At 37.2% G+C, this 71,470-nt stretch overlaps 2 protein-coding genes and 1 long non-coding RNA gene across 18 annotated transcripts in view; 1 reads left to right on the top strand and 2 right to left on the bottom strand.

Annotated features, from left to right (window-relative positions):
- Window positions 1-16,565: 16,565 nt before the first annotated feature.
- LOC109490396 lies at window positions 16,566-25,186 on the bottom strand. The gene is made up of 3 exons (XR_002143726.2): window positions 25,137-25,186; window positions 17,642-17,796; window positions 16,566-16,743 (listed from the first exon to the last, which is right to left on the bottom strand). It is a non-coding gene; the product is annotated as an uncharacterized LOC109490396 (long non-coding RNA).
- Window positions 25,187-25,229: 43 nt separating this feature from the next.
- Window positions 25,230-62,844, top strand: PRPF4B (pre-mRNA processing factor 4B). Of its 16 annotated transcripts, XR_004625401.1 has the most exons (18): window positions 25,230-25,434; window positions 33,003-34,202; window positions 36,905-37,081; window positions 40,770-40,925; window positions 42,311-42,392; window positions 43,768-43,978; window positions 47,304-47,377; window positions 48,970-49,060; window positions 49,711-49,858; window positions 50,782-50,919; window positions 51,539-51,692; window positions 54,588-54,702; window positions 55,298-55,449; window positions 56,805-56,891; window positions 57,971-59,870; window positions 60,128-60,200; window positions 60,655-60,700; window positions 62,662-62,842. XR_004625401.1 is itself a non-coding variant. In XM_002924225.4 (15 exons), the coding sequence occupies exons 1-15, from the start codon at window positions 25,295-25,297 to the stop codon at window positions 58,172-58,174; spliced, it is 3,129 nt and encodes a 1,042-aa protein (XP_002924271.2). In that variant the 5' UTR covers window positions 25,230-25,294; the 3' UTR covers window positions 58,175-62,842. The 16 variants fall into 16 exon arrangements, 1 of the variants encoding a protein (XP_002924271.2); XR_004625403.1 differs by lacking the exon at window positions 60,128-60,200 and having other exon boundaries at window positions 57,971-59,265; window positions 59,785-59,870; window positions 60,655-62,844; XR_004625402.1 differs by having other exon boundaries at window positions 57,971-59,265; window positions 59,785-59,870; window positions 60,128-62,844.
- Window positions 62,845-66,715: 3,871 nt separating this feature from the next.
- Window positions 66,716-71,470, bottom strand: part of FAM217A (family with sequence similarity 217 member A) — a 14,034-nt gene continuing 9,279 nt past the window's right edge. The window contains 5 exon segments of the mRNA XM_019804855.2: window positions 66,716-67,084; window positions 67,086-68,085; window positions 70,518-70,585; window positions 70,673-70,747; window positions 71,346-71,359. Coding sequence (XP_019660414.2) covers window positions 66,872-67,084; window positions 67,086-68,085; window positions 70,518-70,585; window positions 70,673-70,747; window positions 71,346-71,359 — 1,370 coding nt within the window. The 3' untranslated portion in view covers window positions 66,716-66,871.

Genomic DNA, 71,470 nt, shown 5'->3' with positions numbered 1-71,470 from the left:
AAAAAAAAAAAAAAAATAAAACAGAGTAGGCACTCCATAAATGTGTGAAGTAAATAAAAATTAAAATATATAATAATTTTCCAATAAGTATAGAAGGTCATTGTTATTCATGGTTTGGAAAATATAATACTCAAGATAGACCTGCATTAGATAAGAGTAATATGTAATCTAGAATTCTGAATCTATTATTGGAGTCTTCATCTTTCTTCTAGTCAACAAGGACTCCACTAGACCTTCATACTGCACTCCTCCACTTGGTTCTCTGAGGTCATACTTGGCAATTCACTTCCTCTCCTGATCAGTAAGTCTGCATTTCCTGGGGCCCAAGTCTAGCCTACTTATGACACCTGAATATGAAACTAAGCCACTGCCTCTTTATCCAAAGTCACAGCCAATACTGTGCCAAGGAGCCCTAGACTCTTTCCAATTCTTCCAATGCCAAGGACTGAGGGCTCATTTTCATCAAAGTTTTGTAATAGGTGATTTACTATTGAAATATCACTTAGAGATAAACAACCTGTCTCCCAAAGCAAGTTCTACTAAAAATGAACTTAGCAACTGTATGTATTGTTTTGTTTATTTGTTTTTAAAGATTTTATTTATTTATTTGACAGAGAGAGACAGCGAGAGAGAACAAGCAAGGGGAGTGTGAGAGGGAGAAGCAGGCCTCCCGCCAAGCAGGGAGCCAAAGCAGGGCTCAAACCCAGGACCCTGGGATCATGACCTGAGCCAAAGGCAGGCACTTAACGGCTGAGCCACCCAGGCACCCCTCTATATGTATTGCTAGCAAAAACCATGTGCTATGTATTAAAAATTGGTATGCATTTATTCAGAAAACATTTCCTAAATACATCCTAGATGGTCAACCATGTATTTTCAGAATGCAGAAGTGCACAGTGGGAAATAAAGTAATTTTCATTAAAAATTGCAACTTATATTAACATATAATGAGCTTATTATTGATATTTTAAATAATCAACAAGCTATTTTAAATTTCTCTATTTTAATATCTATTACAGCAAATATCAATAGGTATAACCTGCATAAATAAAAGTTTCCATAAATTTTTAGGAACATAAAGGGTTCCAAAGAACAAAATATTTGAGATCCACTATCATAGATTCAGGAAGAGACTAAAAACAGGAAAGAATATCAGAAGAATGGTTTTGTAAGTATGAATCCCTGATTTACTGTGACTATAAAGAGAAAGAATCAAATTTGAGATAGTATGGATTAAGCCCTAAAATCCTAGCAGCCCTAAAATCCTAAAGACTGATGGTGCTTCCCCCACCATATCAAAATAAAACAATATTAATGCATAGAATGAATGTAATGAAGTCAAACGAATTTCTGAGATTTCTTCGTATTTCTTTTTTACCCAGCTTTATTGAGGTATGATTGGCAAATAAAAACGTTTTATATTTCAGTTATACAATGTGACTTTTTTAAAGATATACAATGTGATGAGTTAATATATGCATACACTGTGAGATGATTACCATATCAACTTAACAAACACATCCATCATTTTACATAGTCAGCTTTTTTTCTTTTTTGTGGTGGTGGTGGTGAAGAAAAATTAAGATTTACTGTCTAAGCAAATACACTACTATTAACAACAATCACCATGCTATACATTAGATCCCCAGAACTTATTCATCTTTTAACTGGAAGTTTGTATCCTTTGACCAATATTCCTCAGCCCTTAGTCCCTGGCAATCACCACTCTACTCTCTGGTTCTAGGAATGTGACTTTTTTAGATTTCACATATAAGTGAGCTCCAACTTGTCCTTCTGTATCTGGCTTATTTCACTTAGCATAATATCCTCCAGATTCATCCATGTTGTCACAAATGACAAGACTTCCTTCTTTTTATGGCTGAATAATATTGTACTACAACGCACACATGCATACACACACACACGGCTGAATAATATTGTACTACAACACACGCACACACATACACACACACACGCATTTTCTTTCTCCATTCACCTGCTGATGGTGAAAGCTGAAAGTGTTCCTCTTAGATCAGGAACAAAACAGGGGTGCCCACTTTCACCATTTGTATTCAACATAGTACTGGAAGTCCTAGCCTAAACAATTAGGCAAGAAAAATAAATAAAAGGCATCCAGAAAGGCATCCACAACCCAGAAATAAAACATGCGTAACAATCAATTCATCTTTGAGAAGGGCTCCAAGAATACAGAATGTTGAAAATACAGTCTCACCTGTTATTTCAATGATCTTTTTAAAGTATCAAATAACAAAATCTGTTCACCCTGTAAACTGGTACCCTTGCTTTGACATACTTTAAACATGTTTCAGAGGGAATAGGTCCTAACTCATTCAATTATACATTACCCTTATGCCAAAACTAGTTATACACATTACAAGAAGGGAAAATTATAGACTAACATGACTCATGAACATAGATGTAAAATTCTAAAACACAGTATTAGCAAATCTTACCCAAAAATGTGTAAAAAGAATCATAAACAATGACCAAGTAGAATTTATACCAGGAATGCAAAGCTGGTTCAACATTTAAAAATCAGTTAATGTTATCTACCACATCACCAAACTAAAGAAAAAAAATCACATCAAAGACTGATCAAAAGATTTGAACAGACACCTCACAAAAGAAGGTACACAGGTGGCAAATAATCACATGAAAAGATGCTTAGTATCATGTCATTAAGCAATTGCAAATTGAAACAATGAGATACCACTACTCATCTATTAAAATAGCTAAAATCCAAAAACTAACAATACCTAAATCTAGTGACGATGTGGAGCAACAGGTACTCTCATTCATTGCTGGTAGAAATGCAAAATGGAACAGCCACTTTGAAAGACAGTTTGGCAGTTTATTAAAAACTAAACACTGTCTTTCTTTTTTCTTTCAGCTTTATTGAGCTATAACTAACATATAACATTGTGTAAGTTAAAGGTGTACAACATAATGGTTTGATATATATTGCAAAATGATCACCACAGTAAGGTTAATTAATGCAACCATTACCTCATATTGTTACAAAAATTTTTGTGTAGTGCCAAGTTTTAAAATCTACTCTATTAGCAACTTTCAAATGTACATTGTTAACTGTAGTCACACCATGCTGTACATTACATCCTCAAAACTTATTCATCTTGTGATTGAAAAGTTGTACTCTTTGACCACCTCTGCCCATTTTCCCCACCTCCTATCCCCCACCCCAACAAAATCTTATTGTATGTTATAGACTGAACTGTGTCCTCCAAAAATTCATATGTAGAACCCTTATCCCCCAATATGACTATATGTGGAGATAGGGCCTTGGAGGGGGTAATTAAGGTTAATTGAGGTCAGAAGAGTGGGGCCCTAATCTGATAGGACTATCTTTCTAAGAAGGGGAAGAGACACCAGAGATCTCTTTTTGGAACAAGTGAGGACACAATCAACAAAGCCAAACCAGGAGAAGAGGCCTCACCAAGAACTAAATTTTCCCACACACTTTGATCTTGGACTTCCAGCCTCCCTGAACTCTGAGAAGATATATTTCTGTTGTTTAAGTCACCTAGTCCATAGTATCTTGCTACAACAGCTGAGTAGATTAAGATACTAAAGGATCTAGTAATTGTTTTCCTACATATTGACCCAGTTGAGTTGAAAAGTTATGATCATACAAAAATCTGCACATGGATATCTCATAGCAGCTTTATTCAGAACTGCTAAAAATTGAAAACTCAATAGGTGAATGGATAAACTGTGGTATACCCAAAGAAATATTTAGCAATAAAAGCAATGAACTATCAAGCCCCACACACACATACAAAAAGACATGTAAAAAAACTTAAATACATATCGCTAAATAAGAGCATAAAATCTGCAAAGACTATAGATTGTATGATTCTAAGTATATGATATTCTAGAAAATATAAAACTACGCAGACAGTAAAAAGATCAATGGTTGCCAGGGGTTCTGTGGAAGGAAAGAAGGGATGAATAGGAGGAGCATAGGAGATTTTTAGGGCAGTGAAACTACTCTGTATGATACCATAATAGTGGATACATGACATTAAACATTTGTCAAAACCCTTAAACTATAAGATGCAAATAGTGAACCCTAATGTAAACTATGTATTTCAGTTAATAATAATGTACCAATATTGATTCATTGATTGTAACAAGTGTACCACATTACTGCAAAATGTTAATGGCAGAAGTCGTGCAGGTGGAAGAAGAATATGGGAACTCTATACTGTCTGCTCAATTTTTCTGTAAATTTAAATCTGTTCTAAGCAATAACAACTATTAATTTTAAAAACAGTATGATTTGGAAAGGAAGAAGTGAAAGTTTTATTTGGAAAACAAGATGTTTATATATAGAAAATCCTAATAGATCTAAAGTAAAACTACTGGAAACGATGAGTTTAACAAAGTTGCAAGACACACAGTCTATACACAAAAATCATCCATATTCTATATACAACAGTAAACAATTAAAAACTGATATTTAACAAACACCATGCACCAATAAATGTGAAACATGTAAGGATAAACTTAACAAACTGTGTGTAAGACTTGTATACTGGAAACCAGAAAATACTGGTCAGAGAAATTTTAAAAGATCTAAATAAATGGAAATCTATACAATGTTCATGGACCAAAAGACTCAATATTGTTATCAGGTCAATTCTTTCCAATTTGAACTATAGATTCAGCACAATTCCAATCAAAATCACAGCAAGACCTTTTGAAAAATCAACAAGTACACCTCTGTAGTTTCTAGTCAGATATATAAAGAGCTTTGAAGTTGTCACTCCCATCCTCACGAGAAAAACACTAAACTGAAAATCAAGAACTCTTCTTTGCTATATCAGAGAATTGAGATCACAGGGTAAACTGCTGCCCCCAAAACTGAAGAAACAAACAAATAGATACAAAGAATCACAGCTTACTGGGAACAAAGGCTGAGGAGAAGCTGGTAGCTAGAGTCAACATTACAAGAATCACTTTATTTTTTTTTAATGTTTTTTTATTACATTATGTTAGTCACCAGACAGTACATCACAAGAATCACTTTAAACTGTAACTGACAAGTTGCTGGAGGCTTAGTGTGGGTTGAAATACCTAAAAGGGCCAATTGTTTCGGGGGGGGGGGGGGGAATTCCATATTTAAAAGAGGTTTACCTCCAGGAGTCCTACCACTGTGAAGATCAGGGAAAAAATCCCCTCTGTTTACAGTTTACTGGAAAAGGAACCATATAAAAAATGTGCCCAGAGCATTTTGTTCTTTTTAACAAGTTCTGCCCTCAAGGGAAACTATTTTATCAGAGCATAAAAGACTTGGTGGGGGGGAAGGGGTACCTTAGCCTGCTAAGGGGAGGGAAATAACTCTATTCTCCTATAGCCTTCAATGTGGGGGAAGAGAAATACCGAATCAAATCACTAAAAGACTGAGACCTAATCATAGGATTATAGAATGCTCCCCCCACCAATAACTTACTGCCATATCAATAGAGTTCCTGTATAATCACAGGATATTACAGCTAAAATAACTGCAACTCTCAGGACTTAGGGAATCTCTAAGGATACCCAAAGACAACAGGGAACACAAAAACAAAAGCACTAAAGGAGATTTTAACCTCTGACACCATTGCTACAGTAAACACAGCCTAACTCTCAGCAGAATAAACATAAAACCTCATAAAAAAGGCTTATCTATCTCATTTCAAAACCTGTGAATTTCAACAAAAAATTTCAAGTCATGCTAAAAAGGCAAAAAAGTATAGCCTGAAGAGATAAATCAAGCATCAGAACTGGAGCCAGATATGCCAGGGATTTGGGGATAATCAGATCAGAAATGTTAAATAACTATAATTAATATACTAAGAGCCATATGGAAAAAAGTAGATAACATGCAAGGATAGATAATGTAAGTAGGTAGGTGGAAAAGCTAAGAAAGAATTTTCTAAAATTCTAGAAATCAAAAACACTGTGAAAGAAATGAAGAAAAGGTGCGCCTGGGTCACTCAGCCTGCTAAGTGTCTACCTTCTGCTCAGTTCATGATCCCAGGGTTCTGGGATCGAGCCCTACATCGTGCTCCCTGCTCAGCGGGGAGCCTTCTTCTACCTCTCCCAGGGCCCAGCTCATGCTCTCCCTCTCTCTCTCTTTCTCTCTCTCATAAATAATAAAAAATAAAATTTTACAAAAAAAAATTAAGAATGAATGGGCTTGTCAGTAGAATGGACAAGGCCAAGGAAAGAATCAGGAGCTTGAAAACAGATCAACAGAAACTGATCAACTAAAATGCAAAGAGAAAAAGGATTGAAAAAAATGAAACAGAATGTCCAAAAACTATGAGACAATTACAGAATGTATAATATATGTGTACTGGAACTGCTAGGAAGAGAGAAAAAAGAACAGAAAAAATATGTGAAGTAATAATAGCTGAGAATTTTCCAAAAGTAATGACAGATACCACGCCACAAATCCAGGAAATGCAGAGAACTAGAAGCAGGATAGATACCATAAAAATATACATCTAGGCATATCATATTCAAATTGCAGAAAATCAAGGATACAGAGAATACTTTGAAAGAAGCCAGAGAAAAAGAATAGTTGCCTATAGCAAAACAAGGATATTAACTACATCAGATTTTTCACCAAAAACCATGCATGCATGAAGAGAGTGCAGTGATATATTTTAAATGTTGGGAGAAGCAAAAACAAATACCAGGCCAGAATTCCACGTCAAGTGAAATTACTCTTCAAAAGTGAGAAGGCTTGGGGAGCCTGGCTGACTCATTTGGAAGAGCATGTGACTCTTGATCTTGGAGTCCTGAGCTCAAGCCCCATGTTGGGTGTAGAGATTACCTAACTAAATAAACTTAATTAAAAAAAATTGGGGTTCCTGGGTGGCTCAGTTGGTTAAGTGGCTGTCTTCACCTCAGGTCATGATCCCAGAGTCCTGGAATCGAGCCCCGCATCAGGCTCCCTGCTCAGCAAGGAGCCTTCTTTTCCCTCTCCCTCTCCCTGCTGCTCCCCCTACTTATGCTGTCAAATAAACAAAATTTTTTTTTCTTCTTTTTATTTATTTATTTTTTATAATAATATTTTTTTATTATATTGTTAGTCACCATACAGTACATCCCTGGTTTTTGATGTAAAGTTCCATGATTCATTAGTTGCATATAACACCAAAATCTTTTTTAAAAAAATTTAAAAACAAACAAAGAAAAGTGAGAAGGTGTATCCTCCTATGTCCAAACAGGGAAGGTAGGTAGCAGAGTTTACTCAGGGTGAGGATTTTAGGAGGGAGAAGCTATGAAGGGCAGATAGACAAGGGACTTAAGCACATAATCAAGAAAGAATAAGCGAAATAATGTAACATGGAATCTAAAGTAGGCAGAGAGAAGAGCAAAAAGAGAATATGGAAGGGTCAGTGAGTTTAGGGATCACAGTGAGATTGAAAATGCTTAATTGGACAGCTAACATCATCATCAATGGTGAAAAACTAAGAGCTTTTTACCCTAAGGTCAGGAATGAGACAAGGATGTCCACTCTCACCTTTTACTCAACATAGTACTAGAAGTTCTAGCCACAGTAACCAGAAAGGAAAAAGGAACAAAAGGCATCCAAATTGGTAAGGAAGAAGTGAAACTCACTATTTGCAGATGAGATGATTCCATATATTCCACCAAAAAACTACTAGAACTGATAAATGAATTACTAAGGTCGCATGATACAAAATCAGATGCAAATGAAAACCACAATGAGATATCACCTCACACCTGTCCGAATGACTAAAATCAAAAACACAAGAAACAAGTGTTGGTGAGGATGTAGAGAAAAAGGAACACTCCTGCACTTTTGGTGGGAATGTAAACTGGTGCAGCCACTGTGGAAGACATTATCAAGGTTCCTTAAAAAATTAAAAAATAGAACTACCACATGACCCAGTAATTTCAGTACTGGGTAATTACTCAAAGAACGCAAAATAAACTGTGGCATAGATACACACAATGGAATATTCTACAGCCACAAAAGTGAATGAAAACATGAATGGACCTCAAAGACATTACACTAAATAAACAAAACACAGAAGGACAAATATTGTCTGGTTCTACTTATGTGAGGTAGCTAGAATAAGCAAATCATAGAGACAAACAGCAGAATAAAGGTTGCACTAGGGCTTGGGGAAGAAGAAAAGGAGTTACTGTGTAATGGGAATACAGTTTACATTGATAATAAAAGGTTGGAGGCGGATGAAAAGCTTTTGTATATAAATAGTAGTGATGAGTACACAGCACTGTGGCTGCAATTAATGCCACTGAGTTGTACATTTACAAATGGTTAAGATGTTAAATATCATCGTATGTATATTTTACAATTTTTAAAACTGTTAAAAAAAAAGGAGAAATAGTTACTCAGAAAACTAAAAATTGACGAATTCTAAAATTCATATGGAAATGGAAAGGACCCAGAAGAGCCAAGCAATTTGGAAAAAAAACACAAAGTTGGAAGACTTATACTACCTGATTTCAAAACTCACTACAAAGTGGGGACCCTGGGTGTCGCAGTTGGTTAAGCATCTGACTCTTGGTTTCAGTTCAGGGTCCTGATCTCTCTCTCTCTCACGCTCTGCCCCTCCTCCACTGCACCTCTAAAACAAATAAAAATACATCTTTAAAAAAAAACTTGCTATAAATCTACAGTAATTAAGACCGTGCAGTATTGGTATAAGAACAGACACATTGATCACTGGAACAGAATGGGTAGTCCAAAAACATACCCAGGCATATATATCCATTTGATTTCTCAGCACAAGAACCAAGGTAATTTAGTGTGTTGGAACAACTGGGTAGTCATACGATAGAAAAAAAAATTTTTTAAACCTATCTCGCACCGTAACAACAACAACAAAAATCACACCTCGACAAGCTAAAATTACACAATGCTTAAAACAGAACATCAAAGAAAAAGGATTCCTTCACTGAAAATACATTTCTTGTGTAAGAAACTGTATGTGTTGTTTTTTTTTTTTTAAGATTTTTATTTATTTGAGTGAGAGAGAGAGAGAACACAAGTAGGGAGGAGGGGCAGAGGGAAAGGGAGAAGCAGAGCCCCGAGCTGAACAGGGAGCCCAATGTGGGGCTCGATCCCAGGACCCTGGGATCATGACCTGAGCTGAAGGCAGCCGCTTAACCGACTGAGCCAGGCAGGTGCCCCAGAAACTGTATGTGTTGTAACAGATTTCAAGAAATATAGTTAATATGACCTTAGAGGGGCATCGAAACAAAAGCTATTTCAAGGCAGCCCAAAAAGCCAAAATAAAATACTCCCCTAAAAGCAGTCAACTGTTTTCAGTAATGCTTTTTAAGTTCTCAAAGCACTTCGTAATTAGATTTATTTTTATAACAAGTTTAGAGAAGTTAAACTATTATTTTAAAAGTCTGTTAGATATATACCTAAAAGCTATTATCAGCCACTTTTCTTATCAAATATTATCTTAAATCACAGAGCTAAAAGTAACAAACTTCCCAAGAGTGATATTTAGACAGCAGTTAGCTAAACATTTAAAAGAACAGAAAGAGGGTCTGTAAGAAAATCACATAACTAAGAAGATAAAAGATCATACCAGTTTTTTTCCTCCCTAAATTACCAACTCAAGGATAGTACAAATTAATTAAAGAAGTGGGTAGTTGTATTGCTTCTCCCGTGTTTCTTTTTTAAAGATTTATTTATTTATTAGAGAGGGAGGGGAGGAGGGGCAGAGGGAGAGAGAGTTCCAAGAACACTGCACTGAGTGTGGAGCCGGACACGGTACTGGATCTCACAACCCTGAGATCATGACCTGAGCCAAAATCAAAAGTCAGACGCTCAACTGACTGTGCCACCCAGACGCCCCTAAATATATTTTTAAAATTAAAAGAGATATGTATAAAATCCTAACACACAGTGGAAAAGTGACAAAAGTATAGCTGTGCTAGACCACTCAATAGGAATGGTACACTGCTAAGTTTTTCAATGACATAGTAGAATATAGATTCCCTTGGAAGAGTATTTCCTAGGACCCAAAAGTTGCTCTAATTCATACAGAAAAACTGGAAGTGATTCAAAACACCTTATTATTCTCAAAACCCCTTTAGTTACCATGGAATATCAGTGGCCACTGCAAAGGAACAGAAAGAAAAGAGAATTAAATGCAGTATGTCTTAAACAACTTGTTTTTAAATCCTGTCTCTGCCAACTTACTGGCTATGTGAACTTGGAAAAATTACCTAACCTCTCTGTTCTGCAGATTTTTAATCTGTAGAATGAAGATAATATTGCCTACTGCATAGATTTATTAGGAAGGTTAAATGAACTATTGTTTAAAGCACTCATTACAGTGTCTAGTACACACAAGCATAAGTGTTTCCTATCATCATTACGTTATTATTATTCTGGAAAATTCTAGGAAAAGCAGATTTTTCAAAATTATTCACAAAAAGTGGTTAGAAAGATCGATTCAGCATAGAGTCTGATGCTGATTTTGATGTTTGACTATTTATAGCTTTCAAGCCTGACATTCCCCTATCCTCCTTGTCCCACATCTGAGCAAGATGATAAATTCCAAATGTCCCCTATTTTGGTGTAAATTCAGACCACACCAGCCTGGACCCTGGCATGGGAACTCCACCCCTTAACCACCAGGATAACCCTAAGCCTGTCTTCTTTCCCTGCTCTCTCAAGCCATTTTCTAACCAGGTTAGGAGCTAGCTATATTCTCCCCAGAAAGCCTCACTGTGTGCATAAACTTTTCCATACCTGCTTGGTGGGTGTATTTATGGTGCCCTCAATCGCAACATCAGAACAAAATTCTGGGTGGGGTCTGTCTTCCTTCTATGCAAGGTTTTCCAAAGAGAGAAGAACTAATCCAAACAAAAATTAATTCTATAAAAAGGGTTGAAAAATGGTATAAGAAAGCCAAGAAGTTGACAAGAAGTCAACTAAAAGATTTGGAGAGACACATATTATGGTGTCAAATGTACATGAGTATCTAAAAAGTAACTATTATAATAAGAATTTCAAAACCTTCTAAAATGGGGCACCTGGGTGGCTCAGTCATTAAGCATCTGCCTTCAGCTCAGGGCGTGATCCCAGCGTTCCAGGATCGAGCCCTGCATCAGGCTCCTCTGCTGGAAGCCTGCTTCTTCCTCTCCCACTCCCCCTGCTTGTGTTCCCTCTCTCGCTGTGTCTCTATCTCTGTCAAATAAATAAATAAAAAAATCTTAAAAAAAAAATACCTTCTAAAATATGTTAGTATCAATAAAGTGAAAAACAACAGGCTCTGAATCTTTTCATTTTCATAGGTCTCAGAATCATCAAATTATTCCTAAAATATACTGATTAAAAGGCAAGAGAGTATATAACTGGGGAGGGGCTATCCTCTATTTCCAAATTCGAGTTCCATTTTTATTTATTTATTTTTAAAGATTTTATTTTTCTATTTGACAGAGAAAGACAGCGAGAGAGGGAACACAAGAAAGGAGAGTGTGAGAGGGAGAAGCAGGCTTCCCGCTGAGCAGGGAGCCCGATGTGGGGCTCGATCCCAGGACCCTGGGATCATGACCTGAGCCGAAGGCAGATGCTTAATGGCTGAGCCACCCAGGGGCCCAAGCCACCCAGGGGCCCAAGCCACCCAGGGGCAGATGCTTAATGGCTGAGCCACCCAGTAATACAGGGGGGCACCTGGGTGGCACAGCGGTTAAGCGTCTGCCTTCGGCTCAGGGCGTGATCCCGGCGTTATGGGATCGAGCCCCACGTCAGGCTCCTCTGCTATGAGCCTGCTTCTTCCTCTCCCACTCCCCCTGCTTGTGTTCCCTTTCTCGCTGGCTGTCTCTATCTCTGTCGAATAAATAAATAAAATCTTTAAAAAAAAAAAACAGTAATACAGAATATATAAATTTAAAAAAATTTTAAATTTCATCCATCAAGTTTTGCCCGCCTTCACTGATCCTACCTTTTACTTTTTTTTAAGATTTATTTATTTTAGGGGCTCCTGGGCGGCTCAGTTGGTTGGACGTCCAACTCTTGGTTTCAGCTCAGGTTGTAATATCACGGGTCATGAGATCTAGGTACTTTTCATCTCTGTGACTTACTTATAACTGAAAGTTTGTACCTCTTAATCCCCTTTACCTATTCAGCCCTTCCCTCCAATCCCCTCCTCTGGCAACCACTAGTTTGTTCTCTGCATTTATGAGTCCATTTCCATTTGTTTGTTCATTTTGTAGATTCTCCATATAAGGGAAATCATATGGTAAACATATGAAAAACAAAGTTTTTCTCTGTCTGACCTTATTTCACTTGCATAATACCCTCTAGGTCTACCCATGTTGTCACAATGGCAAGATCTCATTTTTTATGGTTGAGTATTATTTCCTTGTGTATAGACATACCGTACCATCTTTAGCCATTCATCTACTGATGGACACTTGGGTTGCTTCCATATCTTAGCTATTGTAAATAATGTTGCACTGAACATAAAGGTGCACATATCTTTTTGAATTAGTGGGGTTTTTTCTTTGTGTAAATACCCAGTAATGGATTATTAGGTTGTATGATACTTCTATTTTTAATTTTTTAGGAAGCTTCATACTGTTTTCCACAGTGGTTGTATCAATTTACACTCCCATAAACAGTGCACAAGGGTTCCTTTATTTCCACATCCTTACCAACATTTATTTCTTGTCTTTTTGATAATACCTATTTTGACTGACGCAAGGCGATATCTCATTGTGGTTTTGATTTGCATTTCCTCGACGATTAGTGATGTTGAGCATGTTTTCATGTATCTGATAGCCATTTGTATGTCTTCTTTGGAAAAATGTCTATCCATGTCCTCTTACTACTTTTAAGGAGATTATTTGATATTGAGTTGTAGAAGTTATTTATATATTTTGAATATTAACCCCTTACTGAATATATCATTTGTAAGTACCTTCTCTTATTCAGTAGGATGCCTTTTCATTTTGTTGTGCAAAATCTTCTTATTTTGGTGTAGTCCCAATAGTTAATCTTTGTACATATTAGGACATTTAATACAAAGCAATTCCAATCTTCCCAAAAATACTATCTAGGATTTAAAACTTGGGGCAGTGCCAATCAACCAACCAAAAGAAAGAGTGGACTTCCTTCCACAGAGAACACCAAAGTTGCTACAAAAAGAGGAAGGAGCTCTCAAGTGAAAAGGGAGAGTCAGGTAGCCAGGATCTCCTTCAAGATACAGGGAAAGTACAAAAACAGTTCCCTTGTAGGAATAATCCAATTCTGTAGCAGATCTCTTCACCGATAATCTGTCAGACTCTCTACCAGTAAGAATCAGATTTTTTACTAATAATCTACAACAGAATGTCAGTCATCAGTTTAATAAGCAGCAAAAGGAGGCAGCATCTATTCTAAATAGTTTGTTGGAATAGCAGAAGGCTATAAATAGACAGAAAACAACTTGAAGAAACAGTAACAGAAATTGACAACATGCTTCCCCAGTGTATATAAATGGCATATGTCCCAGAAGCTTTGATTTTATGGTTTCATTGGTCTCGAGGACATTTGTACTACGTAGCTACCTAGCATTTCTTCACTACTTTGGATTCACAGCTATTAGGTTATAAATTTTAAATTATGCCTAGTCCCCTACTAATTAAAAAAAGTTTAAAAGCAAACATCTATATAATTACATTTTATAATAATTTCAACAAGAAAACATTACAGAATACATTAAATCAAAATGATTTAACAGAAAAGAAAGTAAAGCACATAGCATAGACTACTAAAGAGAAGCAGCAGGAAAGACATAAGCATTGGGAAGGCAGTCTCATGCCCACAGTCCTTCCACCCCACTCAGCCACATAAGAACAGGCCTTGGGCGGGAACATTTCTTTACCAAGGCAAAGAGTCCCCACAGCCTGTGTTGATCTTATCACCTTGTGTAGGAATATATATCTCTGTTTCAGGCTCAGTGTGTGCTCCTTTGTTCTGCTGAAGTGGGCACCTCAAAGGCCCTCAGACATGCCCCCAGCTTTCAGTATTTCCGTCTCCACAGGGGAGGTGCCAGTGTCCTTCTCCCACAGCACATGAGGGGTTGGTGCAGGCCATTTGTCCTGCATTGGCTGCCAGGGGACTCACTGGCCAGGCGGGACCAAAGCACACTATTAAAGCTGATCTTGTTCTGCCTCTTCTGTATGTGAATCAAAGGATTGTTCCATCCAGTGCTTGACTGTGTTGTGTTTTCCTTGGTGATTCTGATACTAAAATGCAGTAGGCAGAAGTGTTTGGACTTCTACTCTTGGTGGCTGGCAGAATGATGAGCTTTGCTATGCTCCATATAGTTGGAGTCTTCTCCTGGCATTGGCAACCGGTGCACAGTGTTCTGCTTAACAGTAATGGCAAAAGTAATCCTTTCCTATTTTGTCTATTTGATTAACTTTTCTAACTACCATTGTAGTTCTCAAAGTATGGTCCATGAATCATTAGGGGTTCCCAAAACTTTTCTGTGGGGTTGACAATGTCAAAACTACTTTCATAATAGAGGTTTCCCTCATTATCTGAAAGCAGAACGTTCCTATGAAACCTTCCATTAGGCAAAATGGGGTAAGCAGAAGTGATTACCATTAATTTAAAAAAAAAAGTTTTAAGCGTTTCCAGACCCAAGAAACCCTCTTAGCCTTTTCTGATGCTTTACAACACATCTTGCTAATGGGTGCACAAAATAAATTGAGATACAGCACAGGGGCTCACAGACACAGTTCAAAGCTATAGCGGCTCTGCAGAGAGATGGTCAGTGTAGTTCCTGGAGAAAGGGCTTGGCGGTGCTACCCTCCCTACTTGGGGTGCATAGCCTCTAAACTGCTCGCTGCAAAACAGATGCTGAACACTATTTTTGCTTTACATAAAAGTGGAAATCATCTATGGCTTTTTTTTGGTTAGTAAGGAAAGAATAGAACATAGGTTTTTCATAAATGCAAGGTGGCATAATGCAAACCTTCAATAATCAAGGAATACCTGATACCAAGATGCTGTTTGCTTTTGGCTGTGCTGACATTGTACTGATGGCACAAAATCAAAGGTGGAAAAACTGCTGGCACCTTAGTACAAATCAAGGCAGCGGCACCAAACTATACAAGCAATTCTTGGATTCTTCCCCAGTTTTAATTCACTATAAACAGACTGTAACTCTATTGAGATATGTCTTTAACTCTACAAAATCAGGGACATACATACAAACATAGATTAAAAGGAGACAATGTAATACATACACTAGAAAATCATTTTCTACTCCCACGTACTTTGATTATACCTAATTGTATCAAACTGCCTGAAATTATGCAAACGACAAGTGGCTAATCATACAGTTGCACTAAGACAGGCAGGTGCCATGACTGTTCACGTCTAAAATACAATTTGCCGAATATCATCCAAAATAAATAAGAACAGCAACAACAAAAAGAAATGTTCTAAACTTACCAGTAAAATTACTGTGCAGATTTAAATAGGTTATCATAATGAGAACTCTCCCAAGATTACTTACATGCTCAGCTTCACAGAAAGCTAAACGTTCTGGACACTAAAAAATACAATGATGACTGATTTCTTTTCTCGGTAACTGATTCCTATGCAACCCCCCCTAATCCTTTTGTGTTAAGAAAACTTTTTCCATATCTAGCACTCTTACTAGCATGTGAAATTTTAAGTGTCTTCCCTTTGAGTTCTATTCAGTCATTTGTCAATTAAAATAGAAATGTACAAATCCAAAAAGTCTCTTTTGACATTCACAGTGTAAGTACAACTTCAGTCTAAGATATCAGGCTACACAGAATGCTTCTTTCATCATAACATTTTTTTTAATTTGAATTATTTTTTAATGATTTTTTTTATTATATTATGTTAGTCACCATACAGTACATCCCCGGATTCCGATGCAAAGTTCGATGCTTCATTAGTTGCGTATAACATCCAGTGCACCATGCAATACGTGTCCTCCTTACTACCCATCACCAGTCTGTCCCATTCCCCCACCCCCCCTCCCCTCTGAAGTCTTCAGTTTGTTTATCATAGTCCATCGTCTCTCATGTTTCATTCCCCCTTCTGATTACCCCCCCTTTCTTTATCCCATCATAACATTTTAACAGGTGAACTCTTGTCATTTCTTCCTTCTTTTCTTTTATTAATTCTCTGTTTTGAAACTACTTTGGACACTTAAGTGTACCAAGGTTTTGAGATAGTATAGTCATCATAACCAACAGTTGTAAAGCACTCAGACTAGGTCTTTTATCTTTCCAACCTGATTTTAGCTCAGAGGATATTAGCCACAAGACAGAAAAGCCCTTGAGCAGGAATTGTCCAGCTTCTGCAAACAGTGTGCTTGCTTCACGTGTGTGGGGTACATGAGGACTGTTGTTTGGACCACGTGGGGTTAGAATCTGCACACAGAATTCAGGTTTGGGTGTACTCTTCATTGATAACAGAAAAGGTCTTTTTCTCAAGTTTTCTTTGTTTTCTGACTAATCCACACTCTAAAATTGTTGATGTTTCATCTGAGTCAAAATTCATTTCTAGTTTAAAACAGTAATACCACCTTTTCTTTAGAAGAAAATTAAAATGTGGTTCTTGAGGTTTTTCTTTGTGCTGCTGGTAAAAGGGCAAAGCTTACACCTTATATCTAATGAAAGTATTTCAACCAGGTGCAACTTGAGCTTCAAAGTCCTTCCCTAGGGAAGAAAAAGGATTGGGCATTATGTGTCCTCTGATAAGTGTCAGGATCACATGAAATTTACTAGAATTTAAATTTGAATTCATTAATTTAACAACACAGTCCTACAAATTAAAAAAACAGAGCAATGAGTGTATGGTAAGGCATTTTAAAAGACTGGTGTTAAATTCTTTTGTTCTCATAGTTTTGTTGAGATATAATTAACATACAAAAGGGCTAATGTTAAATCTTCACTACAAGGCATAAAATTTAAAAAATTATCTATCATATGAGGTGCCTGAGTGACTCAGTCCATTAAGCGTCGAACTCTTTGATTTCAGCTCAGGTCATGATCTCAAGTCATGAGACTGAGCCCCCTGTTGGGCTCTGCACTCAGTGCAGAGTCGGCTTGAGATTCCTTCTCTCTCTCCCCTCCCCTGCTCTTCTTCTGCTCTCAAATAAATAAACAAATAAAATCTTTTTAAAATAATCTATTATGAATGTGAAGGGAATAATGTTGCTGAAATGACATCTAGTTATCTGTGATTCTACCCACTAACCCAATGATACACTTATATAGAGGTCTACCTCACCATTTGCTAGCTGGGTTGTTTTTTTTTTAATAGATTTATTTTTTAGAGCATTTTAGAATTACAGAAAAACTGAACAGAAAGTAGTTTCACCCTATACAGTAGTCTCTCCTGACCTGCAAAGAGTACATTCCAAGACCAACAGTGGATGCCCGTAACCTCAGATAGTACTGAACCCTGTATATACTGTTTTTTCCTACACATATGTACATACCTATGATAAAATTTAATTAATAAATTAGACACAGTAAGAAATTAACAATAACTATAATAAAAGCTATGTGAATGCGGTCTCTCTCTCAAAATATCTTATTGTATTGTACTCACCCTTCTTCTTGTGATGATGTTTGATGATAAAATATCCACGTGATGAGGTGAATGATGTAGGCATTGACATAGGGCTAGGCTACTACTGACCTTTTGAAGATATATTGGAAGGAGGATCATGTTTCTGAACCACGATTGACCACAGGTACCTGAAACTGTAGAAAGTGAAACCATGAATGAGGGCAGGGGGGACTACTGTGTTCTCTCTTCATCCCCACCCTCAGTTTCTCCTATTATTAACATCTTGCATTGGTGTGGTACAGTCTTTACAATTAATGAACCAATATTGATGAATTATTACTAACTAAAGTCCATAGGTTACATTAGGCTTCACTCTCAGTGGTGTACATTCTTATAGGTATGGACAAACGTATAATGATGTGTATCCATCACTATGGTATCATACTATGCTATGACTTCTTTCACATACTAAGACTTCTTTCACTTGGCACACTTAGCAATGTGCACGTAAGAGTCTTCCATGTCTTTTCATGGCTTCATAGTTCATTTCTTTCTATCACTAGTTTCATTTCAATAGTATTCTGTTGTATGGATGTACCACAGTTTCTTTATCCATTTACCTACCTAAGAACATAGCCAAAGAAGAACATAGCCTATTGAGAGCATAGCATACAGTACATACAGATGTCTATTTCAAAAATTGGTGCAATTTAAAAAATTTTTAAATACAAAGTACTTTAAATTCTAGGCAGACTTATTAAATTTTAAAAATTTTAATGAAATGAAATTTATTGAATGAATGAAATGAATTTAATGAAAAAGTAAATTATAATGTATTGTTGAGCCTATAACACATGGAAATATAACATATTTGCTAAAGGAGGTGGGTAGGAGCAAAGCTGTACTGGGCTAAAGAAATTACTCCAAATGGTAACATGAACACAGAAGGACAAGAAATGAAGAGAACCAGGAATCATAAATAAGAAGGTCAAGGTCAGGGGTGCCTGGTTGGCTCAGTTGGTAGAGCGTGTGACTCTTGATCTTGGAGTTGTTAAGTTTGAGCCCCAAGTTGGGTAGAGGTAACTTAAAATCTTTTTTTTTTTAAGATTTTATTTATTTATTCGACAGAGATAGAGACAGCCAGCGAGAGAGGGAACACAAGCAGGGGGAGTTGGGAGAGGAAGAAGCAGGCTCCTAGCAGAAGAGCCTGATGTGGGGCTCGATCCCATAACGCCGGGATCACGCCCTGAGCCGAAGGCAGACGCTTAACCGCTATGCCACCCAGGCGCCCCTAAAAATAAAATCTTAAAAAAAAAAAGTCAAGGTCAATATAACAAAAGCTATAAATATGTACTTGCTCTCCTTTCAGCTTCTTTAAGAGATACAAAGTAATCATTATAACAAGTATTGTCGGGTTTGTAACATCTATATATACAATATGTATAACAATTCTGCCACACACAAAAAAAGAGGGCGATATGGAATAAAACCACATTAGAGTGAGGTTTTTAATCTCATTGGAATTAAGTTAGCATAAATCTAAAGCTGAGCCTAGAAAATTAAGATGTTTATGGTAAGCCCTAGAGCAACCACTAAAAAAATGCTTTAAAAAAGTGAAAAAAATTACCTATTAATAAACCTAGCCAAGGAGGTGAAAGACATGTACTCTGAAAACTAAAAAACACTGATGAAAGAAATTAAAGATGACACAAATAAAAATAAGGGTATTCCATGCTTATGGACTGTAAGAACCAATACTGTTAAAATATTCATACTACCCAAAGCAATCTATAGACTCAATACAATCCCTAACAAAATACCAACAGTATTTTTCACAGAACTGGAACAAATCATACTAACACCTGTGTGGAAACACAAATGATCCCGAAAAGCCACAGCAACCTTGAGAAAGAAGAACAAAGCTGGAGGTATCATAAGTTCAGAATTTCAAGTTATACTACAGAGCTATGTAATCAAAACAGTATGGAACTATCACAAAAATAGGCATATAGATCAATAAAACAGAGAGCCCAGAAATAAACTCATGCTTATATCATAAATTAATCTATGACAAAGGAGACAAGAATATACCGTGGAGAAAAGACAGTCCCTTTAACAAATGGTGCTGGGGAACACTGGGCAGGAAAAAGAATGAAACTGGACTCTCTTACACTACACACAAAAATAAACTCAGAATGGATTAAAGACCTAAATGTGAGACATGAAGCCATAAAACTTCTAGAAGAAAACATAGGCAATAATTTCTTTGACATCAGCCATTACAAAATTTTGCTAAATATGTCTCTTTAGGCAACAGAAATAAAAGTAAAATAAAACTACTGAGACAATATCAAAAGAAACAGCTTTTGCACGACAAAGGAAACAACAAAATGACAAGGCAACCTAGTGAATGGGAGAAGATATTTGCAAATGATATTTCTGATAAGGACTTAATATCCAAATATTATAAAGAACTCATACAGCTCAACACCAAAAAAGAAACAATCTGATTAAAAATGGGCAGAGCACCTGAATAGATATTTTTCCAAAAAAGACACTCAAATGGACGTTACATGAAAAGATACTCAACGTCAGTAATCGCTACGTAAATGCAAATCAAAACCACAATGAGATATCACCTTATACCTGTTAGAATGGCTATTATCAAAAAGACAAGAAATAGTTAAGTGTTGGCAAGGATGTGGAGAAAAGAAACCTCTGTACATTGCTGGTGAGGATGTATATTGTTGCATCCACTGTAGAAAACATTATGGAGGTTCCTCTTAAGATTAAAAATTATAAATAGAATGATCTAGTAATTCCACTACCAAGTATGTATTCAAAGAAAATTAAAACACTAATTTAAAAAGATATATGGAGGGGCGCCTGGGTGGCTCAGTCAGTTAAGCGTCCAACTCTTGGTTTCGGCTCAGGCCATGATCTCACGGGTGGTGAGATCAAGCCTAGCATCAGGCTCCACACTTAGCAGGGAGTCAGCTTGAAGACTCTCTCCTTCTGCCCCTCCCCCCACATGCATGCTTTCTCTTTCTCTCTCTCTGTAAAATAAATACATCTTTTTAAAAAAAGATATATGCATTATTCGCAATAGCCAAGATATGTTAGCAATACAAGTGTCCATCCATAGATGAATAAAGACAATGTGGTACATATATACAATGGAATACTATTCAGCCATATAAAAGGATGAGATCTTGCAATTTGCAACAACATGAAGGGACCAGAGGATATAATACTAAGTGAAATAAGTCAGACAGACAAAGACAAATACCATATGATTTCATTCATATACAAAATTTAAGAAACAAAACAAATAAAGAAAAAAGAGACAAAGAAAAAAATAGACCCTTAAATAGAAAAACTAATGGTTGCCAGAAAGGAGGTGGATAGATGGGTGAAACACATCAAGGGGATTAAGAGTACACTTATGGTGATGAACACTGAGTAATGTAGAGAATTGCTGAATAATTATATAGTATGTCTGAAACAAATACAATACTGTATGTTAATTATACTTCAATTTTTAAAAAAAGGAAGATAAAAACTCATTAAAGAAAATAACTGCTCCATTAGGAAATATTCACCTGTTGCAAAATAAAGCAGTAAAAGAGGGATAGAGGAACAAAAAACACGTTAGACATATGGGGAACAAAGAAACATGGCAGACATAAATCCAACTTCACCAATAACATTGAATGCAAATGAATTAAGCATTCTAATCAAAAGGCAGAGGTCATCAGACAAGACTAAAAATATAAGATCCAACTATGTGCTGTCTATAGGAGACACTACCACAATGATCTATCATGCAAGCAGCAACCACTGGACAGCTGGAATTGCTGTATAAGACCAAGTAAATTAAAAAATTTTTAAAAGTTACTAGAGGAGTGGTGAAGCCCAGGTTAATTCCCCTCGAATGGTCATGTTGTAAATACTATTCCAAATATTGCTTCATCGTAGTCATATACAATAGTGCAAAACTGAAATGACATACACATCCACCAACAAAGGAAAAAAGAGACATCACCTAGTTATAAAAATGTTTACTGAAACTAGAATTATGCAAAAATAGATGGGTGTGTTACATGAAAAAGCCAACTATCGCATTATACTCATGAGTACAAGAAAACTAAATATTCCATATGGAAATAGGTCAAAATAAGCCAATACATTAATGTTGGTTCAGTTTGGACAATAGAACTCTGGGTGGTTTTGTTTTGTTTTCTTTTGCTTTTTGTACTTTCCAGATTTTTGTGAATGGATCAGAACTGTTTTTAAAACAACAAAAAACTAAATTTCATGGAACAAAAGTAAAAGTTTTAGTTTACTGATAAAAGAAAATTCAGTCTCCAGTGTATTCCCAGCTACGGATTCGAAGTCTAGATCTAGATAAAACCTTGAGTATTACGGAAAAGGCGATCTATATTCTCTTAACTGACATCTGAGAGCTCTCCATGGACCAGAAGTTCTCGTCAAAGGATTTTATGATACTCTTTATTTTGTTTGTAGCCTCCGTTAAGATAAGCCAATTACGAGCATATCGGGATTGATGACTGTGTAGCTTAGGTGGTCCAAACGTAATAATCTCTTTCCATAGGAGGAACATAATTAAAAAGCACTTTCGAACTACCCCTGGAGTGTGTATCTTGCACGAAAATAATAATACTTAAAAGGAAGCAAAGATGGGTAAAAAAAAAAAAAAAAGAAAGAAAAGAAAAGAAAAGAAAAGAAAAAACTGCGTGCTTGTTCTGAAAACCTTGATTCCGGGCCAAAATACATTTTTTGTATTGTTTGGTAGTGGGGCTCCAAGCGTTGTGGGTTTTACGCTCCCTGCCTGCAAACCAGAGTCAACGTCCGCTTTTTTTGAATGTGGCTTTCGCGGGAGTCAGCAAAGCGTGCCAGGTCCCCGGGCCGCAGCTCTCAGATCTATTGACTACTAGTTCGGCCGGCCCCGCGGCTCCGGAAAGCCGCCTCGGATCGAAAGGTGGCAAGAGCGGCGAGGCTGACAAGGGCAAAAGAGCGCAGACTCAGCGCCCGAGGGAGGAAACGCAGAGGCTGGGCGGCTCCTCCAGGCGCGACGAAAAGGCGCTCTTAGAGAAAATCAGCTCTCAACCTAGAGCCGCAGCTACAGGGCGGGAACCGGCGGGGACCGCGAGCCGCTGCCCCCCTCAAGCACGCCCACCCCTTTCGCCAGGCGCACGCACGCACGCACGCACGCGCTTCCTGGGGCGCGCCGAGGGAGCGCCTACGGTCGGGAAGCGCGTGGTCGGTGAGGCCCCGCCTCTTCGGGGACTTCCGGCCGGTGGATTCAGCGGCTACGCTGTCCCTCCTGCGCGGACCGGGTATAGCTGTGTATGCACCTTTTCGGTGTGCCGGTTTGTGAACTGTGGGAGGAAAAGCGGAAGAGTGAAAACTTGGACTTAAGTTTGTCTCTCAATCAACGTTTGCTGACTTTAATTAAAGTAGTAAGTGATGGTTGCCTTAATTTTAACTCCGCCTTCCCTAAACCCCATTCTTCCAAAACTGCAACACAGTTTTGGTGAATCCTTGACAAATCCCTCCTAGTGCGGTCCAAACTGGTAGTAACCGTGCAAGGGAAAGCGAGTTGGTGAGAAAATCATGAAGAGCTTAGCGTCTGTTCTCTCCACCTATTCTTACCCACACTCGTACAGCATGGTGGGCATTGTCAAATCACTGTTATACATTTGAAACTAATAAAACATTTCATGTCAATTACACTTCAAATAAGAAATTTTTTAGAATCATACAGCAGAAGTGACAAGGGAGATAATACTGTGGTTGAGGAAGTTGAAATTTGCCTATGAGCTCTCAGCAATAAGCTAGTCAGCAATAAGGAAGAGACTACAGCCTTTGGACCCAAGGAAAATAGAGTATAATCTGGATGCTCCTCCAGTGCTCTTTCCATTACCTTTAACTCAAAACACATTTGAATATCAAAGACTTGTGTGGGTTGGTGGCTCAACAAGGACAAATGACATTTTTGTGGGAAGTAGCAGGGTAAGGACAGAGCACAGATGGGAGTTAGATTTCATTTCATATCCTGGCTTGGCACTTAGGAACTGAGTCATCGTAAGTTACCTTACCTCCTAGTGCCAGTGTGCTAGGCTTCTTTTGCCTTAATGTATATTCTACTTTATATCCAAGATGAGATGTTACAGGTTTGCACTTATTTCCAAGAATGAATCTGTAATAGATTTGCACATACATACACTATGTTTATCTATTTTAATTTTAAAATTTATTTTTAATTTTTTTTTAATTTTAATAACATTTGAGCCAATCTGGATACAATGACACATGGCCTTGCCTTCATGGGGGGTGAGGCAGAGAATATAATAATCCATAAATATAAGACTGAATTCACACTAATTTTTAAAAGATACATAGGGATGAGAATCTAGAGGCAGAACACAGAACTCTGAAATCCCAACCTACACACTATTAGTACATAAGTAGATATATGGTTGAAGATATAAACCATCTTTAACATATTTTTGAAAACTTTTTCCTATGAAAAAAGTCTTCCAAGTTATTATACCTGAATCTCATTGTTAAGGAGAAAGAGAAAAATCCTTCACAAAGAAAATTAAGAACCATAGAAAGAAATGCTATAGTGGAGTTCGGGGAGGAGAGGGAATCCACAATAATCAGTAATTATCCAAGGATTAGTGTTCCATATAATAAGAGTCCACGAAAGTAAAACGTTTAACATTTTAAACACGTTTAGGATTAAGCCAACGAAGGACTCATTGTGTAAGAATATTTGTAAATCTTCCCCTCTGAAAACCAAGATATTTAACAAGCCCAGATATTCTGAGGTCAAATTTCTATGGTGAAACCAAACTCAGTTGATTACAAGAATGAAAGCGATTGTCACCCTGATTTCAGGTTCCAGAGTATAAAGAAAGATATTTTTGAAAGAATACGAAGAAACCTACGTGGTGTTAAAAGCTCTCCAAGAGCCAGTAAATATTTTCTCATAAAATATTTCATTTAATCGATTACTATAGAATTCATTATAGAAAAACAAAATCACAACGTGATTTGGACCAAAAATATTACTGAACCAGCGAACCTAACGACTCCCGAATCAATACCCCTAAATTAAGCAAAAACTGAAAGGAAATGCAAAAGTTTCAAATAAATGTGTTAATAATAACTCCATATTAAAAGACATTTACGTTCTAGATACAGTCCTAACTTCCCAGTATTCTCAAAATGTCTTTCTACAAACTTTCCCTTAATGCTACTTCACATTGGGTTATCTAGCCAGTAATAAGGCATTTACTATGCCTCCCAAGCAGCCCAGCAGCAAAATCATCTTGTTCGCCCTAGTTTGAGAATAACTCAACTTGTGGGCCCCTCAGTGAAAACTAGTTCTCGGAACCGCACACAGAATACCGATATCCGACTCCCTCTGTCCCTTCCCTAGCAAGTTTTCAGGACCAAATGTTCGGTGCCAACACTGACTAGCGGGTAAGCCTAAATCACTCACCCCTAAACCCTCAGCAGATGCCGCCTATACCTCCTCACGCCCAACCCCCGTCCCGGAAGTTGCGTCATGGCGCTCGTGCGCCCTGTCCCCGGATGCACTTCTATATCCGGATTCTTAGACCGGACTCAGAGCTCCACGGTTCCCTACGCGGTTAGCACATGCGCGACGGCTCTGCTCCCTCTTCCTCCACTTCCACTAGCTTCTGCCGTCCGGGAAGCCGCCGCCGCCGCCGCCGCGGAGGAGTCGGGAAGTTCAAGATGGCCGCCGCGGAGACTCTGTCGCTGCGGGAACAGCCAGAGTAAGTAGTCTTTGAGCGGTGCGGAAGGCCGGCGCCCAGGAGACTGCCGAGTGGGAAACCGCTGAGACCTGCACGGGCGGGCGGGAAAGTTCAGGCCTAACGGCGGGAGCCAAACTTTGCCTTTCCCCGCGCGGTACGTTGCTGGGCGGGAGGCGTAGGGGGAGGGCGGCCTTCGAGCTTCGCTCTCCCGGAGGCCGTGGCTGTTGGGTCGAAGGCGGCCGCGGCCTGCCGCGCGTCGTTGCCCTGGGAGGCGTACGCGCGAGCGGCCTCTACAGGTCCCGTGCGCGAGGTGGCCGCCGCGACTCTGCGGTCGCGCCTTCGTATTCCTTCCTCTGGGACCGAGCGGAGCTCCCTAGCTGCAGCTCTCAGTGGCATCGGTGTTGGGCACCCCAGGAGCAGTGGTGGGAGAGGGGCAAGCCATAAGACTTTGCAGGCCATAAGACTTCTGCCGTCCTGCTGCCGGTGTCAGTTTAGGACCTGAAAGCAGGGAGGAGAAGGGATGCTAGAGCCACCGTCATTGACCATCCCAGAGCTATATAACAGTTTGTCGCTAGCGGGGTACTTCATCTCCCCACCCCTGTGCTCTTACTCCAGCATCATTCGATATATTTTTCCCCCTCTGCCTTTTGGCAGCTTATTTGCCAACTTGCAAACTTGAGGCAAAGTAAGATCAAGTTCTTGGTTTTGAGGCCTGACGTTTTTGGCTGGAGTTTGTAGGGCTTCTTTGGAAGTACAAGGGGATGTAGTAGTAGCTACTTCCAAACCCAAGCACTTTATGTCTATAATTAAGCTAACGTAAGAATCGATGCGGCCAAGTGAAAACATAACTTGTATATGCTGCAAATTCTAATCGTTGCATAAAAGCAGTATTTTGTTCTCCTGTTCATGTTGGGAAAACTCAAACAAGAATCCAAAATAAGAGTGGATTTTAAAACAATTCATAGAGCGATCGTTTTGTGCGTCAGCATTATCTGATTTTTTAAAAATCCATTTTAGTTAAGAGGTAGATACAGTCTCCCAGCAACTAGGGACTGAGAGGAGAAATTTTTACTACTAGGGGCCCCAGCACTTCATTGCTGTGCATTCAGTTCTGGACTTCTCAATCATTTGCTCTATTCAGAGAATTATATTAAGTTTTTCATTAAGGGCTTTTGAAGGCTGCTCTTTTATCTTCACAATTTGACTTAGAAGAGAGTAGATGGATTCTAAAGTTTTAGCTAGACTTCACCTCTTTTTGCTTCTCATCAAGTTCACAGTGTGGCATGTTCCAGTATTTATGCCAGTACAGTACAAATATTATGCAGCTGTTTTTGTCTAGCAATCTCTTCAACGTTCTATAGTATCGTGCCCATTTATTTGATTTCAGGGACCGTTCAGATTAATTTTGACGAGTGCTTGGGTCATATTTTATATGCATATTCAAATACTAGACTTAATAATTAGCATTTATTTATGCTTCTGCGATATGAATGCCCCTGAAAGAAATAGCCCTTAATTCCACCTCGCCTCCCCACAGAACTCTTGGTATAAATGGAGTATTTAAGTTCCCTGAAGGGGTTTTAGTGGATTTTGCGTTTGTCCATCTCTTTAGCTCAGCCTCTTTGAGTCTTTTAAACATTTAAATTTTTATCTGCATTCACTTATTTGCACTTACCAAGTACCAGGTACTGTTCAAAGCACTGAACAAATATTTTATCCTTATAACGACCCTATGAAGGTAGATCCTGTTATTTCCTATATTTTACAAATGATCAAATTGAAGCACAGAGAAATTAACTTGCTCAAGGTCACACTAAGTGACAGGCCCAGGATTTAAACCCAGGTAGTCTAATTCTAGAGCCCTGCTCCTAACTATTGTACTGTCTAGTCGCCCACTATACAATGTGGCTCCTTTTAAAAATAGCCTTTAAGGTTTCAAATCCTTTTTATTGACTTCCAGTGTCCCAGAAAGGTCCATTTTTTTTGATGTGACAGTTCTAATTCTTTGAAGCTTAATTTTCCACACCCGATCTGGAAAAGGAGGGGTGGAGGAGTTCATTTTAAGACTAGTTGGTCTTTTGAATCCATTCTTATTTTTACATCTGCATTAATTCTGTATTAAAGTAGTTGAAGTTGTCAGAGAAACGGCTTAATTACTTTCTTTGTAAAGAAGTAATGGCATTCACTTTGCTCACCATTCTGTTTCCAGAGCATAAATTGAATTCCTCCCAAATAAGATGTCATTAAGAGTAATCTTTTTTAAAAATTTGAAAGAGGAAGTTAAAATAACACTAGTGGTTCGTAATTAGTCTTTATTTTAAAGTTGTTTCATTGTGCCAGATGCCCATAGATCCTTGTTTGAAGGATGAAGCTACACATAGCATTTAACAAAATAAATGGTAAAAACACTCTTAACACTTCCATATAGTCTGCACTTCAAATCAGCTTCATTTCCAAATATTGTGATTTGAAGGATATTACTCAATTCTCAGTAAGTACTGTTTTATGACAAACTTGTTGTAGACCACGTTGGTTTAAACGTCGACCTGCTAAATGTGTACATTGCAAAAGTGTTAAATTGCAAAACATAAATGTTAAAATGTAAATTTACGTATATGGAACTTAAATACCTGTATTTATTATAAATGTGAACTATGCAAAAAGACTGTCAGGTTTCTTATCAGGGTACCTTTCCCTAAAGTTTTAGAAGAAAGTTGTTGAAGATGAACCTAAATTAGCTGCTTTAACACAATCTTGTTATGTGTAATATGCCACCCACTCATTGAGTTCACGTTTTCCTGATTTACCTAGTCAGACTTCAGTTGGTATTTTCTGTGGCATTTGCATTGAGAGAGCAACTTGGGGAGGGTGAACGTCTACTAACCGCAGTGTAGGAGAACTCTAGAATTATTAAGGTTAGACTAATAGGCCCTAAGTGCTTATAGCATCTTTATCAGTAATGTCATTTCTTCAGATAATATTCATTAAGTTACATTAGAAACTAGGGTCACTCCTGGAAGTAACTCTTAAGTGACACTGGACATAATGATGTAGCTTCTGATTCTCAGAAGCTTTAGGAGCTAGATTTTCTTTTGAAGGAAATTACTTCCTCTGTGGGTAAATTCTTAAGAATTTTGATTTGCAACTCCTTGAAGACTTGTAAATTGTAGAAAGCACTAGAAAAGGGTTCGAAAAGTAGATTTTTCTTGGGGAGGGAGGTAATTAAATTTAAATCATTTCGGGGTATTACATTAACTAGATAGGTGTATGAACTGTGCGAGGCACTGGAGATATAACAGAGCAAAACCAAAATGTTTCCTGTCAAGAGATGAGTGTAGTATAGCCGGTATAAGCCCAGCTATAATCTAATGAATGTAATTTTTATGTGTTATTCTATACAAATCATTTCATTGACACAACAAATTACTTACTGAGTACCTGCTTAGTATAGGTTAGAAAGTTTACTAGGCCTTAGGGATAGAACAGTGAACTAAATAAGTAAAAATTTTGCTCTCATAGGGCATATGTTACAATACGGAGAGACAAACAAGAATTAAGTCATGGCACCAATTTTTTTCTCTTTTGAGAAAAAAAAGCAGAGAAAGGGGTATGTGGGTGGTGAGGTGAGGGTTGTGATTAAAATGAATTGGTGAGGAAAACTTGACTGAGAGAGTAATTTAAGCAAAGACCTGATTAGAGAAAGGAACCAGCGATGTATATGTCTGGGGAAAGTATTCCAGGTGGAGAAACAGCAAGTACAAGTACCAAGGCACTGAGGTATGGGTTTATCTATTGTTTAAGGGGAGCGGTGTGGCTGAAGTACAGTGAGTGTGGGAGGAAGGTAGTAGGATCAATGTGTTGGGGAGGTTGGGCAGACAGTATAGGGCATTGTAAACAATTTTTATTTTTACTCTGAATGTGATAGGAAGCAATAATCAAGTTTCACACAGAGTAGTGATATGATCTGACATATTCAAAGCATCTTCAGTCAAATGGAACAGCCCTTGACTGAGTTGGAATGCAATACTAGCCTTCTCATTAGCTTGATGTGTGTTTGACGGAAGGCAGGACCCTTAGCTTCCTTGAAGACTTACACAGTATTTCATCAATACTTTGTGTGGTAGCCTTTTATATATGAACTTATTGCTACAACAAGCCTATCAGAACTGTTATTTCCCCAGTTTGTAGTTGAGGAAACTGAGGCATGGAGGAGCGACTTGCCTAAGGTTACACTAGGTGTGTCATGTTGGAAACACCATTTGAACAAGGTAGTTTGACTTAATCCATGCTTTTTTGACCATGTTACTGAAAATAACATTCTTAGTATCAGCCCTGACAGCTCCACAGTGTCATGGTGAGTAAATCTATTTATCCAGTCTCTGAGGAAGAATGATCTCTTACTTTTGAGGGACTTGGTTTGTGCTAGGCACTATCACAAGCCTTAATAACATTTGTTAACAAACATGCAATCCTCACAGCTTGCTTTGAGGTAGGACTGTTTTCTCCATTTTGTAGATGAGGTGCCTGCAGACCAGAGATCTTAAAATTTGCCTGAAGCTACACAACTTGTAAGTATTGGAATCAGGATTTGAACCCAGATACTGGCTCTGGAGACTGGTTCCTGAAGACACATTAGAGGATCTTTAGGTAGTTTGAGTTTTAGCTTATTGACTAGAATTTTGTACTTGGGGCACTGAAATTTTATATACCTGAAAATCATTGTCATCATTTAAACAGGTTCTCCATACTTGTCTCCGTATCTTGATTTAGCCTCATTCAGTTTTTCTCACACATTTCGCCGTGAGTCAAGTTTCAGGAAAAAAAGACCTATACCACCACATTCTAGGTTGTGTGATGGGAGATTTCAGGGGAAGGGATGTGGTTACTGATATGAGAATATAGCCTATATAAGGAACAAAATTGAAATGTCTTTGTATTGGGGCACCTGGGTGGCTCAGTCCGTTAAGTGCCTGACTCTTGGTTTCAGCTCAGGTCGTGTTCCCAGGGTCCTGGAACGACCCCGTGTAGGGTTCCGTGCTCATCGGGGAGTCTGTTTAAGGATTCCCTCTCCCCCTCCTGCTGTCCCTCCCGCTGCTCATGCGTGCATGCTCACGCTCCCTCCGTGTCTCTCTCAAAAACTTTTAAAAAAAAGAAATGTCTTTGTGTCTTCTACTTAAATCTGTGATTTCTCCTCTCCTCCCCCTATAATGGAACCATGTTGGTTTGTTTTTTGTTTTTTTCACATTAAGATATTACACTTTCTTTTTCTAAGTCTTTGAGAAAATTTGATGACCCAGAGAACCCTGCTGTATTTATTGTCATCTCTGTTCCCTGTTAGAGAGATGTCAGTCCAAACTAAAACCTCTCAACCAGAAGATACAGCTTTCTCTGCAGCGTTCTTCAGTACTTTCTTCTTTCTCACAGTCCACGGTACCAGAGTGGAGATTGGCAGTCTGACAAAAATTTCAAGTTGTTGCCATGTAGCAGTTGTATGTTCTCCACACCACCTCATTGTTACCAACTAACAACTTCAAGCATACCTCTGGTATGTCCCCTCCCTCCTCCAACCCTTCTGAGTTTACTGAAGACTGAGACCTGGCTGGAGGACCAGACTCTTCTCTGACTCCTGCTGTAATGGCAGTGTCCTTACAGACCACTGTCTAGCAACCTAACCCTGCAGTTCCTGGGCCTCTGACCCCAGTAAGCTTCTGTCTCAACCATTCACTCCCAGAATCTCCTGCAATATCTTTTCATCTCCTGAAATTGGTCCATTTGAGATCTTAACCATTAGACCAGTTTCTTCACAAGTTGATGCTCTGGCAACACTGATTTGCTTATAGTTTGCTATTTATAACTGTACCTTTTGTCACCCTTTTTTTTTTCCCCTGTCTAAAGTACAGTTTTCCCTTCTGGTCAATTTCTTATTCATTCTCTAGGAAATTTTTAGCCTTTATTTTATAATCCAGTACCTTGTCAAACATTCCTTCTCCCCTTTCAACTTCTCTGCTTAACAAATACTTTGGGTTTTCTGTGATCTGCTTGACCATTTTCGGAATGATTTTAGGTGGTCCTTCAGTGTTCCCATAATGCCCTTATTTTTGTCTTTGTCATTGCATTCTTCCAGTGTTTCATATGACTTTCTTTTCCTTTGGACCAAAATTTCCTTGAGGGTGGCAGATACTGGTCTTGTACATCTTTGTTTTCCTGCTCCCTTTCTTAATGCCTGCATTAAGTGTAGTGATTTAAAAAAAAATATTAAATTGAATTCCAGAGTACCTGGGTGGCTCAGTCAGTTAAGGGTCTCACTCTTGATTTTTGCTGAGGTCATGATCTCAGGGTCATGAGATTGAGCTCTGCATCTGGCTCCACGCTGGGTATGGAACCTACTTAAGATTCTCTCTCTCCCTCTCCCCTCTCTCCCCTTCCTTCTGTTTTAAAAAAAAAAAATTGAATTCCTTAGTTCTTAACTTTGGCACAAATAATTTACTAAAAGTACAGGAGCACATAACTTGAAGGACTTGGACAAAATAATCCATATCTTCCTCCAAGAATAGTGTGATGGTCTGAATCCAGATGATTTAAACTTTGGTGTTAGTCCCATATTCTGAGATGTGATGTTTTAGTATAGAATGATTTTAAAAGAGAAGGTTAAAGTTACTGTAGTCTTTGTTTAATCTGGGATTAATGAACAGTAAGAATTTAGCAAAATAATTTAGAATCATAAATTCTTTCAGCATAGTCTAAACATTTAAGCACAAAAGCTACCATTTGGTGTAATTAATTTTATTAATATTAATTTTTTTGAATGGCACCAGTCAATGTGAGCATATTTTGGGAAACTAATCTTTCATTTGAAATTTAAAGAGATTAAATAGCCCACTGAACAAATATTGGTGGAAGCATAGGCTTTTGCTGATACTGGACTATTGCTGACCTGCAGGAGACCCTTTGATGTGATTCAGTCTAATACCTCATGGTTACTCAGTGGCCACTACAGGCTGAGCATCCTTACTCCTGGTCAGCTCACTTTGAAGTTTTAACCCATGGGGGTGTGTTACACTCAACATCAGCCACCAGTGCACATTAATAGAGTGCTTATTTTGGCTATAGCTGAATATTGGTTGTAAAGATTTTAAGAAGAAAAAGTATACTTCTTAATTTAAAGTGGAGAAAGAGATTAGTCTCCCAGTATATGGCAGTATGTTTTATGGAAAAAGAAAATGGGGGTGGCTTTGGTGTTAAGGCTGTGTGGGAAATTATGGTTTAAAAACAAGTTGCTGAGTGACTTTAAATCAATATTAACATTTTACTGATTAGTTTTGGATTTTTTTTATTAAGTGTGATTATTTTAACCTCCCTCATAATGTATGTATTCTGTGTATTTGAGTCAACCATTAGAAACAAAATAAAGTTAAATCACTAAGTCAGTTTTTGCCAGATATCTTTGCAATAAAATGTCTGAGGCTATTCTGAAAATATTTCAGTGACTAATTTCAAGTATTACATTGAGATGTATTTTATCATTATTTTGTTGTGACTAAATGCTTGATAAATGATATAATTTTGAAATGTGTTTGATACATTAATAGGATGGAAGATGCTGATAATTCCGAAAAGAGTGTAAATGAAGAAAATGGAGAAGTATCAGAAGACCAGTCTCAAAATAAGCACAGTCGTCACAAAAAAAAGAAGCATAAACACAGAAGTAAACATAAGAAACATAAACATTCCTCAGAAGAAGACAAGGATAAAAAACATAAACATAAGCATAAACATAAGAAACACAAAAGAAAAGAAGTTATTGATGCTTCTGACAAAGAAGGTATGTCTCCAGCAAAAAGAACTAAACTCGATGATTTAGCTTTGCTGGAAGACTTGGAAAAACAGAGAGCCTTGATTAAAGCTGAACTTGATAATGAGTTAATGGAAGGAAAGGTCCAATCTGGGATGGGGCTCATATTGCAAGGTTATGAGTCTGGCTCTGAAGAAGAGGGGGAGATTCATGAAAAAGCAAGAAATGGAAATAGGTCTAGTACCAGATCCTCAAGTACAAAGGGGAAACTTGAACTAATGGATAATAAAAATAGTACGAAAAAACGAAGTAAAAGCAGATCCAAAGAACGGACTAGACATAGGAGTGATAAAAAGAAAAGTAAGGGAGGTGTTGAAATAGTTAAAGAGAAGCCCACTAGGAGCAAGTCAAAGGAGAGGAAAAAGTCCAAAAGTCCATCCAAGAGAAGTAAGTCTCAAGATCAAGCCAGGAAATCAAAATCTCCTACCCTTAGAAGGCGATCTCAAGAGAAAATTGGGAAGGCCAGATCTCCTCCTGATGACAAGGTTAAAATTGAAGATAAAAGTAGGTCAAAAGATAGGAAAAAATCCCCAATTATAAATGAAAGTAGAAGTCGTGATCGAGGCAAAAAATCCAGATCCCCAATTGACTTAAGAGGTAAATCCAAAGACAGAAGATCACGGTCCAAAGAGAGAAAATCAAAACGGTCTGACATGGATAAAGAAAAGAAGCCAATTAAATCTCCTTCTAAAGATGCTTCTTCTGGGAAAGAAAATCGGTCACCCAGTAGAAGACCTGGTCGAAGTCCTAAAAGAAGAAGTTTGTCTCCAAAACAACGGGATAAGTCAAGGAGAAGTAGATCTCCACTTGTAAATGATAGAAGGTCTAAACAAAGCAAATCACCTTCCCGAACTCTGTCTCCTGGTAGAAGAGCCAAGAGCCGATCCTTGGAAAGAAAACGAAGAGAACCAGAAAGGAGACGACTTTCTTCTCCAAGGTAACTTGTTTTCAAAATGTTAATGCTTTTTACCAGTGCACCAGATTTTTAAAAGGAGAAACTAGAACTTGTGGACAATAAAAAATGAGATAGTGTAATCAGTCTTATGGTTTTAAGTAGTTTTATGGGTTTGTTTTTTTTTTAAAGATTTTTTTTATTTGTCAGAGATTGAGCACGCAAGCAGGGGCAGCAGGCAGAGGGAGAAGTAATCAGAGGGAGAAGCACGCTCCGTCTGAGCAAGGAGCCCAATGTGGGGCTCGAACCCAGGACCCTGGGATCATGACCTGAGCCAAAGGCAGACGCTTAACCAGTTTTATAGTTTTAAGTAGATCCTGTCCACTAACTATATTAATACTTGTACTTTTTTCAATGAGGAACTTGACTAAAAGATTTACAAATATTGAACTTGGTGACAATCAAGGTTTTTTTTTTCAAGTTCTTAGTTTAGTATCAAATTTGCAGAATCCTTTAAATCAAGTAATTTGGCTAATTATGTATACCCATTTATGGGAAATGAGGGGAATTTCTAGAGCAAGGATTATTCATTGAACAGTATAGGCTGAAATTTTTAACTTCAAAGAAGGAGGTATCAATTTAAGGATTGTGATGTGTCCATTCTTTTGAATTGGCATGATTTTGAATTTAACAATGTACATCGGATCTACGAAATTTTTTTTGCCCAAAAAATAAAGTTAAATTGAAAGTAGACATTTTTTTGTTACTAATTCATATACCTATAATCTCATTATTTTAAAAAATAGTATGTCTTAAGTTTAGGAAGAATAGTATAAGAAATTTTTTTTTTTACCAATAAAAATGAAAATAATTCATATTTGTATAATACTTTTAGCCCATCGGTTTTTTTCTCAAATTCTCGTGATTATCTCACCTCATAAAGCGACTCCTTCAATTTATAAATGAGAAAATAGATTGAGAGATTGTTTAATTTACCTAGCATCCTAGAACTAATAGGTAATTAAGGCATATGAAGGATTTTAGCAGAGTGGGTGGGGATTGTTTAGTCTAAACTACTTCAGAAATTGATTTTTTAGTATCTTTATGTTGAATAATTGGATGTGAAGTTATCAGCCAAGTTTAGCTTAAAAGAAGGTTGGCTTATACTATGTATATAAATTCCTAGCCACGTATTGTGTGTGAGTATAAATACAAACTGACCTTGAAGTGTAAATCATTTTCTGAAAAACTTCAAGAATGCTATTTTCACCAAGTATCTTAGATACTTAATTCTTGCAAGTGGCATTGTAATTAAATGGCCCCCTTCTTCCTTTAGCTTTCTAAATTGAGACAGCTGTTAGTGTTGCTGATTATGTCCTCTAAAGTGTCTCTAAATGATCTTTGTGTCTTTCAGTTTGTCTTCCATTTGAAAAGGAAATTCTGAGCAGTTTATTAAGGACTAGAGTTGAATATTTGAAACATAATTTTTTAATTACAGAAAAGATACTAATTAAAGAGATTCAGATAAGGCAGAAGCCTGTAAAGTCTCCCTTTTCATCTCTCCACTATCAGTCATAAGAATGTCCTTCTAGTTCTTTTTTTATGTACATAAAATTATATGAATGTTCTTCTTTCTTACAGAAATGGAGTCCTACATGTTAAATTGTGATTTGCTTTTTTCATGAGACGTTTCTGTGACAGTAAAGATCTCTTTTAGCTCTTTATATAGCAGTACCATGTTTCGCAGTATAGATAAAGTTGAACTTTGAACAACACAGGGGTTATGGGTACCAAGTCCCCCACACAGTCAAAAATGAGCATACAACTTTTGAGTCTCACAAAAGTTAATTACCAATAGCCTGTTGCTAACTGGAATCCTTACCAATAACTTAACACATATTTTGTATGCTCTAGTATCACATATACTGTATTGTTAAAATAAAGTAAGTTAGAGGTAAGAAAATCCTAAGGAAGACTAAATACATTCACAGTACCGTACTTTAAAAACAATCTGCATGTAAGTGGACCTGTGCCGTTCAAACCCATGTTCAAGTGTCACTTCTAATCATTCCCTTACTGAAACATGAAAATTTTGGTTGGTTCCAGTTTTTCAGTATTGTATGCAAAGATGTCCATTGGTTATGTGTGAAGTATTTTGTAGGATAGATTCACAGAAGTGAAATTGCAAAGTCTAAGGTAATGTATGTTTACATTTGATAAAGTGTTGTCAAAAGTCTTTCCAGGAAAGTTATACCAGTGTGACCAATATGTATTTCCTTGACTAGATGAACTTTCCCTTTCTCTAAACCCTTACTTACATTTCCTTTGTTCTAAGGTCAACAGTTACTGTAAGATGCTGTTATATGTAATATATTAAAAATAAGATTCTGTATTATAAAAATGCCAAAACTTAGAATGAAAAGTCTTCAAACTGAGGAGATGCAATACTGTTACTTAGACAAGTTTTATTTGAGTTGTTTATCTGGAATTAGAATTAGTGGCTTAACAGCGTGAATAACCTTTGTAATTTTCAAATCGTGAGAGCAGAGGAAGTAGACCTTTTACTGTGAGCGTACCATAACACCAAAACGTCATTGTGATTTTCTGAATTTGTGTTTTGTTGCAAAACATGTTAATCTATGTGTACTGTCTTCAGGTTAGCGTGCCCGTTAAGATGTTTTTTATATGCAAAACAAATTCATTAATTTAATGTATTTTTCTGTTAACCTGTATTTGGTCCCCTTAAGAACACGACCTCGAGATGATATCCTCAGTAGACGTGAAAGATCAAAAGATGCCAGCCCGATCAATAGGTGGTCTCCAACCCGAAGAAGAGCAAGTAGATCTCCCATTAGAAGACGGTCTCGTTCCCCACTCAGACGTAGTAGGTCACCCAGGAGAAGAAGCAGGTCTCCTCGGAGGAGGTAGAGATAATGTTACATATGTTGACCTTTTTAAAAAATTCATTAAACTCTGTATGCTTCTGAAGCTACATATTAGCTCATTTGGTAGGTTTTCTTAAAGACCATTTTCCTCTGTGAAGAATTATAGCTGTGATCCCATATAGTTTCTTTTTTACCAACATGTGATATAGTTCACACACACTGATTTTTCTTTGATTTATCTTTTTTTCAAATTTTAAATCAGTGGTTCATTAAAAACTCAATCTTTTGAAAGGGGGATGCTTTTTTTTCCTACTTCTTAAGAAAGATAAATACTACATGTGCTATGCCTGCTGATTTGTTTTGTTCTGTTTTAAACAGAATAGATCATAAAGTAATAAAAGTAGCCCAGTTTTCAGTCATTATGTAATTGCAGTTCTCTGTTTTTCTATTAACTTGTATTTAGTCCCCTTAGAACATGACCTCAAGATGGTATTCTTAGTTATTGTGAAGGACTCCCTGGGCAAACACTTGTTTAACTCGTAGTAGAAACCCTTTTATGTGAAGCATATTTAGTGAGTTGGTTAATCAAAATGTTGGTTTGTAAAGCAAGAATCATTTTAAAATATATGCATTAAGTATTTTTTTAAAGGTGTATCTATTTTAGAGCATGCAAGTAGTGGGGAGGGCTGAGGGAAAGAATCTCAAGCAGATTCCCCACTGAGCGCAGAGCCAGCCTCAAGCTCCGTCTCACAATCCTGAGATCATGACCTGAGCTGAAACCAAGAAACCAACTAACCGACTGAGCCACTCAGGCAGCCCTGTGTGTTAAACTTTTTAACTCAAACATAAGTGGACTTCCGTTTGCCAATTTTTTAACATGTTTAATTGAACTAATACATGAATGTAGTTTAAAAAGACAGTGCACCAAAGGCTTATGTTCCAACCAGTGAATGCATCTGTACGTTATCTCTGAGTATTTTTGTATACTCGATTTCTCGAAGTAGAAGTGCTTTGTCTGAGGTTGTGTATGCTGAAATTTTTTAAGTTATTGCCATATTATCTATTGATTTCTTACTATGGGCAATTATGTTTTGTTTTGTTTTGTTTTAAGTAGACTCCACGCTCATAGTGGAGCACAGTGTGGGGTTTAAACTGAAAACCCTGAGATCAGCACCTGAGCTGATATCAAGAGTTGGATGCTTAACAAACTGAGCTACGCAGACACCCCAACAATTACTTTTTTTAATTCCACGCATCACACTTTCTCTTCTAATGGTGTTACATTTCTCTGTAATGTTACAGTCATCATGCTCTTCTGCATATTGCTCATTGCTGACCAACTAGTCAGGGGAAGGGAGCAAGGAGAGATCTTCCTCCTAATGCTTCTAGCCTTCTGGCTCCAAACTGACTAATAGGCCTACTTATACAGTTACTGTAGAATTTGTTTTCCCTTTTCTGTGCTCTGGATATTCTCTTGTTTCTGTCTTATTTTGTGCTTCCCTTTCCTGTATTCAGATCTTCAGGTTTTACTTCCTTGCTTTGTTAATGCATCTCCAATAGCTTCCTATGACATTTTTGGGACCTTTGTTTCTTAAAAGCCTTTTTTTTTTTTTAATCCCCATTGCTGATTTGATTTGTCAAGGAGTAGAATTGCAAGTTCAAATAATTTTTTCTTAAGAATTTTGAAATTGTTATTCCATGGATTTCTAGTTTCCAAATTGCTATTGAGAAATCCTGTTCTGACGCCTGGGCATTTCTTAGAGGACTTGGTTTTTCTCTCACCCTCTCTTTTTATAATAAATGTCCTGCGTTCTGGAATTCCACTATAACGTGCCTTGGTACATGCCTCTTTTCTTTCCATTGATTTTGCTGGGCATTAAATAGGCCCTTTAAAGCAGGAATATTATGGCTGCCCATTATGGGAAATTTTCTCTCTTTTGTTTTGGTTTTGGTTTGCTTTCTTGCCCATTGTCCTTCCCCACCATTGGAACCTTCTGTATTGTTCACTGATTGCCCCCACAACACAGTCATCTTTTGTGTTTGTCGTTTTGTTCTACTTTCAGTCTAGGAGATTTTACCGTTCTCCCTTCTTACCTTTCTGTTGATTTTTTCCCCCCTCTGCTCTTGTATATATTTTTTTATTTCTAAAACTTGCTAGCTGTTTAATTTTTTTATGCCATTTTGTTCATGTTTTATAGAAATAGCATCTCTTAAGTCAGAGATGATAATGAGTTTATTTTATGAAGTTTTTGTTCTTGATAGTTTTCTTACCTATGCTTTGTTTCTTCCCAGATTCGTTTTGTTGTTCCTTTACCTTTTTCATTTGAGAACTTTACTCATAAACAGCTGGATCCTTCTTGTTGCCTATTCTCATTTAAGACTTAGCCACTGTGAAAGCTGAATGGAAGCTTTCTTCCATTCTGAGAATGTAGAATTTGTGGATTGGTGGGTATCACTTCAGTGTAACTAAATCTCTTTAGCATATCAATGACTGTAGCCCTATTCTTTTGGGCTAGTGATTTTCTAGAATCCTCTTATCTGCTGGAGAATATTGACATGGCTGCCAGGAGAGTTGTGGTTCTTCATAATGTAGACTTCCCCTTAATCCTTTAATGTTCAGTACTGTGCCTCCCTGCTACCTTGGGTCAGTTTTTATAACAACCAACACCTCTCTATAAAATAAATTTTAAGTATTACGCCAGAATGTGAAGGGGGATTGTTGGCATTTTCTACTGAGTCAGGAAGGGGACTTTACAGAGTCAAGCTATTCCTAAGGCTTTCAACCAGTTCTTTTTAGCTTTAACCTCACACCACATCCAACAGAACATGGTGTCTCCAATTCTTGAGGCTTTCTTGGATTCTGTGGCATGCATTTGTTTCTTACTTACCTTGTCTGTTCCTGTTGGACTAAAATTTAAATTTGATTTGTTACTATTCTGTCCAATTTGCACATCAAGATTTTGTTGACATTTCTATATAATTCTTTGCATTCTCTTTGCCTGAGGATTTTCTTTTCAATTGTTCCTTTCATGTTATTTTAGTAAGGTTTCTTGAGAAATGTGACATAAGCATGGTAGTTAGATGTGACATTAACTGGGAGTTTGCCAATTCTTTGTAGCCTTTTCTGTTTGGAGTTCCACAGCATCTTTCTAACATAAACTTCACCTTTAATGCTTGAGCTATAATAGCAGTTTTTGTTACACGTGAGGCAAGACCTTTATGCATTTATAAAAATGTCTGAGGGCCATATTAATTAGACTGGGAATTTTTGTCACATTGTCTTTCCTATACCTTATTAGCAGTGATCTGTTTTTAAACTTGGTTTTATTGAAACATATTTACATAAAGTAAATTCACCCTTTTTGGTGTAAAGTTAAATGAGTTTTGACAAACACATAGTCACATAATCACCATAATCAAGAACATTTCCATTCCCCCAAAGTTCTTTTGTGCCCCTTTGCAGTCCAGTAAGAACAATAGCTGTGTTTTAGTTATCGCCAATTAAGCTGGTTACTCCAATCTTTCTGATGTTACTTTACTTCAAATTTTTAATTAACCCCTTTTTAAATGATTTCATTTTTAGAACAGTTTTAGGTTCCCAGCAAAATTGAGCTTTTGAAAAGTACAGAGAGTTCCTGTGTACTCCTGCCCCCAAAACACCCACAGCTTCTCTACCTTTAGTTGACCTTTAAAATGTGTGTATGTATAATTTTTCCTCCCCAAATAGGGACAGAGGTCGGAGGAGCCGGTCACGCTTGAGAAGGCGGTCTCGATCACGGGGTGGTCGTAGACGTAGGAGTAGGAGCAAAGTAAAGGAAGATAAATTTAAAGGAAGTCTTTCTGAAGGAATGAAAGTTGAACAAGAATCTTCATCTGATGATAAGTAAGAATGGAATTTCCCATAATTTCCTTTTTCCAATTTAGACAAGTACTGTTTGACCTGGAAATCTTTTAATTTCCACCTGGACATTGTAAGTGAATCTATTAATTAGGTCCTGAATTTAAAAGTTAATTTTTTGTGCATATATTATAGGTTATGTGGCAGAGGTCATCGTTTTCTGAATTTAGAGGTTTCAGTTTTGGCTGGAGTGAATATCCTGAGCCTTCCCTTTTTCATTTTTGTTAGAGACAACAGGTCTATTAGATAGCTCTACCAATCTTGATTACCAGTTTTGTGTGGTTGAGGGTGGGGGTATAGTTAATTTTTAAACTTTTCAGTTCATATAAAATGATACATATTTTGCAGTTGAGGCTAACTGGTGTTAGGTATGTCTGTTACAGTGTGGAAAATACAGAAACATTTCAGTGTCCAGTGGACAAAATTTTTTTAATGTGAATTTAGTTGTCTAGATGGAACGTCTCAAAAAATAAGATAATTTAGAGCAGTGGTCCTCAGCTGGGGTAATTTGCCTTTCTGAGGACATTTTGGCAATATCTAAAGGTATTTTTGGTTGTCATCTTGTGGCTAGAAACCAGAAATACTGTTCACCATCTGCTAATGCACAGGACAACGCCCTCTTCCATAATGAAGAATTGTCAAAATGTCAGTAGTGCCTAGGTCAAGAAAGCCCTGTCAGAGCTAGGTGATATGCAAGTAAGTGAAGGTGTTAAACATAGATCCTGATACCTTGAGAATGCAGTTTGCTTTCTGGTCTGCTCTGAACATTCAGCAGATCATAAAAGAGGCTGTGTGGGGAGAAATTGTAAGGATTTGGAGTTCTTTGGGAGGAAATTGGGACCAGTCAGGGGCAGTGTCTGGAGATGGAACCACGTTCCCTGTCAGATTGCATGTGAATATTTACATGTGCATTTTTGATAGGGAAAGGATCCATAGTTTTCCAAGAACCTATAGTTTTCTGTGACCCAGAGAAGGTACTAGTGTTCTTATGTGTCACGCTCTTGTTCTGTAGGGATTAAAACTGAGGCTGGCTCGGTGACATGACTTTAGTAATACCAAGGTCATGGTAGAGCCAGGGGTCACTTTTTTGAACTTAAGAATCTTTCTTTTGTTCCCTAGTTTGGTGCCATGAAACAAGTGAGGAGAAAAGTGGGACGCACAGGGTTAAGTTACTTGCCAGGATTCCAAACCAGGCAACTGAGAGTTCAGAAACAGGGTAAAGAGAGTAAAATGGCTTAAGACTTTTGCTGGAACTGGCAGATGACCGACGTTTTCTAGCTTTTATTTTTAAACTGTGTAATAGTTGTGGCTTGTGACTCTGTAAGTACGTGTGAAATTCTTTATGTTTATGTATGTGTAATGTTTTTAAGCCTTGAAGACTTTGATGTGGAAGAAGAAGATGAAGAAGCCCTAATAGAGCAGAGACGGATGCAGAGACAGGCGATTGTTCAGGTGTGTCTCCGCGAAGTTGTCTGCAGTCCTTCCTAAATGTTTACTCCTAGTGAAAGGGGTTTACTGTGATAAAGAATCGGTGGGTGGTAGCATTTGAGCCAGTCTTAAAGAAGCATGTATGTGAAATTATCTTCATGAGATTTGAAAAGATAATAGTTTCTTAAGCTGAAATGGTTTCCCTTTTTTTGTTTTATATAGGATTCAGATATAAACCTTTTATAAGACAAAATGTGAAAGTTTTTTTTTTTTTTAAAGAAAAGCCTCATAAATTAGTATAGAATAAATTGGAGGAATTTCATTCAGCAAAAAAAAATTATGCAATTATACCTGTTTCTATGTAGGGGGAAAAACCATTTTAATGTCTAAAAAAAATAGCAGATTTTCTTGTGTAAATGTGATTGCTTAAATGCAACATCTCAAAAATAATTTAAAGTAGTTTAGAGGTAGGTGACTAAGAAAATGGGGTGGGGAGAGGATGTTGTACATAGGTCTTTGTATAGTCATTTAATGATAAGATTGCCTGCCTTGGAAGGTTGTCCGTTATGCCTTGGCCAACCTGAGATAAAGCCATGGCCATTAGACCTTTGTGGATGGCAGTCCCTTTAAAGTGTAATGTTTTCTTCTAATAATGGGAAGGTGCGTGATGGAGTTGCGAACACATTCTGAAAGAAGTGAAAAATTAATTAGATGCTGTTAAGAAAGACAGTGGGCAAAGGAAAGAGTAGTTGTGCCAGCTTACCTGCACATACAGAGCAAATCATAAATCAGGCACTGGTAGGTCAGAGCAAAGGAAAGAAGTTGAATCACCAGAGGATGTAGGGCAAAACTGGAATTCCAGAGAAACTTTTCTGGGGCACTGATAAAATTGTTGTTATTAAACTAATATCCCTAGAGACTTGGTTGAATCTTTTTTTGTTCTTGCCCAGGTCCACAATCCCTTATCTCCAGCCCTTGGGGCCAGATGTGCTTCAGAACTCAGAACTATTTGAATTTTAGAAAGGTAATATGGTGCATCTATGTATATTACATAGCCCCATCAGTGGGGTCTAGAACAGTACCCCACTATCAAACACATTAGTATTTCTGCAGTGAGACATATTATGTTCACACTGGGGGAGATAAAAATAAGACTACAAATAGTATCACATCTGTTCAGGTGAGGCTTTGTCACCTAATGAATGTGCACCAAACATAGAACACCTTTTTTCAGAGTTTTGTGGATTTTAGAAATATATGTAAGGGATTGTGGATCTGATTCAATCAAGACATCAATACCTTTTTAAAATTTCTAACATTGACAGTCTTTTCAGTGCAATACCTGTTAGCAGATATGCATCAGATTTTATGAAAATAATACGTTATATTGTTGTTACAGAAATATAAATATCTTGCTGAAGATAGCAATATGTCTGTGCCATCTGAACCAAGCAGCCCCCAGAGCAGTACCTGTACACGGTCACCTTCTCCAGATGACATTCTGGAAAGGGTAGCTGCTGATGTGAAAGAGTATGAACGGGAAAATGTTGACACATTTGAGGCTTCAGTAAAAGCCAAGCATAATCTAATGACTGTTGAACAGAATAATGGTAAGTTAAATTTTTGTTTTGACATGCTTTCTCTGAATTCTTAGCTCTGTAAATAATGAAAGACATTGTTATGGGATGGGTAAAAGTGAAAGGGATAGAGATGTTGCCCCTGCTAAATCTTAGGGTAATACAGTATTAAATGTGTCCCGGTGAATGTCCTTTATAAATGTTTTTGATTAGTTCACATAACCTAAACAGTGTTATACTGAATCTCATTTATTTATTACCTTCTGTTTGGGGCACCTGGCTGGTTCAGTTGATAGAGCATGTGACTCTTGATCTTGGGTTTGTTAGTTCAAGCCCAGTGTTGGGCATAGAGCTTATTTTTAAAAAATAATATATTGTCATTACCTTCTGTTTTGCTTGCTAGAGTAATTTAAAGCAAATCCCAGCCATGATTCCATTTCATCTGTAAATACTTCATTGTGTATCTCTTCTAGATAAGGACTTTTTAAAAGAAACATTACTTGGGTGCCTGGGTGGCTCAGTTAAGTGTCCAGCCCATGATTTCGGCTCAGGTCATGATCTAAGGGTCCTGGGATTGAGCCCAGTTTGGGCTCCACGCTCAGCAGGGAGTCTGCTTGAAGCTTCTCTCTTTTCCTCTCCCCCTCCCCCTGCTTGTGCTTTCTAAGTAAACAAAATCTTTAAAAAGTAAAAATTAAAAAACATATCTAAAGATTATTGATCATTTTAAATATCTTTCTAATTATAGTTGATTGGTTTGAATCAAAATCCAAATAAGATGCACGTATTTCTTAATCTCCCAGAATCTTTAATAGTTATTCTCATCCTTCTCTCTCCCCCTTTCCATTTTCTTGTGAAGATACTGAGGCCGTGTGTCCTATAAACTTTTCTTTCCATTCTGATTTTGCCACATCATTCTTGTTTCATTTATTTCCTCTATCCTCCATGTTTCTTGAAAACTAATAGAAGTGTTAGAGACCTGAGTAGATTTAAGGTAATTTTTTTTGGCAAGAACACTGCCTAAGTGGTGGGTGTACTTGTATCACATCAGGTGGCATGTGGTGTGTGCTTGTCCTATTTTTATTGATATTGAGATTGTGTGTTTAGATAAGAGGATCACATCTGTCCACCATGAAGTTGTCCTTCAGCTGTTCACCTGGCAGTTTCATCAGCCACTGGTGATCATTCCTTAGATCCACTATTTCATGGGGGGTAGGGATAGGCGGCGGGCACAGTCCAAAGTGGTGATTCTTAAATTTCCATTATTCTTTTTGTATTAGCTATAATTCCATAAGAGAAGAGGTTTCCATTCTTTGGTTATCCAAGAAATACAGTTTGTACAGGAAAGTCAGGATAAATGCTTGGTTATTTTCTTTTACTGACTAATACTTAGCATAGAATAGAATTGGTACATTAACAACCTCCGGAGATGACCAGTGAGGTTCGGGTTGTTTTTGTCAGGCTTTTATTATTTGGTATCTTTATGTATTTAAATACTCTCTCCAGCTAGATGGGGAGAGAGGAAGCCTTTTTAAGTTGGTTTTCAGTGTCTTTTTGATCCAAACCCTACAGGATTTATTGGTATTAATATATTTATTAATATGTTTCTAGGAGAGGTTGGCAACTGTCTGTTTAAGGTCAGGTAGTCAGTATTTTAGGCTTTTGTAATTTATGCATTTTTTTCTCTGCTCCAACCACTGAACTCTGTTGTAATGCAGAGGCAGCTGTGTTCTCAAAAAAACTGTGTGGACACAAATTTAAATTTCATATAATTTTCATATGTCACAAAATATTATGTTTTTCCCTAAAACCTTTCAAAATGTAAAAACGGGCCATATAAAAAAAATCGGGACCAAATTTACCCCACTCTTTTGTTTGCAAACTCTGTTCTATCACATTGTAAGATATCACAGGCTCACCTTGTGCATATCTTGTCCCAGAGCAGAAGCAGCTGTTGCTTCAGGGAACCCTAGTTCCATTTAATAGGAAATGCCATTTAGATTTCACAAAGCACTTAGGAGTGCCCATTATTCATGGGACTTTTCAGTGGACAAAGCTAGGACGTACATACATTTTTGGAGAGGGGAGGTTCATACTGAAAAATCGCCAAATCGAACTTGAGATTACAGGGTTTATATTAACGTCTTTGACTTTCTATTTGTTTCTTTTATAGTGAAAAACGTGATTCCTAATAACGTGATTATTTAGGTTATTTTGAAGCTTTTATGTAGTTATCACCAATATTGAATGTAGCGAATGCAAATTGAAAATTCAATGACTCTTTTTATCCTTGGGATGCATTCCAAGGTTTCGTGAAGTCATTTGAAATACTTCTGTGTGGTATACCCCTCATTTGATAGATTAGGGCTTTTGATTTTTAGGAATTTTCTGTTTGATTATTAAAATGTCTTTCACGTGTGTGTATTTGTATTCTGCCTACACAGGCAAACACAAAAATAGACACACACATTGGTATGAAAAGATCTTCATTCCTTTTTACGGCTCTGTGCTATTCCAGTGTAATGAATGTGCCAAGGTTTATTCACTGTGTCTTCTAATGGTGGATGTTTGGGTTGTATCCAGTTGTTGATTATTCATTGAAGGATTAATTATAATGACGTTGCGCATTAAGTCATTTTTTTAATGCTTACCACTGCGTCTTTGAAATTATTTCCTAGACAAGTGGGGTTGCTGGGCCAAAAGAATATAATTGTGCTGTGTTTCCAAATTTTAGTCTGTAAGGCTTTTACCGTTTTACCTCTCGCAGGTAATGTCTCAGTACTTGCTTATCAGGGCCTTGTTACCAGGATGTTGTCATACTTTTGGGTTTTTTAGCCGGTCTTAAAAGAGAGAGGGTATTTCATTGTAATTTTAATTTGTATTTCCCTTACTGTAAGCGAGATCGGGTGTATGTTCATATGCTTAAAGCCATCACATTCTTGTTTTTTTCTTTCTTTAAGGAACTCCTTTTATTTCTGAGGTTATTGGACTTTTTAGGGGAGAAATACATAGAGATCTGGATCTATAGTGGGGCTAGTAATCTTTTGAGATTTAAGTTGCAATTTGGAAATAGAATTTTTTAAAGAGGAACTTTTTATTTTAATACATAATTGGTATTTAAAGGTAGCATATTAATAATGGAGAAAGTACTGACGTTAGGTCTTCCAACTTTCTAAAGTGCATCCTTTTTTTAAAAATGTATAGCTTTATATATCTTAAGTGTTACAAAGTGACTTTAAGTTGGGTATTAATGAAAAACTCATGTGCAAGTTTAATTGCTAGTGATATTACATTGATGACTTATTTGTGTTTTAATTTGTATCCCTTCATTTTTCAAATATTATTGTTAATTTCCATTAAGGTTCATCTCAGAAAAAGCTCTTGGCACCTGATATGTTTACAGAATCTGATGATATGTTTGCTGCCTATTTTGATGTAAGTAATTTTAAGTCATAAAAACATAACTCTTAAAATATATATAGGGGCGCCTGGGTGGCTCAGTCAGTTAAGCATCTGCCTTTGGCTCAGGTCATGATCCCAGGGTCCTGGGATCAAGCCCCACATCGGGCTCCTTCCTCAGTGGGAGGCTGCTTCTCCCCTGCCTGTCGCTCCCCCTGCTTGTCCTTGCTCGCTCCTTCTCTCTCTGTGTCAAATAAATAAAATCTTTATTTAAATATATTAAATATATATATATATATGTATACATATATATATATATGTATACATATATATATAAAATTATGTTTTTGTATTGTATAGAGAGAAGGATAGAGCAAATTAGTAAATGTGGTAATATTTGGATAGTCTGAGTGAAGGGTGTCTGGAAGCTCTTTGTACTAGTGTTGAAACATTTTTCTGAGTCTAAATTAGGTCAAGATTTTAAAAACAAGTATGGCAGAACAAGCTGAGAGCTTCAGAAAAGTTAAACACCAAATGACTTAAACATGTAGTTATTTTTTTGAAACATTTTTTTGGTTTTTACACACCGGGACGGTTGGGGTGGTGGTGCTTAGTTGAAACAAGATGATGTAAATTTCCAGGTCTGTATTAGGACAGAGTCCACTTTGGGTTTTGATATTGTGGGTGATTGAGAACTTAGGATTTGGATCATTCACTGAAGAGTTGGGGGAATGTTAATTACAAGCAAGAGGGTAAGAAATTTTCGTTTTTTTAGCTATTAGTGACTTTTCTTGAAAAAGTCTTAAAAACATGTTTAAAAGTATGAGACCATTTTCATTATAAATTCAAGAGAACATGAGAAATAAGGAGGCTTTGGCAAGGGAAAGCGGAGGGGTAGAAATAAAATAGAGAAATTAAAAATAGAGTAAAATTAAGCAGTCCGTGTCTAGGACCATGAAGACATTGGTCGTTGGCTTAAGTAATGTATTTGTATTTTGCAACAGGAAGAGGAAAACAAAGCTAGTTTAAGAGAGGATAAAATGATGATCTAGCCAGTGAAAGTATTAGCACCTGTCATTTGCTTGGACAGTAGTGAAGGGTCTTCTAGGTGTCATGGAAAGTGAGGTGTCATACTCTTCAGAAGTGCCAAATACTCTTAATTTCCCACACAAACTGTTAGTGCAGCGTATAAAGGAAGAGAAATTAAAGGGTGTTCCATGGACAAAGCAGTAAAAGAAACGTGAAAATTGGTAGGAGAGAGAATTGAACACTGTTAGCTCAGTGCCCATTTGTAATTTTTGTCCTCCTTTGTCTGTTAATAGCTATAGAAAATCAAATCTGGCTTTGAGTTTTTGTTTTCATTTCTAATCCCCTAGTCATATTCTTAAGAGTTTTTGAAGATAACTTTGTTAATTTTTTTCCTGAGCATTATTGTGGTATGAGACTTTGGTAATCATGTTTCCAGCTGTATTGCATTTACAAAGGTGACAATAAGAGTTAACTTAATTTGGCTAAAATGTTTCTATTAAATTATAGCTGGTTTTCCCCATTTTGGTTTTAAAGGAAGTGCTTTAAATGTCTGCCTGATTAGTAAGTCAGTGGCTCTCTTGTTGCCTCCTTCATTTCAGAGTGCTCGTCTTCGGGCTGCTGGCATTGGAAAAGATTTCAAAGAGAATCCCAACCTCAGGGATAACTGGACAGATGCAGAAGGCTATTATCGTAAGTTCACAGTTCTGATTAATTTTAGAGTTCATTACAACATCTTGTGGATGTTGCTTGATGCAGTCACACGTTGGAGATCTCTGAAAGTCACATCACAGTGCCATCACTTAAAATGTGTGGCACATCTAATAGCTGCATGAACCCATGTTGTATTCTAGTAAGCAGCTCAGGAGCTTCATGAAAGAAGTGAGGTAAAGACTTGACGTGCAACTTAAATCTATTCAAAGTTGTTTTCAGCCATGAGATACCCTCCAGGAGGAAGGGGGAACGTCACTTGCTCGTCTTGATCTGAAACCAAGAAAAACGACATACAAGGAACTTGGGATGCCAGTCATGCAGTATTTGTCATGCAGGACTACAGTTGGAAACACTTCAGTGAGCACATTTCTTCCCTACTCAATGTTAAAATCCTCAGCAGTTGATAGGAAGTGGGCATGCAGCTTGAACCACATTATGAAAGAGTGACTGATGGAAGCTCGTCTTTGATTCTCTGTGGTGTCTAGAGAACCAGGCACACAGTAGAGATTTGACACATTTTTTTAAGTGACTGCACCGTGTTTCTTTTGCTTTATTACGTTTATCTCATCATTTTGTTAAGTGAGTATTTATTATAGTCAGAATTCCCATTTCTTAATTTACTTTTTTAGGTGTGAACATAGGTGAAGTCCTAGATAAGCGTTACAATGTGTATGGCTACACTGGCCAGGGTGTCTTCAGTAATGTTGTACGAGCCAGAGATAATGCAAGAGCTAACCAAGAAGTGGCTGTAAAAATCATCAGAAACAATGAGCTCATGTAAGTTCAGAAGACTTACGTAATGAAACCTAAAAACACAGGTATTCACAAATGAACATTTTTAAAAAGTAACACAATCTGTAAAAGTATTGCAGTTATAAAATCACAGAAGGCTGGTAGTGAATCTGTTGCCTTTTTTCCTTTTACGTAATAGAGGTAATTGCCATACCCACAGGTTTTAATAAGCACAGTCCGTACCACACACTGAGCTGATGTTAAAGTCAACTTGCCATCGGCTTTAAAACACTGGAAGGAACTGTCACAGATGTATATTAACATTTTCAGCTGCCCTAGGCTTAGAAAATATTTCAAAGCCATTTTAAAAATATGACCTATTGACAAATTATAACTAGAATTTTAGAGGAAAACCAAATGTTAATATTTGGTAAGACTTCCATGTAGTGTGGTTCCATTTTTGTTAAAATCGCATTTACATCAAGACGTTTTTGAAATAAAAATGTACAAGATTGGGGGCACCCATGTGGCTCAGTTAAGCGTCCAACTGTTGATTCCGGCTCAGGTCATCATCTCAGGGTTGTGAGATTGAGCCCCATGTCTGGGTCTGCGCTGGGCGTGGAATCTGCTTAGGATTCTCCGGCTCCCTCTGCTCCTCCTCCCTCCCTGGAAAGAAAAAAGAAAATGTGCAGGATTGCATTCCCTTCAAGCAAAGTGTGTTTGTTCCTCCAGTGTTTCTTTCTGTTAATTGTTGTGGAAATAAGCTCCATGGAAACAATATTTGACTAAATATAATGTATTGTGTGAGTTACATACAGATTTGTCATTCCTCAGCAGATTTACCATTAGTACTTAAAAAATCCAAACTAGTTTTCACTTATGATACATCAGACTGGAACAAGTAAATATTGTTTAGTTTTCTTAAATTTCTCTTTTCAGTTTTTAACTAATTTTCTTTTTCTTTTCAGGCAAAAAACTGGCTTAAAAGAACTAGAATTCCTGAAAAAACTCAATGATGCTGATCCTGATGACAAATTTCATTGTTTGCGACTCTTCAGACACTTTTACCACAAACAGCATCTCTGTCTCGTATTTGAACCTCTAAGGTATGCTGTCAAACTTGTACATTACTGAAAATTTAGATAAACACCATGACAAATTTCTGTGTGTTAATTTTTTCTGGTTAGCTCTGGTTTTGTTTTTTACTTTTGATTCAGAACTAGCTTCGTGACAATCATTAATGTAAAGACAGTGATTGACCACATCCTGTGTCAGACACTAACCTCATATAGCCTTCAGCTCAGCAGAGATTCTCTCAAAGTTAAATACTTCCAAGGAAGAATCACAGTGTAATAAAATGAAATGAGAGTAATGGAGTAGAAATACAGTTTTGATCTTCAAAAGTATGGCTTCAGTTTTGGGCTTTCAAATGTAAACCCATTCTAAAATCAATAGGAATTTTACCATTGTATGTCTTCCCTTCCATTTATTTTGAAAATTGAGTTTTATTGGAAAACTGTCTTATATACTCATGTTCCTGTGCTCTCATTTCCGTGTAGAATGATTTATTAAACATCTGGGGGTGCTCACGAACAGATACTTTCTTTTCAGTTAATATTTTGGATTTGATTTTACTTTATGCTTGAACATGTTTTTGCCTTTTTTATTTCCATTTTTCATTGTAACCCCTAATTTTGTGGGCTTTTTTTTTCTCTCTCCTAAAAGTATGAATTTACGAGAGGTGTTAAAAAAATATGGTAAGGATGTTGGTCTTCACATTAAAGCTGTAAGATCCTACAGTCAGCAGTTATTCTTGGCATTAAAACTCCTTAAAAGATGCAATATCCTTCATGCAGATATCAAGCCAGACAATATCCTGGTAAGTCAAACAATCAGGGTGCCTTGTACATCCGTATAAGTTCTTACCACTAATGTGATAACCACTGTATTATTCTAGAAATGATGTCTTAAAAGAGTAACTCAGCATATTAATTACCCATTACAAAGGACTTAACCAATGTTTACTTTTTTGGAAATTGGTCCATGAAATTTTATAGTAAAGTATAAAGAAAGAGAAAATAGGTTATTGTCTTAATTTTTTCCTTTAGATTGATGGATTTAGAGTACACACAAATCCCAAGAGTGCCTTAATGTATTAACGATGGGCTTCCTCTGGTATCTAAACAGAAAAAATGCACATGTTGCTGTTTTGAAATAGTGTTTACAGCTCTTTGTTCTCTGATTTGTGGTCTGACAGGCTAAGAGACATTTAAAGGAACTATCTCTTAAATAGATGTATGGAGTAGTGTTTTTTAGGTGCTCAGGAGGGACCCAAAGACAGCAGAGCTCAGTTGTGATTAGGCGTTACGTTGAAAGGCTTTCCTTCCACATTCTTCATTTCTTAACTAAAGACTTCTGGGTAGGTAATTCGCAGCTTTCACAGGGTTTGTTTGTGTTTTTTAAATTTAGAAGTAATACGTTCTCATAGGGGAGCGATAAATGCACACATAATACTTCCTTCCCTGGCCCTATTTCTTCACCCCTGTTCTGAGGTATTCAGAGTTGGGAGTGTGTTCACAACTTGGGGAATTCCTAGCTTGTCTACTAATAACATTCTACACTTTTTTTCTTTTTTAAGATTTTATTTATTTAAGACTGTGAGAGAGCGCATAAGCAAGGGGGGAGGGGCAGAGGGAGAGGGAGGAGCAGACTCTCCATTGAGCAGGGAGCTCAACTCGGGGCTTGATCCCAGGACCCTGAGATCATAACCTGAGCCGAAGGCAGATGCTTAACTGACTTGAGGCACCCAGGTACCCTGTATTCTACACTTTTAGAAGATTATGATCTCATTAAAGTTTGTTAAGGACTCCTCATCAGTAGCTTAGCTCTTGGTTCAGATTTTTCTTCTTTCTTAATATCTTAAAGTATTTCCTTCCAGACAACCACGTTAATGATGAGACATTCCATTGTAATAGGTTTTGACTTTACAATGTGTTACATATATAATATAACCTGGGGTTAGAGAAGCTAAGTAATTACAGTGAAATAAATGAATTATAGACTTCATGTTAGGAATGAATTGTAGACTTGTCAGCTTCATAGTTAATTTTTACCTCAGTCTTGTTTCTCTTTTTTAAATTGTGAAATACACCATCTGTATCAAAGAATGTATAAAATATGTAAAATTTAATGGTAACTAATGCAGTGAACATCTGTGTAACCACCGTAGAAGTTAAAGAATAAGGCATTTACCAGTACTTAGGAGCTCTTGTCTTTAAAACTTCATTTTCCTTGAGTTACTGCTATTATAGTATAGGTTTACACATGGATTTCAGACATTGACTGTTGTCTCCTTCCTGAGAAAGGAGGAAGTAGACATCAGAAACTAGAGGAAGCTGTTTGTGAATGAAAATCCAAAGCTTTTAGCCCATGATCTCAACCATCAGTGGGTAGGAGTACCACGTCCCTCATGGAGGACAGACGTTGTGTAGCCAAACTGGAGAAGTGCGCATAAGTGTGGATACCCTGTGACTGTTGAAGGCATTTTAGCCAGCCCGAGTCCTACTGATAGGTTCTAATTTTAAAATTGTTTTGGGATTTCTCTGGGTTTTAAATTGCACCTTAAGTAGCTAAGTGCAGTTTAGACTTTAAAAAGCTTCAGAAATACTTTTGCATTTGAAGATACTGATTTTCCTGATCCCCCCAGGCGAAGAGAATGGTTATGGATATGGCAGTGTAAAATAATCATTTCCATTAATAGCTTAATTCTGTGGATATCATCTGTAATGGGCCAATCGGTAACACTGACCAAGCTTTAATGATATCCCAGTAGAAAGTTCCTAGGACTATTTATTTAAAGTGTTATGTTACTTTGGGGTGGGAACTATAGGCCAAGTTCAAGTCCCAACTCGGAATTTGTGTGTGTCTCTTTTGAAGGGGGGAAGGGACTCTGGAATATGAATTATCTTCACTTGTTAATCCTGAACATGCTTCTGACTCATGAGTGGCAGCAGCCATGGGAGCAACTCCAGCCTTTCTCAGCAGATGTCACTGTTACTGTGTATGTTGAAGTATTTACAAAGGAAAAAAGAAACAAATAACTAATATAGAGTTCATATTTATCAGTTGTGCCAAATATATTAAATATATTTTAACATTTTGTTGACTAATACCTTCTTTATATTTAAGGGATTTAATATTTTTTAGACTTGAGGTGAATGCTAAATTTGGGATGGTCTAGCAGCTTCGGATGAAGAATGTTTTCATTCTGTTTTTGCCCAGATTCGGTCTGAATCATCCTCTGCTTTCATTGCTATCATAATTTTCTGGCAACTGAAAGTTAACATCAGTCAATTGAAAGTTAATCTAAGTCTGATCCCTTATTAATGAGTTGTCTTCATGTTCCTTTAAATAGTAACTCGACATTATTCAGGTATTCTGGGGATTTTTAGAAGATGCTTTGCTTCAAAGAGATTTTTCTCTTACTACCCCTCCCTTTTCAAAGTAACATTGGTTAAAATTAAATGTAATTGGTATTATCCCATATTTCCTCACTGAAAAAAGTTCTCTTACTAATTATAATCAAATATTTGATAGCTCTTAATTTTTTATAATTAGGAAATTGAGTTATAAGATAATTAGACAAGGAATTATAATATGGGTAACTTTGTTTTCAGTATTGGAAGTAACTTCTCAAAGCCAATTATTTTTATCTGATTACTTGTTTTAATTATTTCTGGCATGAATTAAACTTCCATGATAAAATGTTTTGCAGGTTAATGAATCAAAAACTATTTTAAAGCTCTGCGATTTTGGGTCAGCTTCACATGTTGCGGATAATGACATAACACCTTATCTTGTCAGTAGATTTTATCGTGCTCCTGAAATCAGTAAGTTTCTTCAAATGTTCTTTGACCTGGGCCATCCTATGCAGTGGAAACAGCATATTTAATGTCTAAGTACTGTTTTCCATCGCACTTCAGCAGCTGCACGAGGTCATTGATGAGGAAGGGAACCGTAGCAAGTTCATCCTCCTCAGGTGGAATGGTGGTAGTTGTGACAGGAGTCTTGATCATGTCTGGCAAGAGTAGCAAAACAGTTGTGGAAAATCCTCGGCTTTAGAAGACTGCTCTTGATTACTCAAGGTCTGATTATCAAATTTATGGATTGTATGGGACCTTTGTTTTTGCTCTTCCTGTTGCCTTGGTTGAGGCTGGTTAGCACCTCCACCAAAGGTGAAATGAGAAAAGAAATACACATTTCCTTTTGCCCCCTCCTTCAGTTCCTTCCGCATTCCCTCATTTTTTTAAGGTTTTTAAGTTTAAGAGTCTGTTGAGAATTAATGGGGAAAAAACCTGAAGCTAATGCCAAAGTGAGGTATTAAGATTGCAGTTATGTAGGCCAAGCTACATTAATCCCCTGTTAACGAAAATAAATAGTTGATTGTTTCTGTCATCCTGTATTAAGCTTCCATTTTGTTTTCAGTTATAGGTAAAAGCTATGATTATGGTATAGATATGTGGTCTGTAGGTTGTACCTTATATGAACTCTACACTGGAAAAATTTTATTTCCTGGCAAAACCAATAACCATATGTTGAAGCTCGCCATGGATCTCAAAGGAAAGATGCCGAATAAGGTAGGACATTAATATGAGCTGGGTTTTTTTTTCACGGTCTTAGCCATAGTTTATAGTAGACCAATGGATTGCTGACACGTCACTCATCACTAGTGGCTATAAAACCATTTCAGAAAGGCAGGTATATGGCTACTGTGATTCCTTAGCTCTTTTTCATTTCTGCTGTTTAAAAACAGTGGTTCTAACCAGCCAAGAGCTATCAGAAGTGAATAAGAGAACTCCATTTTCCTGTTCCCCTCTAATGTCCCTCTTTGCTTTTCTTTACTCTCTTAAATTAAGCAGGAGCGTAGGGGCCTATAATTTAGAATAGAATTGGAATTTAGGAAAAGAAATTGATCAGCATAAATTTGTTAAGCACCATACATGTATATATGACTGTTTCATATCTTTGTTCTTCCCTTGTTCCATTTATTATCCTTTAATGATGGGCAGAGAAGCAGCCTTGGGAGCACACCGTTATTGGTAACCGCACCAAACATGCTTGAGAGGTGGAATGAAAAAAGATGCAGGTCAGGTTAGTTCAGATGTGAAGAAGGGCTCAGTTGTCAGAGAATGACGGGTGAATACTGGAAAAGGAACTTGATGGCCATCAGTTTATTAAAGATTGGAAGTTGTTTGGGAAAGGAAGGTACCAAGAAAAACTCACTTAAAATTGACATCTTTCTAACATAAAACTCACCCTTAATGCTTCAGCTATAATAATTAGTTTCAGAAATGAAGCAGAAACTTTAGGCATTTATAAACCTGAGGGCCATATCTTAAACTTTGATGATTTCCGCTTATTTGCTGAATTTCTGAGAGATTACAGATTTTTCAGCTTATAGGTCAGAAGCCATTATGTTTTTTAGGTACTGTCCAAATTCTTTCATGTTGGACTTCTTTAGAATAAGTTACACAGAAATCGGTACTTGTTGGTACTTGTTTTAATGAGATCCGACCTGTATCATTTCAGGGCTATTGGAACATAATTTGTAAAATGTCATCGGGTCTCTTAAACTGCCAAGAGAAAAGGCCCCAAATGTGTAATATTTTTCCTGTCCAAGAACAAATGATTTTGTCTTTGTTTGAGTCTCAATTTTGAATAGTAAAAGCACAACGTGATATTATAATTGGTTAAGTCACTGCCTGGGAAAATATGATTTCAAGTTATTAAGTAGTTTCAGGCACAGCGTTTATATTAGCTTTTTCAAAGATGTTGAGCTCTCCAGAACAAGGAATCTAAGAGATTCCTTAAACGAGAAGACAAACCCAGATAGACTAAGTCTTATTTGTGACTTGTTATGTATTAAATTGTTGGTAGGCCAGACTGTTTCATAATAGTTCAAAACCCAAGTTTTATTTTGCTTTATTGCCAGATGATTCGGAAAGGCGTATTCAAAGACCAACATTTTGATCAAAACCTCAACTTCATGTATATAGAAGTTGATAAAGTAACAGAGAGGGTAAGTCTCTTAACTGCTACGTTAAATGATTGTCTTATTGTGAACGAGCTGAATACTGGGTGGTACTAGGAGCTGTGAATAGTTAAAACACTAAAAATAATTCCTTTTTCCTGGTGACCAATTCCTGAATAAAACACAATGAGGTTATGAGAAAGAGGAAAGGATTTAAATATGTTTGTCTAGTATAATGAGTCTGTTCTTATCATAGGTCATGTTTAGGCCCTCTTCCTCTGTTCTTTGGATCATTTTCTTTCTCTGGCCTCCCATCCAGCTTCTGGACTGCTTACCAGAGTGATCCTTTTGAAAACAAATCTGATCATGTTATTCTCTGTGCTTAAAATCCCTTCGTTGGGCTCCTCTCTGAACTCTGCCATCTTGAGCAGTTTGCACACCCCCTCATGGTACTCTGTAAACGTCCTCAGTCCACTCTTGGCAGTCAGCTGAAGGGCGTGCTCTGTCCTCCCTCTCTGCCTTTGTTCACAGACCAGCCTGACCTTACTTGCCTCCTCTACTTCCTCACCCCCAAAATAATTTACCCAACTTCAGGCTTCAGGGGAAATACACATTCTGTATGAGCCTTTCCAAATCCTCCAGGTTGAAGTAAGGACTTCTCTGTTTTTGCCCCGTTATATTGTCTGTTCCTAACTTCGTCAGAGCACTTAACAACGGAAATTTCCATGTCTGTCTGTCACCATTTTGGGGTAGGAAGAGGACAGTTCAAACGATAAGTGCTTATTGTGAATTATTATTAATTACTTAACAGTGTGGGGATTTTCATAGACTTCCTTTCTGTTAGCATTTTGATCTTTTTACAAACTTACAGTATGTTTTTTAAAAGCTATCATAGCTAACTTGCGGTTGATTTTTTTTTTTTTTAATTCAAGTTTTTTGGTTGCTTCTTAAAACGATGTGGAGAATAGAGGAAGCCTTGTAGAAGTTTGAAATGAGTAGATGATATATATATATGACACATATATATGTATATATATTAGAAGTTCTAATACACCAAGCAGTCTGATTTAAGGTACATATGCTTAGTAACTCATGTAGACGTACACGTTTTTAAAAATTATTTTTAGGAGAAAGTTACTGTCATGAGCACCATTAATCCAACCAAGGACCTGTTGGCTGACTTGATTGGGTGCCAGCGACTTCCTGAAGACCAACGTAAAAAAGTACACCAGCTAAAGGACTTGTTGGACCAGATCCTAATGTTGGACCCAGCTAAACGAATTAGCATCAACCAGGCCCTACAGCATGCCTTCATCCAGGAAAAAATTTAAACGAGATGAAGAAGCTCCAAGGGTTTGAGTAATTAAATACAAAGACTGAAGAAATTTCACAGCAGTTTATTAATGTATATAAACTTATAAATATTTCTCCAGCAAATTTGAGGAAGCATGATATATTTGAATTAACACCAAGGGTGATATTTCTTTTAGAAATGTTAGTTAATCTGTTTTGTGTCTTATGTGAAATTTCACTGTAGAACTGTTTTAATTGCCAAGACTGCACAAAATTACAGTGCTAATGTATATGGTTGCAGTTCACATAAAAGACAAAAGCATCTGTTATAAAATGAGTAGTAATACTGGGTGGTTGATTTATTTTTAGCAAACTTGGCTTCATTTTGGTCTTCAGATAAAATGGCCAGCATAAATGCTGTTTATATTCACGTTTTCCTAGGTGTGTGTGTGCAGGCCACAGCAGCATGCCCTTGGTGTAGTCAGTGCCGAAAGGGGTCTGTTCCTTCTTGAGCCTGCCTGCAGGGATGGTCTCCTCTTTTAAAGCAGGTTGTGTACAACATTCAGTACACTGAAGGTAAGCTAAACCATCAACATCACTGGTGTTTTAAGATGTTATTTTATTGGAACAGTTGACAAATGAGGGATATTAGCTTTGTGGCGGAATTCCCTGCATGTGTGATAACTGATCTTGTTTTATTTTTTGGCATTGCAACTGTGGCATAGTTACAGTTTCTGTTGTGTTCATCACATTTAAAATTGGAGGAGTGTGCGCTTGATGGATAGAGCGCCTTCAGTGTACTGTTTCTTATTAACTTTAATTTTTTTAAATCAACTTGCTATAGACTTTATATACATTTTGTTAAATACAGTTCATAGTGACGTAGAAAAACGCATAGTTTTCCTTTACTAATTACACATGTTGAGGCCTAATTCTGAAAGTCCTCATATTTAAAAGTTAGACAACATAATGAAATTTTTAACTATTTGTATGTCATTTTGAAAGTGTACTGCTTTATGGTAAAAGTGTTTTTCATTTGTTCATTGTTTTCATTATTTGTGATCATGTTGTCTTTCAATACAGGCATAAACCTTCCACTCTTGAACAAAGCAGCTGCTTTTTAAAAGCGGTAATTGCTTCTTTACCTTTTATTTCTTTTGTAAATGAAGCTTTTCTTTAAGAATGTGACTTTAAAGTGTTGTCTATTGCATAAAACAGTTGACACTCACTTATTGTAAAGTGAAGATTGTTCTCCTGCATGTGAAGTGGACCATGCAGATTTCTGTATGTTCTCAGTATGCATCACTAGATAATAAAGTCTTTTGTGAACAAGGCATTTGTAGCCATTTTTAAAAGTTTTTGTCTTCAGTGCTGGTAAGTCAGGTAAACCATAAATAGTTAAAAAGCAACCTTTCATTTCTTCCTTTAAGTCTTTAAAAGATTTATTTGTTAAAGATGTAAGCTTAGCCACAAGTTGATCATTTTTTATTAATAGTCAGGATCCTATTTCATCAAAAAAAAAAAAAATCCTACAAATATTGTCAGCTTTCAGTGTAGTGAGATAATTCCTGTAGGTTGCAGGGTGTAATTCAGGATTTAACTAATGTTTCTGCTATTTTCTCACTTTTCCTTTTGATGGTGCGGAAAGAGAAAAGGAAAACGGGGCACAGGCCACTCACCGCCTTCTCCAAGGGGTCTGATTTGCTGAGACACCAGCTTCACCTTCTTAACAAGGTTATTTCTGACAGCATGTGTAGATAAACATTTAGCAACAATTTAAAACAAAATCATGTAAATCAGCTTGGTTTTGCAACACAAAGGAATTTGTATTTTTAACATGGTAGGAGAGAATTTTCAGAAATGTATGTACATCTTTTCTGTTTGGGTGGTAAAATTAATGCTTATCTTCCTGAGCATTGTGGACAATAACCAGATTTTGGGGGTTTAAATAATATTTTTAAATTGTAAATGGGATTTTTTTATTCACCCAGGCACCTAATTACAACAAGCATGCACATTTTGGTGCATTCAAGAATGGAAAATCAGAATAGCAGCATTCTTCTGGTGGGTTTTGCTCCATTTAAAGACATGAAATGAACTACAGCCAGGAAGGTGATAGATGATATAATAAGCCAACTTTGAGTCTACACCCCGTCTCTTCATGATTTAGACTTAATAAAAATAAATAAAAGGTGGTTTCCATCTTCAGGTAGAGTGAAGCCTTTTAAATAAGGCATCACAGGTGCAGCTTGTCTACCTTACCAAAATGGGTAGTGATTTTCCCACCATGACTTACTTTATTTTGGTGATCATATGCTGCATATTCAAGTCTTTTGTAGTTATTTTCACTCAAAATAGTTTACATTTTGATGCTTCAGGTGATTTTCATGGCTTCATTTTATATAATTATTTAATAAGTAAGTTAACTTCCACTAGAAACAGTTCATCTTATGCCTTCAAAACTATTACCTATTCTTTAAAAAACAAAGTTGCTTGTTACTTGTTCTTTGTGTTTTAGGTGCAGTTCAGTGGAAGATGATGACAGCCAGAAGACATGAGCTAAGGTTTCTGTCCTATAAAAGATTTAAAAAAAAAAAAAAGAAAGAAAGAAAGAAAGAAAAAGGAAAAAAAAGGAATTCTCCATTTAATTTTTTGTCTACTTTTAGTTTTCAGCATTATGATTTGGGTTTTGTTAATGTTCGGCCCTTAGAGTAGTAGTGCTGTTGTGATGTTCATCTGTAAAAGTGCTTGTTTTATCATGCTTCCTGCCTCCCCTCCCCCAGTATAAACAGTGGTCAAATTTAGTGATATTATGAAAGATTCTTGAATGGTGAGATTCCACCTAACACATGGCCATCAAAATTGGTTCCTAGGGGTTATTAGGAAAATAGAAACCACCAAAATTACACACAACACAAAGTAGTCTTTAGGTATCTTATCTCTTTGGCAGATGCAAAAGAATAGAAAGTGGAACTTTAAGAACACTGTTATTCAACTCCTTTAATACTCTATTCCCCGATTTCCCCTTTTAGTAACTGTTTTTGCAAGTGCTCCAGTCATGGTCTTAAGATGGGCAGAATATTTAGACCCATTGTCAGTTTTTTTTCTTAAGTGAGAGAAGTAGATTTTTGTTCCCAAATTTAGCATTCTAGATTTGTCTACTGGAAAGGAACCCTGTAAACATTCTTTATATACATATACATGATTTTATTTGAATTAGTAATTTTGCTGAGGCAGAAATTTGGAACTTTTTAAAACCTCTGTTAGATGATGGTCATAATTTAGTGAATTTCTTTAGCCTGCATTCATATTTCAGAGTAGCTGTATAGTTTTCAAATAAGTTAATCTCTGATGAAGCATTTGGTTTATTATACTTCAAAAATACCACGTGGTTGTCAGATGTCAGTGTTCCTAAGTCTTAGGACATAACCCTCAAAAAGGTCATAGTTCTTTCTGTAATCAGGGTAGGTGAGATCTGGAAAACAGATACACTGAGGACCCTGTTCTCTATATGGACCTTATTCTTGAAAGTATCAGACATCAGGTTGTGAAGTATCGAGGTTTTGAAGGAGGGGAGCATCTTGTCATAAATTTTAAAGACGCCTCCCCCCCAAAAAAAGACCTTCCCAGTATTCATATTCATCCCCTAGTCCTTATTAGTTGCATCCTGTTTATTCCCCAGTATATAACTCATTCCACTCCACTACTTTCAAAATAAGTTGATTTTTTTTATTGTAATTTCTTTTCTATTATAATAACCAGCTTTTTTCTCCAAAACAAATACTCAGGACATTTCTACAATACAAAAAATGTATGTTTTGTGGTATGTGGTAGAGGCAGAGAAATGTAGTGTTCTCGGATCTGTTTTTTTTTTTTTAAAGATTTTATTTATTTATTTGACAGAGAGAGAGACAGCCAGCAAGAGAGGGAACACAAGCAGGGGGAGTGGGAGAGGAAGAAGCAGGCTCCTAGCGGAGGAGCCTGATGTGGGGGCTCGATCCCATAACGCCGGGATCACGCCCTGAGCCGAAGGCAGACGCTTAACTGCTGTGCCACCCAGGCGCCCCTCAGATCTGTTTCGTATTTGCATTCCTCCTATGCTTTGTCATCATTTTGTAACGCTAGATGGCTAGGTAAAAATACAATCTCTGGAATGAAACAGAGGAATCCCATATCTTCAAATTTAGGCCAAGTAGTTAAAGAATACCCTTTTAAATGTTGGAGATAGGAAAGAAGTATATACTCAGGTGATTTCCTTTGATTAGTTATGATGACATCATTAGAAATTGGGCTTCATAAAAAGTTTCTTTCCTTGTAGTATCCTAGTTCAAGCATATATTCAACATGAGTTTTATCACCCTCCTAGATGGAATGTCTTCTTTATGGAAATGTTTACTACAAATTCATTTGTGTTTTTTTACATGTCAATAATGTACACTAAATTGACTTTTAAAATGTTTTCCAGTTATTTGATAGATACCATCATGGCATCTTTAATTTTTTTTTTTTCTCATTCTGTATGTAGGGTAAGGGACTGTTCTTCTGAAGAATCTTTCCATTTAGTGATCAAGATTTGGAAGCTGGTCTCTGAAAATACTCGATATGTATCCCAGTTACTCATGGTATCATTTGAATTGTAACTTGCAATTTAGCAGTAATGTTTCCAGTTATTGGGAAAACTTAATAAAATATGCCTCTTGTTACCATATTGTTTCCTGATTTTTCCTTTCTGGAGTTTGCTATTTTACATTTAGTTGTAAGTTAAAACACCCATTTCCTACCTAAAGTTTCTTAGATGCTGTTTCACTGGTGTGTATAGAAGTGCTTTGAAAGGTATTCTGTGCCCAAATATGATTGGCAGCTGCCAGACTAAAGTTAGATATTTATGTTAAAACTTCTCAGAAGATACCTGATGTGTGTTTGTGAATCTCGGTGTAGAGAGAAGCGGAACCCGCTGCATGGAAACAGCCAGTTTCCATGATCGTCCTTACGAAAACATCAAAGTGCTTCCTAGCAACTATTAGTGCAGAGCACACGCCAAAGGGTGTGGTATTCCTGTTCGTCTTATGTATATTTCTGATTTGGTTATCCTAATAATAGAAACATCATACGTAATGGGATAACTCCCGTAACTCCCTTTTCTGTAATGATTGAAATCAATTGGTTCATTGTAGATGGGGAAGCCTGACAGATATTGGACTACATCCTTAGTCTGTCCACACCTCATTTTCTTTTAAGGAAGTGTTCTCACTTAAAAAACTGTAAAATACTTAAGAGGGATGGGGAGATTGAGTGAATCTTTAATGCAAAGCAGGACTGGAGGAGGCAGGGCCAGTGTCTGGCCGTGTGGAATACACCTGACCTAGCAGGTGCTACCTTCTCTATGTAGTGGTCGAGTCCTGGCTTTTTTAAGAAATCATGGCAGTGGCTCTGGACAGCTGCCTTGCAAAGGCCCCAGTTGTAGTCCTCCACTTGGGCTGACAGAGTGTTAAGACCTACATATTCCTCTGTCTAAAGCAACTGACCAGGGTCGTGAGATCCTGTTTATTAGGGAAGGTAGTATGCAGGGTGCATTGGTTTTGGGAGGGAGTTATGGCAAACTTTGAAGAGAACTTTTCTATGTGTGCTTTCTTTGATGAGAAAGAATCTGCCTTGGGTAAGATCCAAAAAGGAGCTAAGAAAAGGTGTCAGTACTGGACAGCCAAAACATGGGGAATTTATGAGCAATCCAGAAAGCCAAATTCAACTAAAATTTTCTGAACAGAATTACTTCAATTTATATGTGTCTGTTAGAGCTGCCAAGTGTTTCTTCAAAAATAGCGGTAGAAGTTTGCTTCCAACAGGTTTGAAAGACAGCCAAGTCTTTTGAGTTTGTTGGTAACTACAGTGCCCACCCCCAATGATAAGTTTTTCTCTTAGCCAAATATTGCCTGTTTTACTCCCATCACTTTACAAGATGAACTTAAGATGGCTACATATACTTCCTGTGTATGTGCTGCCTCTGGCCTCATTTTAGGGACTCCATTTAAATAAAAAATTTTTACTAATGATCATAACGTTAAGATAAATAACTTTGCCTCATAATTGAAGTCAGCATTGCTGCTAATGCATTTTTTACATAGTTATATTTAAAGCAATTTGGGACTAATTGAGAACTCTGATAGGTGTTTCAGTAACTAGCTCCTTTTTTAGGTCTAATGGCATCCTAAATAAAGTAGCATGGTTATGCTTCCAGTAAGAAATTTGCCCTACCTCTCTCAAGACATCAAAGCCCAGAATCTGTCTCCTCCCACCCCGCGAAGCAGTCCTTCCGTACAGGCATCTGTTTCTTGGAACTGCTGACACACGCGGATCTTCTATGAACTCTACCTCTGAAATACTCCTCCCTGCGTCCTGTTTCCCATCTCCCATGTCCACTCCCACTCCTGGTCTTCCTGGAAACCAGGGCTTGTGTCTTCATCGCTCCACGGCATGTTCCCGGCACCGGGCACGTGCCTTACACGGAGCAGCACGTGCATGATCTGAGTTGTTACTCCAGTGACAGGTAACTCAGTGCTGCGGCAGCTCATTCCATCCAGTGTGCCCTCCTGTGTCATTGCTGTTTTTCCCCGGATCTATTTTTGTAATCTGCCAGGCACTTGACTCAATCCTGACATGATTATATGAGATAAAAGATCGTCTGCCCACCTGACATATTAGGAAAGTGAAGAACTGAGGTTAAGGCACCTGCCTGAGGTGCAGATCTGTTAAGTGGCAGAGCCCGGCTGTGGAGCCAGTGCTTGTCGCTACTATGTCACATAACGTCCCAAGGCTGGGTCACGTCCTTTCCTTAGTCGAATACTTTGAAGGGTATCTACATGCCACGCAATGATTGTTCAGGATAGAGTGGACAGAACAGGCATGTCCCTTTCCTGAAGCTTTTACAGATAAAAATTACATCATTACAATCCTAAAGGTGAGAGGATAAAATCCAAGCAGGTAAGGAAGGTAGAAATGAGAATGGGTACAAGGGCTGCCAAATAAGGCTCAGGACTCAAGTTAGAATTGTTAAGAATGAGAGGAAAGGTGGTTGACAGGGGAAACGAGAGAGACCATTACAAGCTGGGATGGAGTGAAAGCAAGAGTCCATTTTTACATTCTGTTCTGTGAAAGGAATGTTCTACCACTTTGGATAATGATACCAACTGTATGGGGTTTAGGTAAAATTCCGTTCTATGATAAGGTATCCTGAACAGTTAAGTTTATTATTCTATTGCCGTGTTGATGCAGTTCCAGAAAATTCTTTGAAATTTATCTAAAAACTAAGCCTATTCTCTTTGACCTCTGCTTCTAAGAAAATTCTTTGAGCCTTATTCTTTTACTAAAGATAGAGGAAACTGAAGTCACAGTTGCTCTCTTCAACATGTATTTGAATTGTCTTTTAATTAATTTCCCCCATCCCTATCTCGAATATTCCATCTTGCTTGTGGCAGGGAAGACGATACACAATATTGACCATGCCTTGGCAGGGGCTGGGCTTTCACTTCTCGTTTTCGTTTGGGCAATGCTTTAAGTTTCATCGTGTTATTTTTTTTTTTTTAATGTTTAAGAAAAACTCAGTTGAATTCACCAACCATCCACTGAAACCAAAGTACACTATCCCCTCCGCCAAACATGCAAACTCTGAGCTATGCATTTTACATCAACTCTTTCCTTGACAATGTTTTTCCAAGTGCGATCCAAGAACCACCTGCTTATCACCTGGGACATTTGTTTACAATGCAGGTCCCTGAGCCCCACTCTCGGGTTCCGTGTCCAGGTGCCTGCGACAGAACCCCGGACTCAACTTTTTTGTTTCCCTGATTCTTAGGTGCAGTAAGGTGTGTCAGTCACATAGGCTCCCCTACACACACACACACACACACACACTTTTTTTTTTTTTTAATGAGTTAAGCAGCTTTAGCTGTTCGCGTTTCAACTAACTGGGGTTAAGGCTTGCAGCAACAGAGAACTTTGGGAAAATGTTACATTCACATGAGATTTTAGCTGCTCTATGGACAGCAACCTTTTCTCATTTTTTCCTTTGACATTCTAAAACCGTTAGGTCTGCGTGGCAGAGGGTTGTTTCATGCCTACAACTACCATCAGGCCCCAAGAGAACTGATCTCACTTTCATGGAGATGACAAAAAGGACCTAGGAAAGGAAAAATTCTTAAGATTCACTAGACGATCTAGAGGATGTTGCATATTAATTCAACAAAATCACAAGTATTTTAGCTTTGAATGGTCAAGCAAATACTCAAAAGATAAGGGAAGATGACAGACAAAGGAGATTTTAGAGATAGTAAAGGAAAGAAAAAAAGGTACCAGAGTGGGAAGAACTAAAAAAATAAATTTGCTAATAGAGATAATGTAGTCTTAAGACTGTAACAGAACACAAAATACACCACCGATCAGTCGATCACAGCATTTACTGATGATGGAATTCTACTGGGAAACACAACAAAAGAATAATCTTTTGAATAGTTTACTAAGTGAAACATTCTTTAAACACGACATGCAAAAGATTGTCAAATACGTCAGGATGGAAACCCCTGGATTTAGATAGAGACATCTCAGCAGTGCCACTCACAAGTTCCACTCCACATCACATCACATCACATGTGTGTAATACCTGTGTCTCAGCATGATGAACCGTATCTTAGCCAAGCTTCTTGGAAATAGATTTGCTCACATTGAGATGTAGGAGAGAAAAGTTATTTTTGGTCAATGGATGAACACTTATCCTTCCCTACAAAGAAAGGTAACAAACAGTTTAACTTCTGAATATAGAAAGGTTTGTTCAATTCAATGTTTTTTTGATAAGGTTTCTTTTTGGTCCTTGGTGCCTTAATGTCTTCTCTCTGATTTTCGGGAAATGACAGAGGTATAGGTGAAACTGGTATTGGGGACCTTGGCAGACATCTTGTTTGAGACCATTTTAACCAACGATTGAGTTGTCTGGGAAGCAGTGGGCTTGGTTGAGAGTTCTTGGCATGGATTTAAAATGGAGCTTTTGAGATTCCTAGTGTCACAAGTTGTAATCAATTGTTTGGTGGTGGATGGACTTTTTAGAGACGGTGGTCTAGAAGTCCATTTGTATGTGTTGCCAGCATTGCTCCAATTCCATTTTGAAGCATTTTGTTCCAGCTTGCAAGATCCAGAACTGCTTTTTCTTTTTTCGCGACTTTTATCTACACAAGTTGTCTGAAGACTCAAAGAGTCTGAAAGTTTTGGCTGTCTTATTTTGGGGATAGCTTTGGAGGAAAAGGGTCGTTCAGCAGCTGCTGGAGCACAGAAGGTAGTTTGTAGTCTGGGCCTCTCTTTTTGTATAGTCATATGTTGTAATCTTTCCATTTCCAGTAAACGAGTTATCAAATGTTCAATAGAGCTTTCTGGAGGTTCCACGGTCGCTTTCCAGTTTTCAGATTTTGAGAGGGCTAATTTGTGCAGGTCCAGAGTATTGAAAGGAGAAGGGAGAAAATCAGGATATGGAAATACTTCACTTGGTTCCTCTGTGAAAGATTCCTCAACATTTTCTATTGTTTCTGGCTTTAAGTTCAGGTCCATCTTTTTAAAATAGCTAAGCAAACTATCATTTGCTTTTTCATTTTCTGATAAATCACTTTCATCTGTTAAGTTTTCTTCCACACTGCTGTTTCCATATTTCAGATTCCAATTTGGGGCAGATAAAGTTTCACCATTATTGTTTTCCACAGCTGAACATAAATTAATATAAGGCTCATTTCTGTCCTTAAAAAAGTCTCCATCAGCATAGGGCCAGCAGAGACCCGATGGCATCTGTAGTCCAGGGTGAGAACCAACTTGCTTATCAACCGAAGCACTTGTCAGTGAGTGGTTCAGAGTGAAGAGCCTCATGGGATTAGTGCTTACATTAAAGGCAGTTTCCCCTGCAGACTTCTTGAAATCCCTTTAAAAAATGATTTGATTAGTGAATAGTTTGTCGACTAGAATTAAAATGCTGTTAAAGTGATAATCAATAAGCAAAATTATCAAAGACTTTTTAATGGCCTATGTGTATCTATCTGTAACAGATATATGTTCATTTCCAAATATGCTCAATTATATAAAACTATATACATTTTTTAAAGTATAGATTAGAATATTAACTGGACACCCCCTTGGGCATGCACAGGTGACTAGATCATTCTACCCACAAACAGCTAGCTGTGTCTATGAAAGGCTGCTAGGTTAAAAATGGCTAATTATATCTATTTGCCTATGAATATATTGTACATGCAGTGATGATGTCTGAGAAGGGGGCTTTCCAACTCAAACTGAAATTATAGTGAAACATTTATGGACCCAAGATTAGATAAAAGGAAACTGACAGAATATAATTAGGTTACTCAATAAAGCTTTCTACTTTAGCCATTGTGGTTTTAAAAAATCATGCTAACATAAAAGGAAGCAAAACAATGTTTACCAAATATTATCCCATAGTAAAAAGAAAGAAAGTATACGATTAAAAAAATTATCCCATAATAATTTTCATCCGATGGTCTTTCATTTTATGAGTAATACTTCTAGGTAGTGTATTAGAATGAAAACTGCAAAAGAGCCACGCCATAGAATACTGAGTTTATAGTTTGTTTTTTTTAAAGCTTATTAGAAACTGACATTGGAGGAGTTGAAGCATTAATTAACATATGCAGTCTCATTGTCGTCTTGCTTCCTTTAATGCCAGTTTACAGCAAAGAGAACGAAGTATTCTTGAAGGATTTTGAAAAATACTTTTATTTCTATAGAAAATGTAAAAAAATATTGATTTAGCTAAATATTAAACTCACTTGTCTTTGTAAAACCAGGGAAAATCACTTTAAATCTACAATTGATAAGAGACACAATCCATGTTGTTTAGTGAAAATAGCATGGAATCTGGGGGTGAGGACCTAGGTTTGAACTCCTTTGCCACCAGTGAGCAGAATGGTAATGACAGTACCGACCTTGGGGTAGTCTGAGAAGCAAGACGATTACATGAACGTACTTTATAAAATGTTAAACAGTAAATGAAAGGTATCACTTTTATTCTCTTTGCTTCTTGATGGCATACCGTGGAGAAAAATTTCAGTAATAGAATATTTCACTGATACTGGACTTCTAATACTGCAACAGACTTAGGCTTCCCCAGTATTAATAACAAATACCTATCAAACACATTATTCTGTTTTGTCCTCACAATGACCTCATAAGATAGGCACTTTCATTTTCTACCTTTTATGGGTAAGGGAACTGAGGCACAGCGTGGTTAAGGTCACACATCCAGTAAGTGGTGGGGCTGGGATTTAAACTTGCGGAGTGGCACCCCACGTTGGCAATCCCAGCCACTGCCCTCTACTGACTCAGTTTACGTTTGTTGTGTGTTAGGATAAAATTCAATTCATTTCCTTTGACCTCTTACCTTGAAATCCTTGTTCCCAGCGGAGTTTTTGTTGTAGTAAAAGTAGCCCTTCCTATGCCCCTCACACTGACATTCCCTTGGGACATTAGTCACTACAGTCCCTGTAGCACTTCTTGGATTCACGCCTCGAATTTCAGCATTAGGTTCAGTTTTATCCTGAGCCTAACCGAGGTAAAGTCCTCTGACTGGGAGATGGCTATCAATGAGCCACCCTACTGTCAAACGTGGGCACAAGACTGAGGAACTAATTCTAGTTCTGATCCAGAACTCGGGATTTCCGTGAAACAACACACTGTGTGTAGAAGTGACACGGTGTTCAATAAATGGAAACTTCACGTAGTAGTGACCTGTGTTTGTGAGAAGCGTTCCAGCTGATTCTAACACACACTAAAGTTTAAGAACCAAAACATAAGCTTTTAAACCCAAGTCAGGTCTGAGCAGCAGCACACTGTTGAGCTTAAGAGCATGGATCTGGTCCCACCATTCATTCATTGTATGACTTTGGGCAAGTTACATACTTCGTCACCCTGACTCAACGTCCTCATCTGTAAAACAGGGATGCTGACAACAGTGCCTTATAAGATTGTTGTGATGGTTAAATGAATTAATATACACAAGGGACAGAAATCATTCCTACCCCATGGACTATTATTTTTCTATTACAGTTCCTTTTCCCTTTGACAAGAAGCCCAACTCTTTCCATGGAAACTCTCACTGTAAGGGCACAGGAAACTCTGAATTCTTCATATACTGATGATCTCTGTGGTGTATGCCAGCCACTTCCTATTTTAGGGTGAATTTCCATAATTTCCCACAAGTGGCACACAATACTTTTTCTTCCAGTTGTTTTTTCTCCTTGTATTTCAGACGAGTTGTTAACTCATTTGTATTTAAATGTATTTCACTAATTTAGGGGCTTATGAAAATAAATATTCTCTCACCTGTTCTCCATGGTACTCCCTTCGTTAAGAGGATAACTCCATAGCTGAAATATCCCTTGTTTACTATTCTGATAACAGAAAAACCATGGACAACATTTTAGTAACTGCATGCATTAAAAAAAAAAGTACTTTGAATGTGATGAATAAAATCTCACCTGTGTTCTTTTGTGAGCGTGCTCTGACAAATTTAGTTCTAGCGTCAGTTGCTGTATTGGAATTTCCAAATGGTTCTATAAAGCAGCAGCAGACTTTTAAACACAATACATCTCTATTCCCTGTTATTGTTCTAAGAATGTATAGTTCTTGTTCTAACTGAGAAATATATGGTAAAGTCATATAATACTCCCTTTTATACATACAGATATCATTTGTTTTTACTGACTTTAGCAGGGACTAGAAAAATCGGTTACAAATACCAACAGTGTCAACAAATGAGCCTCGACTATTACTAAGATCATTTTACTAACAGTTAAGCGTTTTATATTTTGATCCAAAAAAGTAGATGAAGGATTAATTTCCTCACTACTTCAAAACAAAATAGTAACCATTTTAACTGCCTCACTATATCTTTTTGGCGATGACTACAAAACACAGTAGTCACTACAATGTTAATTTCCATTTCTGGTATTATTGTATTGAAAAAATATACAATGAAATATTAACTTAATGACCAGTTTGCAGCCCTGTAGAACAGAAAAGGCTTTGACTTGTTTGAAGAACTCTACAGAAATGAAATTGGAATTTTTAAAGAATTTTTTTTTAATGAACACACATATAATTTTAAAATAATGTTTTGTGAATTATTTAAAACCAAACATTTATCCTTACCTTGTTAATTTTGCCTGAAAGAACGTATGTGGAAAAAATGACAATTAATAGTTACATAAAACTGGTTGTATTAAAAACAAGCCCCCTTTTATATGAGTGGTTATTCATATTATAAATATGAATGA

This window comes from Ailuropoda melanoleuca, chromosome 5 (genome assembly GCF_002007445.2).
Source record: "Ailuropoda melanoleuca isolate Jingjing chromosome 5, ASM200744v2, whole genome shotgun sequence".
Lineage (NCBI taxonomy): Eukaryota > Metazoa > Chordata > Mammalia > Carnivora > Ursidae > Ailuropoda > Ailuropoda melanoleuca.
Note: the sequence above shows the minus strand (reverse complement) of the source record. Positions and strands in the feature narration are given on the sequence as shown.

What these genes read in the sequence shown, in the direction of transcription:
- PRPF4B (XM_002924225.4), top strand. Translation starts at nt 25,295, where the DNA reads ATGCGCGACGGCTCTGCTCCCTCTTCCTCCACTTCCACTAGCTTCTGC. An exon ending in GACTGTTGAACAGAATAATG is followed by an intron (nt 43,979 to 47,303) that starts GTAAGTTAAATT and finishes ATTTCCATTAAG; the next exon opens with GTTCATCTCAGAAAAAGCTC. An exon ending in CTCGTATTTGAACCTCTAAG is followed by an intron (nt 50,920 to 51,538) that starts GTATGCTGTCAA and finishes CTCTCCTAAAAG; the next exon opens with TATGAATTTACGAGAGGTGT.